The sequence below is a fragment of the Brachycentrus maculatus genome, unplaced genomic scaffold (genome assembly GCF_059751285.1).
Source record: "Brachycentrus maculatus isolate JH-2025_06_01 unplaced genomic scaffold, ASM5975128v1 h1tg000475l, whole genome shotgun sequence".
Taxonomy (NCBI): Eukaryota; Metazoa; Arthropoda; class Insecta; order Trichoptera; family Brachycentridae; genus Brachycentrus; species Brachycentrus maculatus.
Window position 1 is genome coordinate 1,600,827 of NW_028281222.1, and position 72,089 is coordinate 1,672,915.

The window sequence follows — 72,089 nt, forward strand, 5'->3', positions numbered from 1 at the left end:
TCGATCTCCGTTCGTTCGGTCCATGACGCTCACTCTTTGGAGTTGGAAAACGCACTATTAAAGAAAGAATTGAACGTAACGAATTCGAAAATCTCCGCGTTTACTTCTAGATTGCTGACGTTCAACAAAAACATCAGGGCAAGAAATGATGCCGAATACCCTGAAGAGGCGCACGATAGCCACCACGGTCACCACGAAGTCAGCTTGGAGAAGGAGTGCCTCCCCGTATCTGAGATCGTGCATCTCAAGAAGAAGCTGGAACACTTCGCTCAGAGCGACAAAATCCTTCGTCATCAGGTTGAGGAGTATCTATCGGCTCTCGAGATTATCGTGAAGGATCCTCTCATCTCCCATTACGCAGCAGCCAACGAAGCTATCGAACAAGGGCTATGAATCGATTATTTCTTCAAACCTGCTGCTCCTAAATTCTTCACTTCGATATTTCAAGGTGATACAAGTAGAAAAAGACTGGGCCTATCAACAGCGCTTATAAATACGCTGTTGAAATTATCAACAACAAAAAGAAATCTCTCATTTGAATTCATAAGTCATTTATATCAACACTTTTTTGGATTAAAAAAGGCAGCATCCAATATTCTTTACAATATTAAATGATTTTTTGTAATCAATTTACTCTCTCTCTCTCTAACCCTTATCCGCACCCAATGGTGCATAGGGCACTGCATCGTATTGGCGCAATGTTGTCTTGATCGTTAATTATATGAAGGCAAGGTGATCACTTCTGCGCTTCAGGGACCAGTCCAGAGTAATATTAAATAAATATTAAAGTGTAAATTCATTAATATTTATGTTTACCCCCCCTGGGAATCGAACATGGGACCTCCAGCACGGTAACTAAACACGCTGACCATTACACCATGGAGGCGGACTAAAACCAATTTACAGGGCAATAAAAAAAAACTTCTTCTTTTTCTTCCTCTGCTTGGTGTATGCCTTGTGGGCTGTTTTAAAGAGGGACGCAGGAGTGCGATGTCGATTCCCAGCTGTCGATTCATCTCTTTGGTGGTTTGCCCAGGAGTCGTCAACCTTGGGGTTGGCCGTACAGTGCAATGTAAGGGAGTCTGGATGTTTCCATTCTCCTCACATACGCATAAAAAGGAGTAGAATAAAAAAAAATTGAATTAAATATGAAAAAGTCCAACATACTTCTTTCATATAGTTTCTTCTTTTCCTAACCCTTATCTGCACCCAATGGTGCATAGGGCATACAGAAGTAATGTTTTCTTGATCGTTTAATACACGGAGGAAAGGGGATCAGTCATCCGCCATAGGAACCAGTCCAGGGTTATTTTAAATAAATATTTTACTTTAATATATTATTAGATTAAAACCAATATTTCTAGCTTTTCCACTTTATTTTTATTTGACCAGCGACCAGGTTTCGTCGTTACCGACATCATCAGACCAGTCTGATGATGTCGGTAACGACGAAACCCGGTCGCTGGTCAAATAAAAATAAAGTGGAAAAGCTAAAAATATTGGTTTTAATCTAATAATATATTAAAAATGCAATTCCATCACGAAGTGTCAGTGGATAATATAAATTTTACTTTAAAATCACTCATATTTATTGTGATCCTCATGGGAATCGTTCATAAAAATAAAAATAAATTGTAATATATACCCTCGGCACGGAAACGCCACATTACCGTAATATGTAATTTGTAATTATGTATGTATATGATGATAATAAATAAATATAAATAAAACAATTAATCGCGTTTAATTTTCATATTCACCTTGAATTGTTTGTGGATTATGTAAGCAACATCCGGTGATCATACTGAGAGTGCTTCCCGTATCTTTGTTTGCACCACTCACGTTTTGGTTTTGGTACATAATTATTCCTTTTATTTATCTAAAATTCATGTGCAGAAAAGAAATTAGTACATTGGCGGGCTTATTGCTAAAAAGCAATACTTTCTAACCAACCAAAAACAGTCAAATGATATTTTATTTATTTATTTTTATTTATTTATTTGGGAATTGTACAGCCTACATATAAAAAAATTATATGAAACAATAGTTACATTGACAATAATAAAAATGATTAAAGAAAACACTTCGTTTTTTACCACTTGAGTTTTATTATAGACTACATGTTTCAGAAGTTAAACTTCCATCATTCAGGTCTGTATAATGTATTATACAGACCTGAATGATGGAAGTGGTAAAAACGAAGTGTTTTCTTTAATCATTGTAACATGTCTTACCACAAAGTTAATGCCGAAACAATAAATAAAATAACAATAATAAACATTACATTACATTAACAAAAAATAGTTACGTTAAAAAAAAGCCAATTAAACAATTCCACAATTATGTTATAAAACTATTAAAAAACATTCAGAGATTAAACAAAAAAGGGTATTATATAAAATAATAGATTTAGCAGGAAGGAGAAGGAAAGGAGAGGAATTAATAAGGGTTCTTAAAGGATTTTTTTATATTGATAAAAACGTTTGATACCATATTATAGCTTTTTGCAATCAGAGGGTAGATAGTACTTGACGTTTAAAAAAACATAAACTACAAATTGACATTTAAAAAAACATAAATTACAAAAGATGATAAGGAGGGCAAAGGAAGAAGGGAATTTAGGGAAGAAGGTAGAGGGAGGAGGTTTGATGAACAGTTAGGAATCTAATGATAAATAGTTATATTATTTTTTGACATCTCATCAAAGATGAAGAATAATATGGAAGTCTGGGCTTTTACGAGGCTGATGGCCGTCATAGGCTGGTTTAAGTTTGGTTTTTGGAGATAATCCAGATTTTGTGAACAATTTGGACACACTCAAAATGTTGTAAATAAATAGTAATGTCTCAGGCGTTTCTTAAAAGTTGTTAGAGAAGAATTATTTTATTATCCAAGCGTTATAGAAGTAAAAGTTTGACAGCTGACTGATTGAATAGATATTCACACGCGTGCCATAGGTTCCTCCCTGTTACATATCGCTCACTCCTTTCAAGAGCGTCATAAATCAAAAATCGTCAATTTTCAGTTGTGCGTGTTTTCAGTATGCCCAGAAAATGTACTATATCCCAGCAAAAGAAACACATTTTTAATTTAATATTTACCCGCTACTGGGCAGAAAGTGCTGTTTTTGCATTTTGAAGAAAAGGTATAGTTTAATTATTTTTTGAAATATACTAAATATTTTTCAAATGGAGAAAAAACCTTCAGGTTTTACCTAAAAAGTCTGTTGCACAGTAAAAAGTTCAAAAAGTGGCTTGATATTTATTTTTAATACATTGTATTATATTTTTAAACTTAAAAAACGTTCTCCTGAAAAATCAAGTTTTTTTATTTATGACGTTCTTGAAAGGAGTGAGCGATATGTGCTAACAATAACTGCTATTTTTAAATATTATTAAATTTTAAATATCAGCAATACTTGTAAGTAACTGTATAAGGACATTTTACAAATATTGAAGTCTTTGATAATGTTGTTATAAGACGAAACGCGTCACGTTATATATCATTGTATATACAGTGGAACCTCTCATAACGAATAATTCGCATAACGAGCAAAAACAACTGTTAACAAGTTCACTGTCACTCCCTTAACGAGTGACATTTCGCATAACGAGTTATAGAGAAAAGTAAAGTCACATTTTCACGACATCAACTTGTGAGCCGGGACTTTCGCGCCAGTCAAAACAAAAATGTTTCGCTTAGCGAATAAAATTCTGGAACGAATTATGCTCGTTATGAGAGATTCCACTGTATTATAAAATAAAAGTAGAATTCGATCCAATTAATTTTGTTTTATTTTGGATACATTACCAAAAAAATATAAAATGGAGTTCTACCAAGTAAGTAAATTCAGATTTTTAATTAAAGGCACAAGTCAAAAAGTATTCATGTCGGGTTGTGGTCCCGTGGTTAGTGTCGCGGACTCTTAAGCCAGAGTTTCTCGGTTCGAATCCACTCTACCCCAATTTGATACCTATTTCTATTAATGAGCCGCTTAGGCTCACAGAAATAGTATGAAATTGAAATATTTGTGAAATAAAAACACAAATATTTCTATATAATTTATATTTGAAGCACTAACTTTGTGATTTTCCATTTTATAATTAAAATGTAACTTTGTTTTGAAATCACTATAAATATTTTATTATAACTTAATTATGATGTCTACCGGTTTCGAAACTAACCGCTTCTTTATCAAGACTGATTAATACGTCTTGTATTAAGTATCAATCAGTCTTGATAAAGCGGTAAGCTTCGAAGCCGGTAGACATTATAATTAAGTTATAATAAAATATTTATAGTGATTTTAAAACAAAGTTACATTTTAATAATAAAAATATTTCTCTTTATAAAAAAGGCAGAATCATAGTAAGGTCGGACGTTTCCGTTTCCCGTCCCTGATCTAGGCAAAATCGTAGATCATATCGAGCAGATTCAGTCAATTCTGAAAGCGTTTGTTTCTGTTTTCAGTAAACGAATGAAATTCGTTCTCGAGCAGTGGGTCTTTGATTAAATCCCCGAAACTCTTGGCATAAAACTCCAGGTCTGATTTCAGCTTCTTTTCCACGCTTTCGAGCTGGCTGATTCTGGTCTGGAGGCAGTTGAATTCAGAAACGGGCAGGCACTTTTCCCTTCCGTGGTGGTGGTAATGATAGTCTTCGTGGTCGTGCGAGTTCCTTTGGGTAACGCAGGACACCCTGGCTTCTTCGGTGCGAGTAGAGACGGACGAAGAGGAACTCTCTGAAATGTTCATCTCGAAAACCCTGAAAGTGCACGCGTTCAGTTTGCTCGAAGTGGTATTCAGCTGTCTTTTAAGCTCCAGGATCTCCAATTCAGAAGACGCCTTGGTGCTTATTTCGATGCTGTTTTTCAGCTCCAAGCAGGTCTTTTTCGCTAAAGCATCCGATTCTTCGAAGATCCGCACCAATTTGTCTTCCGTTTCTTTGACGACGTCGTGGATTGAAGCTTTGTGGAGATCGCGAGTCGAGCATGGATCTGTCTTTAGTCGGTTGAGTCTTATGAGTTTCCCTTGGCCTTTCGAAGTCCTGGTTCCCAGAAGCAGCTTCTGGAGGCCCCCTTGCACAGCCATGGCGGTGATACTGTCGTCTCCGTCTACCTTTTCGGCTTGGATTTTACCGTCGACGATGTTCAAAGGATCTATTGTGACCGCGAACAGGAACCCTGCCCTGATGTCCTTTTTGTCGCCTCGCATGAATGTCAGAATGAACAGCCTGTTGGCATTCACGTCTAAAACTATCTGATTCGAGCTGTACTCTCCGGTCGTGATAATTTCTATCTCTTGGCCTGTTTCATTGAGCCCGACGTAGGTTGTTCCATCTCCCACATAGTACTTATTTCCGTTTTTATCTATGAATTCTCCCCAGGGCGGGATGATCTTTTTAACCTGTTGACTTTGGAAGGTCTCTTCATCTACGACATGCGTGTTTGGGCCCTCAGTTACCAGAATACGGTCATCAATGTACCCGATCCTTTTGATTGGAGTGGGGAAAAGAATTGCCATGTCACAGGCATAAAAATCCCCACAAATCTTGACTCTGCTGTAATCGCATTCTCCGTTATCGTCCTCAGTGAAACAACTAGTAATGAACTCTCCTTTAGGAGTAATTACGATGCAGTTGACAGTATTCATAAACAAGGCGAGGATGAAGGTAGCCCGCATCTTGAAAATCATTTTGTTAACGGTTTCTGTAAAGAAAAAGATATTATTCGAGGTTTTTTTTTCTTCAAAAAAACTATGCATGTGGGTGAATTTATTTGTGTGTGTACATGGTAACCTTCCACTTTTAATATTATGACTTGGGGATACAGAAGTTGGAGCATCGTCCTCAAAAGTGTTCCGCAAAACAGCAACGGCAATTATGTAGAAAAACAGAGTAGCTTTAAAATGGCGTATAACATGAAAAATATGCATATAATAATGATGTGGACTAAGGAAAACTATAAAGCTGTATACTTTTCAAATATCGCTCATTCCTTTTAACAACGTTATATATATATTTTTTGCATTTGTAATAAGTTTTAAATTAAATTTTAATTGTATTTGTATTAGTTTACGATGAATGATTAAAATTATTTATATAAAAGAAAAATAAGCAAGAAATTGAAAACGATTCCATAATCCAGTGTACTTTATATAGTATAAGAATTTAACCCCATGTATGAATATTATCGTTGTTTCACATATCGCTCACTCCTTTCAACAACGTCAAATATCACAAAACTTGATTTTTCAGGAGATAATTTTTAATGTTTACGAATATAATGAAATGTCCATTCGCCAGGAACTACGCTTGGATGGCTTGTCTCTGGCCAATTTCTGTACCCGACGGATTCTCCAGTTCTTTGGACACGTTGCGCGTGGCAACGAGGATAGCCTGGAACGACTAGTTGTGATCGGTAGCCTGGAGGGAAAGAGAGGGAGAGGAAGATCCCCCACACGATGGACCGATCAAATTAAGGCAGCAGCAGGCACCTCAGTGGTTGGAGCGCTACGTGCAGCGCAGTCAAGGGATAACTGGAGAAGAGTCATTGCTTCTGCAAGGGTCACAACCCTCAGCAATGAGGATTAAGACGGAGAAGAAGAAGAAATAATAAAATGTATTAAAAATAAATATCAAGCCACTTATTGAACTTTTTACTGTGCAACAAATCTTTTTAGGTAAAACTTGAAGGTTTTTTTCTCCATTTGAAAAATATTTAGTATATTTAAAAAAATAATTAAACAATACATTTTCTTCGAAATGCAAAAACAACGCTTTCTGCCCTGTAGGTAAATATTATGTTAAAATATTCCGCTTTTGCTGGGATATAGTACATTTTCTGGGCATTCCGAAAACATGCACAAATGAAAATTGACGATTTTTTATGTATGACGTTGTTGAAAGGAGTAAGCGATATGTGAACCTTATTTTACAAATGACCTTCGTAGCTTGCATTTGACATTATTTATAAACTTCACCTTGACTAGGGGGAAAAAATATCTTTAGTGATAGCACTTTCAGAGTAACAAATATTGTCATAGTATTGTCATACCTCAATCTCTGTTCTTCCGAATCCGTCTTGTCTTCAGGGCAAATAGGATTTAAAAAAATAATAATTAGCTCTTGAACTCTTTGAATCACAAGCCTCTTGACACTGTGACGGTCAAGGTCCTTATGTGGGGGAAGATGCCCCCAGCTCACAGGCTTGGTGACAAGCAAACTTGTTTTAATGGTGTAATACAGGGATGGCGAACCTTTTTGAGCCCGGGTGCCAATTTTTTTTCTCAATTTTTTACATTTTTTTATGTAATTCTTTGATTTTGCCATTAATAGGTACTTAATTAATTTTTTCGATGTATTAATGCTTTGTTTATATAAAAAAAATTAAGTTACGCAAATATTTGATATTTCCTGATCCCGGCGTTTCTTATTCTATCTCGAAGACTCTTGTCTGATATGCTTCTTCTTACCCCATGGTAAAGAAGTATGTTGGACTTTTTCATATTTAATTCCACATTTTTTATTCTACGCGTTTTTATGCGCATGTGAGGAGAATGGAACCATCCAGACTCCCTTACATTGCACTGTATGACCAACCGCAAGGTTGACGACTCCCGGGCAGACCACCAAAGATATGGATCGATAGCTAGGAATCGACATCGCAGGAGGCTAATCCCTCTTAAAAACAGGCCACAAGGCCTACAACAAGATGAAGAAGAAGAAGAAGAAGAAGAAGAAAATGTTTGATAATATTATGTCGTGTGCCAAATGCCATGGAAAAAAAATGCATCAAATATTTGTGTAACTTCAGATTTTTTATATAATCAAGTCATTAATACATCGAAAAAAATAATTAAGTATTTACTAGTAGTAAAATAAAAGAAATCAGTAATTAAAAATGTAGAGACCGCGAAATCTCATATAAGTGAGATTTTTATTGTTAAATGCTACATGCCATTTTTTTATATCGGGTTCATAGCTGGTAGATTTTAATAGAATACAAGCAGTACTAAATCGTCTATTTAAATGGTCGTTTAAATATATATATATATTTTTTAAACACTATTTCTAAAACGATTTTCTTAATTTTTTGTATTATCACTTTTTTTCTCTTTATTCGCATGACATGTAAAATCGTCTCGGTTGCCACAGGTTCGCTATCCCTGGTATAGAAGGTATCCCACATACTGGAAAATAACCAGATTTGCAAGTCCGTGGATCTTGACCTCATACAAGGATGGGGAAAAACAAAATTTGCGCCCGTGTCATGCTTACTCCTGCCATGGGCGCGATGTTGTGAACAAAACGGGCGCAACATACATACACTGAAACGCATCAAACAAAATTTCTTTTTTTATTGAAAAGAGAAATATTTACGTTTTTACTAAGTAAAAAAAAAAATTACATCTCATCAAAGATGAAAAAGAATATTAAATAACTCCTGTAATTGGAGATAATCCAGATTTTGTGAGTAAGTATTTGGACACACTCAAAATATTGTATGTTAAAAAAAACACTTCAATTTCATACTATTTCTGTGAGCCTGAGCGGCTCATTATTAGAAATAGGTATCAAATTGTGGTAGAGTGGGTTCGAACCGAGAAACTCTGACTCAAGAGTCCACGACACTAACCACGCGACCACAACCCGACACTTCATTCACTTATTATCTTTGAGAACTTTGATAATAACTAACTAACTAACCAACAATCGTTATTTTTTGACATCTCAACATAGATGAAGAAGAATATGGAAGTCTGTACATTTATAGGGCTTACGACAGTCATAGGCTGGTTTAAGTTGTCCGTGGTGTAGTGGATAGTGTGATCGATTCCCAGGGGGGGAGTAAAAGTAAATTTAAGTGCTTTTACTCTCGATTATTGATTTAAAATTGCCCTGGACTGGTCCCTGAAGCGCAGGAGTGATCACCTTGCCTTCATGTAAGTAACAATCAAGATAACATTGCGTGAATACGATGCAGCGCCGTATGCACCACTGGGTTCGGATGAGGGTTAGAAGTAGAAGAGATAGTAATATTTATTTAATATATAACACTGGACTGGTACCTGAAGCGGAGGGTTGATCACCTTTCCTTCATGTGTTAATGATTAAAATAACATTGCGTTTGTATGATTCAGTGCCCTATGCACCATTGGGGTACGGATAAGGGTTTGAAGAATATATATAAATAAATATCAAAATCATTAATAAATGCCTTGAGTTTTTTTAAAGATTTTTTTAAAAGATTTTTTTTGACTAATCGCTAAGTGACACGAAGTTTATTTATACAGTGATGGTAGAGATATTCTAAAACAATTTTTTTGACTGGTCGCAATTTTTTTTTGCATTTTGACAACCCTAGTTTTATTGCAACCGAAGAACATCATTTTAAGTTATTTTTTTTATTTTTAGAGTGAATTTTAATTTCAGTTAGGTACACAACACCTGCATACGTACAGGGTCATAGAAAAATAATGCCAACATTTAAAAAAATATATAACCTGACGATGGAATGATTTTCCGAAACCGGTATTCACAAATAAGTGTTTATAAAAGTGGTTTTACACAAAGTAAACAATAGATGATAAGGAGAGTGTTTTATTACCATACCACAAAGTTATTAATGCTTTTAATATACAAAATGATTATTATTTTTATTGTGTCGTACTTACGTTCCACTATATTGCTGTACTATATTATATTCTATATCGCTCACTCCTTTCAAGAACGTCATAAATCAAAAAAAATTATTTTTCAGGAGAACGTTTTTAAAGCTTAAAACTATACGGCTGTCCAAATTTAAAACACAGTAAGGGACATTTTTTTGTAGTACGTTTTTTTTTCATTTTCTAGTAGAGTAGAGTCTACTTAGTCCATAAATGCAAAAAAACGTACTACAAAAAAAATGTCCCATACTGTGTTTTAAATTTGGACAGCCGTATATAGTACAATATATTCAAAATAAATATCAAGCCACTTATTTAACTTTTTTCTGTGCAACAGATCTTTTTAGGTAAAACCTGAGGGTTTTTTTCAATTTGGAAAATATTTAGCATATTTGAAAAAATAACTAAACAATACATTTTCTTCAAAATGCAAAAACAACACTTTCTGGCCTGTAGCAGGTAAATATTAAGTTAAAAATATGTCGCTTTTGCTGGGATATAGTACATTTTCTGGGCATTCCGAAAACGTGCACAACTGAAAATTGTCGATTTTTGATTTATGACGGTCTTGAAAGGAGTGAGCGATATGTAAGGGCCTTACAGGTGTATGCACCAATAAATAAATAAATAAAATATAGACTAAACATTTGTCCGCCTCCGTAGTGTAATGGTCAGCATGCTCGCCTACCGTTCTGGAGGTCCCGGGTTCGATTCCCAGGGGGGTTTAATAAATATAAGTGATTTTTTCACTCAAATATTTATTCAATATTACACTGGACTGGTACCTGAAATGGAGGGCTGATCACCTTTCCTTCATGTGTAATCGATCGAGATAACACTGCGTTTATATGAAGCAGTGCCCTATGCACCATTGGGGTGCGGTAAGGGATTTATTATTAAACATTTGCAGAGCGACGAATGGTGCACACATCAAAACATACTATAGGTACTACAAAAAAACTTATATTTTCCCACACATTTTAAGATTAAAATTGAATTACCTCAAGCAGTTATTATAAATGTTGGCATTATTTTTTGATCAGCCTGTATTTCGTTATAACAAGTAATGCAAATAAGGAAAAAAAACCGCTATGTTTGTTTACTAAAAAACGGGTTTATATTGTATTCTCAATATTATTAATATTTAAAGCATTTACTTTGTGGTTAGTCATTTTTACTTTTTTATTTTTTTACAAAAATGTTAATAAAATTAGTATATAACCACTCACCGAGATTTTTACGTCTACCGGTTTCGAGACGTACCCGTCTCTTCGTCAGGACAATCACTAACACAGCATGCAAACAATACTACCCTTCACCACCATAGCACCATTTACACACTCAAAACTACACAAAATGTCTAACACAGTTATTATGTTAATATGTAATGTCTAACACAGTTATTATGTTAATATGTGTTAGACATTTTGTGTAGTTTTGAGTGTGTAAATGGTGCTATGGTGGTGAAGGGTAGTATTGTTTGCATGCTGTGTTAGTGATTGTCCTGACGAAGAGACGGGTACGTCTCGAAACCGGTAGACGTAAAAATCTCGGTGAGTGGTTTTATACTAATTTTATTAACATTTTTGTAAAAGAATAAATAAGGGTTTATATTGGTTTGAACATAGAAATATGCTTTAACTATAGGATATCCAAATATTTTATGAATAAGGTAGTTTAAAATTAAAAAAAAAACACAAACATGTAATGGCTAGAAATGAGGATAGAATAAGACAGAATCGCAAAATTGCGTTATTAAAAAAATATCAAGTAATTTTTTTTTCTTTTATCGGTCATAGCCAATCTGTACATAATATATACTTATTATTTTTTGACATCTCATCAAAGATGAAGAAGAATATGGAAGTCTGGGCATTTACGGGGCTGACGACCGTCATCGGCTGGTTTAAGTGATCACTTTACACACGTGTAACATTCACCAATTCTACCCATTATTGACAACCACACTACTCAAATTCTTGGAAGTTCTATATATATGTACCAATTAAGAAACCTTGTTCTTGAATCACTAGAACTTCACTAGAGACTATCTATCTTTGATGAAATGTCAAAAAATAATATGAAAATAACTCCTGTAATTGGAGATAATCCAGATTTTGTGTACAAGTATTTGGACACACTCAAAATGTTGTAATGTATACTTTATGATAAAATAAAATGTTTTCTCTTTTTAAGTACATTATTTATTCGAAAAGTACTTATCTAAACAAGGATAAACATGTAAAAAAAAAGGAATTATTCATTAGCCTGAATTTTTAAAATTATTATTGCTTTATAGTCAGGAAGTGACATATTTCGGATATCGATATGGTCCGTGAAATCTTTGCCGAGGTTTTGCATTTGGTGTATAGGAGTATTGAATCCAGACACTGTCTGGCTGTTATTACAATAAAATTTATGACGGTTTCTTGTGTTTCTGTTCGGAGTGTAAATATTTATCATTTTCAATAACAAGGGACAGTCTAAAATAGTATTTGAAATTTTGAATAAATTAATAAGATCAAATAATTTTCTCCTATTTTTAAGTTATTTTAACGTTTCTGCAATTTACAGAAAACCCAATCAAAAAGTGATGAAATATGAAAATGGATACTTTCTTATCGTTCATTTAAATGATCAAGTAACACACATTCATTCATTCTCCCTTACTTTACCCATTAGAAAAGAAACAATAGATGCCTAAAAGTCTTGTCGATAAGAAATGACTGCCGGGAAATTTACATTTCAGAGAACTTCGCACTCCCCCCGGACAACCACAGCGTAGTGGAAGGAGCCGTCAACCAGCATTTCCTGATACTTCTATGGTTTCTAGTTGAATACCACTTTAATTTATCAGAAGGGAAGCAAGATGAAAGCGGATTACTTTTAACACAAATTTATTTAGTTCTATCAAATTACAATCAAGAAAATACTTAAGGATAATCGCGTGACTCTAATATGAGAACAGTTGAAGTACGTGTCGATCTGTGGACGAGTGGCGACGAAGTGTGGCGGGGTCGCTCGTTTCGTTCTTTTCTGGTCTCGTGAAGGTAGCTCGCTACGTTGAGCTTGAGTTGCCATATTCGATGTACATTATATGTGTAGGTTGCCACACTTCATTACATAATTTAAATTCATTTACAAAAAATGCAAATCTATTATAACTTTATATAAAATCGTGCTCTCAATACAAAAAACCTTTGTAAAAAATATTTTTAATATCATACAATATTTAAATTCACTCAAATTAAATTAATTTCTCAATAAAATTATATCAAATCATGGTTATCAACTCCTGCCTTCTTTTATATATAACATAACAATTTGTATAGCCTCTCACCAGTCTGATGATGTCGGTAACGACGAAACCCGGTCGCTGGTCAAATAAAAAAAGTGGAAAAGCTAAAAATATTGGTTTTAATCTAATAATAAATTAAAAATGCAATTCCATCACGAAGTGTCAGTGGATAATATAAATCTATTATCGTTCATTTAGTTATGATAATCTTATAGTAGATCATTTAGTTATGATGATCTTATAGTTGTCCGCCTCTGTGGTGTAATGGTCAGCGTGTTTAGCTACCGTGCTGGAGGTCCCGGGTTCAATTCCCAAGGGGGGTGAAAATAAATATCAGGGATTTTACAATGTAATATTTATTTAATATTACCCTGGACTGGTTCCTGAAGCGCACGAGTGATCACCTTGCCTTCATGTAAGTAATGATCAAGATAACACTGCGTCGGTTCGTTGCAGTGCCCTATGCACCATTGGGTGCGGATAAGGGCTATAAGTAAAAGTAAAGTATAGTAGATATAAATGGTTAATTATAACTGTTTCTGAGGGTGCCTTAGATCAGTGTTCCCCAAAGTGTGTGCCGCGGCACACTGGTATACCATGGTGTTTAGTTGGTGTGCCGCGGAAAAAACGTCCTTTTTTAAAGATAACATCTTTATAAACAATTACTCAAAATTTTGATCGCCTACACTCAGTTAAACAGGCTCACATTTCGCATTAAACATAATATGTTATTTATGTTTTCGCTTTATATTAATTTTGATTCAATATTACCCTGGACTGGTACCTGAAGCGGAGGGCTGATCACCTTTCCTTCATGTGTAAAAGATCAAGATAACACTGCGTTTATATGACGCAGTGCCCTATGCACCATTGGGTTGCGGATAAGGGTTTTATTATTACTATTTCACAGAAATTCAGTAAGATTGTTGCAGTCTTAATTATCTCAGCTAGGAAGCACTCAAGAGTCTGTTTTCAATTCGTGATTGGCGAGTGCATGCCGCCTCAGATCGGAATTCCGGTAATAAGCCCTCGAGCAAATTTGGCATACAAACGACGCGATCTTCGTGTGGAACCGGGACACGTGGTAATTCAGCATACTCTTCTTCGGAAAAGCCGAAGTACAATTGTCGTACGAACACGCAAAGTTCATGCTTTGGTTCTGGTGCTTTTTAACGTGTCTGACGAGATGTTTTCGTTGAAAGAATCGTTTGTGGCAAAAATCACAGCCAAAGGGTTGCTCTCCGTTGTGTCGTTGCATGTGTTTCTCGAGATTTGAAAAGGGTTTCTTGCAAATCTCGCACTGGGTCGTGACAGTTCCCGTTTGCCTTTTAGTGTGGATGTGATTTGTGAAGTTAGTTTCTACACTTTGCTGCTTCGAGTGCCGGGTTTTGATGTGTTGATTCAGGTAGTAAGTCAAGGCAAAAGCGGCGCCACAAACGTGACAAATTTTATTCTTGGCCGTGTGCATCGCGACAATGTGTCTTCGGAGGTTTTCTTTTGTTTTGACGGTCGCATCGCACATCTTGCATTTGAATCGCTTTTCATCGACGTGCGATAACAGATGAACTCTGAAGTTGGTGCGGGACGAAAAGAGCTTACCGCACATGTGGCAGAAGTAAGGTTTTTCCCCGGTATGTCGGGCTCTTGTGTGATCTTTCAGGGAGGAAGTTTGGGGGAATCGCCGGGGACAGAACGAACACGCGTAGGGTTTTTCGTTTGTGTGCGTTCGTAGATGAATCACGAGCGTTCCCTTTCTTTTGAACGCCTTTCCGCAGTAATCACACATTACGCCGCCGGGGATTTCTCTGCTATACTTCAACGTCGCGTCTTTTCTTCGCTCCTTAACCTTTTTATCCTTTTTTAACGTAGCTAAAGTATTCGTCCATTCCTTGGGATGTGATTTCTTTACGTGTGAGTTTAACGTTCCCGACTGAGTGAACCGTTTATGGCAGTAATTACACTGGTAAGGCTGCTCCCCGGTGTGTTTCCTCATATGAACGATAGAAGCGGATTTATTCTGAACTACCACACCGCACACCAGACATTTCAACATGTCCTTTTTGAGGCCGTGCTCTTTGGATTTGAGTAATGCGAACTTCACAGAATTCTCGTGTTTCTTTTTAACGTACTTCAGTCTGGAAAAATCTTTAAGTTTAGAACGTTTGCCTAGTTTCTCACTAGAAATACGTCTTCTTAAACGAGATACGGATTTCTTATTATCTTGATGGTGTTCTGTATGACCTTCGAGGGGCGTACCACGGGCCGTGTCATGTCCATTTGAGTATACTATTGCATATGTATCACATGGCATGCAACTGTCTATTGATATATCGTCTCCATTAAACTCTAGATCTTCCTGTTTAATATCGTGTAAAAAATTATTCTTCTGATCGTCTTTGACGCACTGGAAAGTCCCACCACTAATAAAACTTAACGGTATATCTTCATCGTCTTCATCTTTAACAGAAACGGCGTAATTTTTACTTAAATCGGTAAAATTCTGAGCATTTTTAAATTTCTCGAAAGATATCCTCACTTTTGAAATAAACTTAATAACTATGTTCAATTCCGCGAGGCAAGAATTGCATATCAACGATGGGAGGTTATCTTTTTGCACTAAATTGAAACCAGTGTAATCTTTGATCATGTCGCAATATGACGTCGAAATATCATCACCGTATAATGAAACATTGTTATTTGCGTCTAATAAACATATGCGACACTTATAATAATTTTTTTCAAACATTTTTTTATTGTCAACAAAAGTGACAGTTCCGACGCTTTTATTTGACAGCTGACAGTTGAAAATAAACAAAATAGTTTTATCCCCGTTTTTCTTCTTCTTCTAAATAAAAGTATGAATTTACTCCTTGGCTCGAGGCTATAAACATATTTTTTTTCTTTTTCTCTTTACAATTTCGGTATTTATCGTATCGTAAAAAGAATTTTAAATTGTAAAATAACGTTCACTGTTAAAATATATTGCATGCAAATGTGTATCTTGTAATAAGCATTCAAACATTTTTTTTCTTTCATTTGTGTAGAATGGCATATTAACATTTATTTTTTATAAAATTTACTTTTTTTTAATTATTCGAAATGCTCTCAAAGTTTAAGACACTAACAATGTGGTATTTTTAGAGAAATCATTTAAATCTTTGACAAAGAAAATATATTGTAATCATACAGGACAAAGTGACCAAGTGCATTTTTTATAAAAACGTGATCATTGACTATTTGATTTCTTACTAGCTAAATCATATCATGAAAAAACCGCAAAGCGAATTAAAGCTTGGAAGTTTAATATAAAATGACAAACTGCATTAATGTTTTTTTTCTTGTCAAGCAAAAGTGACCTCCTGAACATTTTATGTTTTGTTAGTTGGTCACTTTTTCCTGTGCGACTACGATACAATAAAAAAATAATGTATATAAATAAATTTTTTCCACCTGGAAATAAAAACATAAATGTAACAATATATTGAAGTAGATACTTTGTTCAATTACCAAATGTTTCTGTTATTTTTTTTTAACTGGTAGTACCAAAACGATAAAATCGATTTCTGGTACCTATGGTTAGAGATGGGCTACTTGTAATTTAATTTATCGATATAGTATTGTGAATACCCATGGATGAATATTTTGGTTTTTCCCTTGAATCAACCCACATTTAAAAAAAAGTTAGGAGCATAAACAAAGTGGAATTTTCATTCTCATTCAACCTATTTAGCCTTTACACGGATGTATTCTATGAAATATTAAACAAGGCAATGCGGGTTGCTCCATAAAAGAAGGGAAGGTGAATGCCATCTCATAGCCATGACACCATCGCAAGCTAGCTTATACAAACTAATTACCATTTGTGAATGCTTTTCCATATAATTTAATGCCAAAAATGCAAGATAGTTGTGTTTCAACCCAATAAATATATATTATAAGTACCACCAGTATTTATGCATGGCCAAGAATTTAAACAGGTAGATGACTACAAATATTTAGGACATATCATACAGAAGTATTGTACTAATGATGAGCATATAAGATGACAGTGCCAAGCCCATTGCTTGCGGTCTAATATGTTGGCATGTCATAGACTTACTCTTAAAACCTAATATTTTAAGTTTAAACAAAGCTCAGAAAAATTTACTTACAATATCAGAAACAGAGCCCTCATGCAGTTACTCCATCCCTAGGTGGTATTTTTGCTTTGGCATACATAACACACTGGGATGGTCTAATAAAACATCGAATGACATGTTTCCAGAAGGGGCAAATGAAAAGCTGCAGCTTCAAATGGCTGCATTAGACTTCAGTATTGCAATTGTCAGTTAGTTGATCTGCTTTCATCATCTCTCCCGTAGTATTTATAAATAAATGATCAATTACACTTTTACTTAAAGTTTCCCTTTTTGTAAAAGTGTAATTGATCATTTAAGTGTTTTTTTCTGTTTTAGTTGTTGTTTCTTATTTTGTTTTATTATATTAAGCAGTTATCAATCACCCAATACGATGCAAACTTGCAATCAATAATGAAAGCATAGAGGAAGTTATGCAATTCAAGTATTTGGGTGTCGAAGTGTCCAGCAGCAATTACCTCTACAATGAAGTAAGAGAGCAAGCAAATAAGGCCTCTGCTGTAGCTGGATGCTTAAAAAATTTTGTATAGAGAAACAAATACATGCTGAAAGAGAGTAAGGTGAGGATCTATAAAACCTCCGTAAGACCGATCCTGACATACGGCACGGAAACAAGAGCCGACACCGCGAGAACAAAAAGCCTTCTTAGGACATCGGAAATGAAGACTCTACGACCCATTGCAGGCCTAACACTTCGCGACAGAGTAAGAAACTCGGATATAAGAAAAATCTGCGATGTTGAAGATGTTGTGCGATGGGGAAGAGAAAGAAGACGTTTCTGGAGAGATCAAGTGAGAAGAACGAGTTCGGATCGAGTGGTGAGGGTGGCAGCGGACAGCAACATAAGCGGGATCAGACCCCCAGGAAGACCACCTAAACGATGGAAGGATAGCTGGTCTTCCACCTCCCAGGAGCGACCCGAGAATGACAGGACCTAGTCCTAAAAGAAGAAGAAGAAGAAGTTTTCAATCGATTCGGGAGATTTAGTACTCACTTAATGAATATAGTAATGATAATAATTATTTATTTTCCATCTAAATGCTAAACGCAAAAATCACATCGATGTTTCCAAATCGATTTTACCAGTCGATTCTCGAGTCATTGGTCATCACCCCATCCCTAGTATCTCAATTTTTTCTATAAAAATAGTTAGTCTTTGATTTTTTTCATGGTTGTATTGGAGTAATTCTTTTCTATAGGTTTTGAAGTGATTTTAAAACGTTTATAATGGACGAGGATGCCGGTAAATATCGTTTTAATTTGAATCCGGCATATTGAATACTATTTATCCATAGCCATATGGGTTTTTGGTACAGCGGCAGTTTTATTATGTTGTATTTTAAAACATAACCTCACATTCCGCCGCCAGTAGAGGCGTCAAAAGCGTTTGTTTTTATGTTTTCACACAGAAAATAAGCATATTTATACAACATGTAGATGTTTTTACGTGTTTATTTTATAGTATTCCAAGTTTTTCGTGAGTTAATGTAGAAATAAGTATGTTTATTGCGTCGATTGTTTTTTTTCTCGTATTTTTTTCTTCGTAAAATTGACTGATAACAATATGTTTCGACGCAGCAATTTAGCAGATTTTCGCTCATTGTATTTTTACCGACTTAAAATGCATTAGATTACATGTAAGCTTATTTATATGTTTTGTTTTCGATGTCGTCAACATTTTTGAATTTGGTAACACATATCTCAGATTGTCAGAAATTTATCAGTTGGGTTTGTTTTTTTTTTTTTTTTTAACATTTAGTTGTTTAATATATAAACACACGTATACATTAATTTAAAAATTCGTAAACAAAATTGTTGACGGGAATAGGGAAGGATGCAAAGAGAACAAAGATTAACTTTTAATTGAGTTTATTTAATAACAATATACGTGTTTTTCTAATCGACCGACCACTGTCGTAGATCCTCTTATTCGCTCTGCGCTGCTCTCTTGCGCACCTCTGCTTGCTTACATCCGACGCCCACAGATGGCGGTATACAATGTTTTCATTGCTTAAATCTAACAAAAATTAACATAATTTTTTGTAGACCCCCACCAAGCCACCCTATGTGTCTTGTGAGTGGAGTTCTTTTTACATGAGTTTTTATTTTATTTTTTATTATCTATTTTAACATATGTGAATATGTCCGCCTCCGTAGTGTAAGGTCAGCACGCTCGGCTACCGATCTGGAGGTCCGGGATTCGATTCCCAAGGGGGGGGGTCTAATAAATATAAGTGATTCTTTCACACTAATTTTTATTCAATGTTACCCTGGACTGGTACCTGAAGCGGAGGGCTGATCACCTTTCCTTCATGTGTTAACAGTCAAGATAACACTGTGTTTATATGATGCAGTGCCCTATGCACCATTGGGGTGCGGATAGGGTTTTGAAGATTTTAACATAAAATACACTAGCGAGTGTTTTTGCCTAGAATTTTCACAAACGAATTACATGAAATTATAGTAACTTTTAACATAAAAAGTAAATCCACTCACGAGTAGGCATAGGCTATAAAACTTAAAAAGTTGAAGCCTAAGTAGGGTCACGATAAGGGGTGTTGCATAAGCCTTAGCTAGATTTTAGAGTCACTTGGACATTAGGTAATTAAAAAAGAATAATATACAAAAAAAAACAGATTTACAAAAAAAATACCATTCCACAATTTTCATGGTATTAACTCTTGATAATTAACTAACTAACCATTACACCGCTTCCCCACAGGGGTAGGCAGAGAGAATAGAACGCCACATCACTCTGTCTTTGCAAACATTCTTCGCCTCTTTCAATTTGATTTAAATTTGAATTTTTTAGTACTATTTTTAAAACATTTTTTAATTTTTCTTACAATCACCTTTATATTTTTCTTACATTCACGTGCCATGTAAAATCGTCTCGCATGGCACATATGGCACGCATGCTATATGTTCGCCATCCGTCTTCTAGGCCAATGTAAACTCTTGACTAATTTCTGACCATCGTAAATCGGTCTTCGTCCTTGGAATACACTAATCAACCAAAGCACAGTCGCATTATTGATCTTATTTCAGGCTGAGACTTCTGACAGTTGAAAAGTTGCAGTAACCACCAATTATTTTTTCTAGATTCTGGTGATGAAATGATGAACAAAACCGGATCTACTGCGTCCAAATCTAGATCCAGATCTGTTTCTAGATCTTCCGGGTCAAGATCACCGTCTCCCGCTTCTAAAAATGGTAATTTTATATACGATCACCCCCCGATACTTGGCTATTAACACATTGCATACGGTGAACACATATTTGTGTGTCTCAGAAACCTTATGTTGCGGCATTGTGCACATTTTCTTCAACTTCAAATACAAAAAAACACATCGCTCACTCCTTTCAACGATGTCAAACATCAAAAAACTTGATTTTTCAGGAGATCGTTTTTAAAGTTTTAAAATATAATAAAATGTATTAAAAATAAATATCAAGCCACTTATTGAACTTTTTACTGTGCAACAGATCTTTTTAGGTAAATCCTCTTTTTTTCTCAATTTGAAAAATATTTAGTATATTTAAAAAAATAATTAAACAATACCTTTTCTTCGAAATGCAAATACAACACTTTCTGCCTTGTAGCGGGTAAATATTAAGTTAAAAATATGCCCCTTTAGCTATATCGTACATTTTCTGGACATTCTGAAAACATGCACAACTGAAAAATGTCAATTTTTTAAAAATGACGTTGTTGAAAGGAATAAGCTACATCTCAAACGTCTAATTTCTTGTCTTGCTTTGCTGTGTAAGGATGGGTGTCACCATAATACTAATTCTCTTAGACGGCTGAGAAACACGGCACCTTACAAGGGCCCAGAGCAGCTGTGGTCTCAACTTTGAGAATAGGGGTCTGCGAAGAATTTTAGGTGTGCGGCAGTTTGACTTTGTGAGGAATGAAGAGATAAGGTATAGGACGCCGCAAATATTGGTCACATCTATCGTCAAGAAAAGGCGATTCAGTTGGCTTGGCCATGTACTCCGCATGCCTCCCGAGAGCCGCCATCAAGCTTGCCTCTTTTACAAGGCATCAGATTCGCGCCGCCCAGGACGACTACTGCTGACAATTCGCGGACTGTATTTCTGTCACCAATCTTCGCCTTTTCCACATTAATTTTATTGCTTTCTTCTTCTTCTTTCAGGTTCCGTATCTTCACCTCGGTCTATCAGGAGTCTGGCTTCCTCTGGTAAACACGGATCGGCGTCCCCATCTACTGTAAAATCCAGGTACATTTTGTTAAATTTTGTATATAAACCACCCTACCCATATCGCTCACTCCTTTCAACAACGTCATATATAAAAAATTGACATTTTTCAGTTGTGCATGTTTTCGGAATGCCGAGAAAATGTACTATATCCCAGCTAAAGGGGCATATTTTTAACTTAATATTTACCCGCTATAGGGCAGAATGTGTTGTTTTTGCATTTTGAAGAAAAGGTATTGTTTAATTATTTTTTTTTAATAAAGTAAATATTTTTCAAATGGAGTAAAAACCTTCAGGTTTTACCTAAAAAGATCTGTTGCATTGTAAAAAGTTCAATAAGTGGCTTCATATCTATTTTTAATACATTTTATTAGATTCTCAAACTTTAAAAACGATCTCCTGAAAAATCAAGTTTTTTGATATATGACGTTGTTGAAAGGAGTGAGTGATATGTAATACATCCACTATATTATCGCCTGAACGTAACAATTTGTATCCTGTATGTTAAGGAACAAAAAAGAATACCCGCAACCACAGAAACGTTTGCGATACGTCAAATTGTTCTTTATCGCTCTACGCATACAATATGTCATACAATGCTTTAAGGTTTTCAAGCTCAATATCACTGGCTACCTATTTTTGTAATGGTTGTAGAATGAAGAATGATGTGTTTTGGCGAGGAATGGAAAGGAAGGAAGTGATAGACCATGATCTAAGAAGTATATTAAGTTTTCAGCCAGATATTTAGGTGCATTGGGGTTGTTCGCCTCCGTAGTGTAATGGTCAGCACGCTTGGCTACCGTTCTGGAGGTCCCGGGTTCGATTCCCAGGGGGGGTCAAATAAATATAAGTGATTTTTACACTGTAATATTTTATTCAATATTACCCTGGACTGGTACCTGGAGCGGAGGGCTTATCACTTTTCTTTCATGTGTAAACGATTGAGATAACACTGCGTTTATATGACGCAGTGCCCTATGCACCATTGGGGTGTGGATAAGGGTTTTATTGTATTATTGGGGTTGTGAAGAATATTATAAAGTAACGTGAGAAATTGAAGATTATATGTACCGTAGAACGGAGCTACTTGTTACTTGAGCCCAGGACAAAAAAATGATTTAGATCGTGATATCAATCGAAGTATCGTGACAATAAGTGTCACCTGTCAGGGAAACAATGAATCATGTCGATACGTTCATTATTGTAGACAAAATACAGATTTAAATATTTTTTTTGTACTGGACTCAAGTAACACATCAAAGTTCAAGTAGCACCGTTCTACGGTAATATATGGGGATAGATCAGGTATGTTTGTATGGGTAGGGCGGTTAATCAATACTACCCTGGACTGGTGCTGAATAGTCTGTTCTAGTCTGTATGGAGTCTTTTACCCATCTCTCAGAATTGAAAGAAAAAGATGCTAGTATTTTTGTTATTGCAGGTCACATTCTCCCACTGATTCCCCCACAAAAGCCGCGAGCCGATCCCGGTCCGGTAGTCAAGTCTCGGCGCGGTCACGTTCCGGTTCCAGGCGTTCCGGTTCGCGTTCCAAGTCGAGGTCGCCGTCCGGCTCACAGAGGTCCAGATCTGGCTCCGGGTCGGTCAAGTCCAGGTCGGGCACGCCGAGATCGAGGTCAGGGTCGAGAAAGTCCCGGTCAGGCTCGAGAAAGTCTCGGTCTGGGTCGAGGAAGTCGCGGTCCGGCTCGAGAAAGTCTCACTCTGGGTCGAGAAAGTCTCTCTCTGGCTCTAGGAAGTCACGGTCTGGGTCGAGAAAGTCGCGGTCTGGGTCAAGAAAGTCGCGATCAGGATCTGCCAGATCCAAATCGGGTTCAATCAAGTCAAGGTCTAAATCCGGTTCCATCAAGTCACGGTCTAAGTCCGGATCAAACTCGGTGAGGTCACTGTCTCGCAATTCCAAATCGCGATCAAACTCTAAGGCCAGTATTCATTCCAAGAAGTCGAAAAGTGGTTCTGCTCACATTCGCTCCAAATCCAGAACACCAGACGAGTCTCCAGTCAAATCGGCTGATGTGTCCGCCAATAGCGAAGCCGCGGAAGAGGATTCCAAAGAGAGAGAGACACACAAGAGTGAGAAAGACAGTCTCAAAAGGTCGATCAAGGATAGGACTAGAAATTTGAGATCCCGGTCGCGATCGGTGGATAGTTCCCTCGGGAAAGAGGTGACCGGGAACGCCGACAGAAGGTCCCGGAGCGGGTCAGTCAAGTCCCGAAGCGGGTCGAGAAAGTCGAGGAGTCTGACACGCAGATCCAAGAGTGGGTCTGTTAAATCCAGGAGCGGATCGCGAGCTTCGCGAAGCGGGTCTAGAAAGTCACGCAGCGGGTCGCGGAAATCGCGGAGCGGGTCAAGAAAGTCCCGCAGTGGGTTGAGAAAATCTCATAGTGGGTCGAGGAAATCTCACAGCGGGTCTAGGAAGTCACGCAGTGCGTCGAGGAAATCTCACAGCGGGTCGAGAAAATCACGTAGTGGGTCGAGGAAGTCACAAAGTGGGTCGAGGAAGTCACGAAGTGGGTCGAGGAAATCAAGGAGTGGGTCAAGGAGGTCTCGCAGTGGGTCGAGAAGGTCTCGCAGCGGGTCGAGAAGGTCCCGGAGCGGGTCCAGAAGGTCTCGGAGTGGCTCCGCCAGGTCAAGAAGCGGATCGGCAAGATCTCGAGATGGCTCTAGGAAATCCAGAAGCCGTTCCGGTTCCAGATCACGCAGTCGAAGCGGATCGGCCAAAAGCAGGTCGCGATCTCGTTCCAAATCACGATCCAGGTGAGACGATCAACTAAATTTTTTCATTTTCATGTTTTTGATTTTTTGTTTTCTATTAAAATCAAATATTTGTAGTTTATATTACGACTTTTAATCTATTTATATTTCTATCTATTTTATTCTTGCCAGTGCCTTTTATTATAACATAAAATATAATGTATACCCACACACAGGCCATGCCTTTGTGGGATCTTTTTTTGTATCAATATTATATATTTTTTTGTATTGTGAAATACAAAAAAAAAATTAAAATAAATAAAAGAAGAAAAAAAAACACATTTCGGACGGGTATTTTCACACTTGCGGACCGCTGGCGACAGGATTCAATAGTTATGTACGTATAGTTAAGAACTTAACAAAGAGATTGGTATAAAATATTCATATAAAAACGCCTCCGTAGTGTAATGGTCAGCACGCTCGGCTACCGTTCTGGAGGTCCCGGGTTCGATTCCCAAGGGGGGTAAAATAAATATAAGTGATTTTTTCACTGTCATATTTATTCAATATTACCCTGGACTGGTACCTGGAGCGGAGGGCTGATCACCTTTCCTTCATGTGTAAACGATCAAGATAACACTGCGTTTATATTACGCAGTGCCCTATGCACCATTGGGGTGCGGATAAGGGTTTTATTATTATTATAAAAACATAACGACAAAATTGGATAGTTAATTTTGCGCCACCCTAAATCTACTTGTATACTGCAGCTGTCTAGTTCACAAATGTCAAATATGATTGACGTACAATGTCATTTGAAAAAATTATAGCATCTATCGAGGGTGATTAATTTTGTGCCACCTGTACAGTAAGAAGAAATTGGCTGTAAAAAAATTGGTTTTTGATAAAAAAAATTAAATGATTTTCATTTTTTTTTATTGTGTTAGATCGGGTAGCGGATCGAGAAGATCCAGAAGTGGTTCTGGATCAATCGGAAGAGCTAAAAAGCGAAATCGCGAAGTACTCTCTGATTCAGATGGAGACGGTATGTATAGATTATTGTTTAAAAAAATTAACACCAAGACTCCTTAAAAACCAAGCATATTTGTGTTGCCTACTTTCAAAATCCGCTAAATCCATGTAAGTCGATTTTCAAAAAAATGCAAAATTCTCCGGGTAACATTTATGTTTAAAAGATTTGTCTATCTTAAGATAAAATATTATGAAATTGAGAATTTTTTTAAGAATTTTTTTCAGTATTAAAAAAAAACAGGAGACACAAACCGATAATGACATCATCTTCATTTTTGACCTATCCCCGATCTCTGATTGGCCGATATGGGTCAGAAGGCAAGTTCCATGAATATAGCGGAATTTGAAATACAACGCTGTTTGTAATTATTTTAATATCAATTTTTATTTTAATATTTAAATTAATGATTTATAATTATTTTTGTCCGCCTCCGTAGTGTAATGGTCAGCACGCTCGGCTACCGTTCTGGAGGTCCCGGGTTCGATTCCCAAGGGAGGTAAAAATAATTATAAGTGATTTTTTTCACTGTAATATTTATTCAATATTACCCTGGACTGGTTCCTGAAGCGGAAGGCTGGATCACCTTTCCTTCATATGTAAACGATTAAGATAACACTGTGTTTACATGACGCAGTGCCCTATGCACCATTGGGTGCGGATAAGGGTTTTTTTTTTTTTATATTTTAAACAATAAAAACCACAATTGGCATTCCGATAGAGCAAGGGTTGCCAACCAACGGTTGCAGAGCATTTCACACATTTTTTCTTTATGTGTACATAAAACCAAAAGAAAATTCCATGACCTCTTCGTTGACCGTCCTCAGGCGTTCTTTTTTTTAAATTTAATAATAGTCAGAGTCGTAAATCCCCATTCGCAAGCTCTTTGCGCAAGAAAGTACCTTGCTCGCATAGATTTCAGCTATTTCTAGGTGTGTTATCTTCATGAAACTAGACTTCTCCGCAGCACACCAACTAATCATCACAGTAATGTACACCAGTGTGCCGCGACACACACTTTGCGGAACACTGGTTTATGGTACCAATGATAATAATAATAATAATAATCTTGCATGATTTATATAGCGCCATTTTCGTAAAAAACTACCTCAAGGGCGCTTACAGGTATGGATTATGATATGAAAATGATAATGAGAGAAAATTTTAAAAATATATTAATGAAAAACGTCGTCAATCGGCTGAGTCTGAAGGCAGGAAAGTGGAGCCGCCGTATAGTTGCGCTTTCTTCTCGGTCTTCTCGGTCTTCTTGGGCTGGAGCATGACCAAGATGTTGGACAGGATGAATGGTAATGCAATGTCCTATGTCTATTTGTAGTTACATCTCCCAAGAAGAAACACGTGTCCGGGCTTATTGACTCGGATCATGAGGGAGAGAGGGATGATGCAGGTCAGAGGGGAGGGTGTTTTTATTCCTATCATAAACCATTGTCCATACTCATTTACTTCAGCTTCTTTGTGTCTAGTATTAAACGAAGGCCTCCCCCTTGGACTTGCACAGTTCTCTGTCAGACGCGACTCTTCCAGTACAGGCCCGCCACTTTCCTAACGCCATGAAACCATCTTGTCTGGGGCCTACCCACGCAAATTAACCCATCCGCATATCAGTTTTTTTCAAAACATGTAAACAAAGACACTAATTGAATGTATCCCCGCAAGTAAGAAAGTTGCCCCGCCCGGAGGGGAGGTGATATGGTTTGTCAAACAAGGAGGCGCTAATATTTTGCACCTGATAAAACGAGAACAAACATAGAAATAATCTTTAAATGCAGAAAAGGGTAGCGCGCACTACGGATTAATGTTTGTGGAACAAAACAGTCCAACCAATCACAACGCTCGCGTGTTTGAGGCGTCCACGGCGTTCAAATTCAACCGACAAATAAAATTCAAATAAAATTATAACTTTTACTGTTTTATCAATAAATATGGTACATATAACTATTATGCACGTATTTTATTGTGTGTCTAGATCAGAAATGTGATAAATTAACATGAAAACTAGAAAAAATAACTCAGTAAAACATTACACCTGGGATGTAAAGTTTTGATTTCTAACTGATTTTAATACGTAAAGTTTTGATTTCTAACTGATTTTACGCATATTTGATAAATCAAATATGCGTAATCAAATACATATTCCTTCTAGTCTCTAAAGTATTGTAGCCAAGCTTACCCTGGAGAAACTGGGTCGGGTAGAGCCAAGGATAATAGCCGTACTCTCTCATGTAGAGATACCTCAGAAACTTCTTTTGGACTTTCTCTACCATAAGAGAGTACTTAAGCTCGCGTGGCCCCCAAATCATCGAGCCACTCTCGAGTCTACTTCACACCAAGGAGTTTTAAGGAGTTCTCAGCACGCGGGTATTTTGGAAAACCCTGCAGTACGCAGAACAAATCCTAGCATTTTCAATGCATTACCACTGACCGCCTCTATGTGATTGTGAAATGTCAGGGTGCTCACAAACCTAACACCCAGATCTCTAACATTCGACACTCGCATCAGATTTTGGTCGTTCATTTTGTAGCGATAAAATAGAGTTTTTGGGCCCTAGTGAAAGACGTGACCGAACACTTAGAAACATTAAACATTAGTTTGTTTCGTCTTCCCCATTCACATATATTTGATATATCGCTCACTCCTTTCAAGAACGTCATAAATAAAAAATCGCCAATTTTGAGTTGTGCATATTTTCGGAATGCCCAGAAAATGTACTATATCCCAGCAAAAGCGGCATATTTTTAACTTAATATTTACCTGCTACAGGGCAGAAAGTGTCATTTTTGCATTTTGAAGAAAAGGTATTGTTTAATTATTTTTTAAAATATACTAAATATTTTTCAATTGCAGAAAAAACCTTCAGGTTTTACTTAAAAAGATCTGTTACACAGTAAAAAGTTCAATAAGAGGCTTGATATTTATTTGTAATACATTGTATTATATTTTTAAACTTTAAAAACGCTCTCCTGAAAAATCAAGTTTTTTGATTTAGGACGTTCTTGAAAGGAGTTAGCGATATCTGCTTGGAGAAAATATATCAAATATATATGAAGAGATACCTCAGAAACTTTTTCATACCTCTGCCTCCGTCTTCGTGTTCTGTAGCAACTGTCACGGCCCGACTCACTCTGGTTGCGTTTCAGGCGACGCTCCGAAGAAGAAGCGCGTTGCGGGTCTGATAGATTCGGACCATGAGGGTGAGGAAGAGGGGGCCAAGGAGGAGGTAGATGGAGCCGCTGCGGCAGCGGGAGAAACTGCGCAGGAAGGAGAGGAGAAGAAGGAAGATGCAGACTCTGATGATGGAGTAGAACCGGAAAGAGATCTCAACAGGTTCGTAAAAGACAAGTCTTACATTTTAACACATTGTAATTAATAGGACAACTCTGTTGTCCACTGCATATAGTTAAGACCTTAACAAAGATATTGGTATATAATATTCATATAAAAACATTGGATAGTTCCTTCTTTTCTGCCTTTGAAATGAGGCCGGCGCAGAAGGTAAAAATACCCTTCCCGTCCATAAGCATAAATCGACCCAACGGGTAGTAATACCTTTCCCCTTCCAAAGTGTGTTAGTCGGTTTTCTTCATATTTGCTGATTGGTTTCAGTCGGGAAGCGGGAATGTCGGATTTCGAGATCATGCTGTTGAGGAAGAAGGAAGAACGCACGCGGCGCAAGAAGCGAAGGGACATTGACATCATCAACGATAATGACGACCTCATTGCGCAGTTGCTACAAAACATGAAGACGGCGGCAGAGGTATGTACGCTAATAAATATAATAATGACCTCGTTGCGCAGTTGCTACAAAACTTGATAATGGTGGCAGAAAAAAAAAAGGTTTATACATATCGCTCACTCCTTTCAACAACGTCATATATCAAAAAACCTCAATTTTTAGTTATGCATGTTTTCGGAATGCCCAGAAAATGTACTATATCCCAGCAAAAGCGGCATATTTTTAAATTAATATTTACCTGCTACAGGGCAGAAAGTGTTGTTTTTGCATTTTGAAAAAAAGGTATTGCTTAATTATTTTTTTTAATGTACTGAGTTATTTTACAAATGCAGAAAAAAAGTCAGGTTTTACCTAAAAAGATCTATTGCACAGTAAAAAGTTCAATAAGTGGCTTGATATTTATTTTTATTACAATTCATTATGTTTTTAAACTTTAAAAAACGATCTCCTGAAAAATCAAGTTTTTTGATATATGACGTTGTTGAAAGGAGTGAGCGATATATACCTCTACAGAAATGTAAGATTAGTGCCTTTGCTTAAAAATCCTGAGAAGCGTTTATTTTTTATGTATGTTTTTTTTTTTTTTGAAGTTAATGTCAAATCAATAAATACCTTTGTCACCAAAAAATTGGAATTACTTTTAAAATAATCCCTTACATCAGTAAAGTATACATCAGTATAATTTTTCTCAGCATTTATGGTTGAGTGGAGTAAGTTCTTGATTGGCAGAGACCTCACGTAAGATTCTTCTAACGTCAGCCCTTGCGTTATTGTTCCAGGACGACCGCGAGCTGATAAAGCAGAACCAGCCCGCCGTGAAGAAGATCTCAATGCTAAAGCGGGCCATGTCGCAGCTGATCAAGAAGGACCTGCAGCTGGCCTTCCTGGAGCACAACGTGCTCAATGTGCTCTGTGACTGGCTCGCGCCCATGCCCAACCGCGCCCTGCCCTGCCTGCTCATCAGGGAGAACATCCTCAAGCTGCTCCACGACGTAAGTTGGCCCCATTTCAATATCTTCTCCTTCTTCATCTTCTGCTTCTCTGGGCAGCCAACCGTTTCTGGGTCGGGGGCCAGGTTATCATTCCGTCTACATAATAAAGTAATAATACAGGTCAAATCTCTTTGTAGCGAATACCGGAGTAATGAAATTTCCAGTATAACGAATCTGCGATTCATCCCCGGAAAACTTCCATATAAACTAAAGTACTGAACCAAAATTCCATGTAGCCAAGCCCATCTCAGAATAACGAACTTTTTTTTCAAAATTTTAAAATGATGTTACAATTCATTTTAAAACATTGAGAAGTTCAAAAGAAAATTCCCGATTTTTTTTTTTATCAAAAATTAAAAACCTATTTAAACTCGCTTTTTAATTGACTTTTCTTTCATTGCTAATCAATTTCTTTTTTCCAATAAAGTCTCACAGTTTGAAAATAATTTTATTTCTGTTGTGTCCTGTAGTAGGCAGGTACCTATATTGTATTGATCATTGTCCGGAAGATCGGGTGTAGTGTAACAGTAATAACTAATTTTAATTTTCTACAGTAGAATCGCGATATAAGTAATCGCGATATATCGAAAAATGACGTATATCGAAAAAAAAAAACAAATTTATTCCCTAAAACTAATTTTTCATACAAAAATGCATTTATATAACGAAATCCCGTTATTATGTATAACAAAATCACTTTTGTCCCATACGAAAAAATGCCAATACATTTAAGTAAATTTATAACAAATAAAAAATGTTATGATAAAAATATTTCAAAGCCGCGCCGCCGCGGCGCCGCGCCGAAAAAAAAATGTTAAGATAAAAATATTTCAAAGCTGCGCGCGCCGCCGCACCATATGCGGATGGTTTTATGGCGATTTTTAAAAGTAATTCAATACAATATCCCATCAGCTTGAGTAATTAGTAATTAGAGTCAATGAGTCAGTGAAATGATTTACTTTAGCAATAATAATTCTTTAGTTGTGTCGCCTACTTTCAAAATCCGCTAGATCCAGTTTTATAAGATTTTAAAATAAATACTCTATCGGAATGCCAGTTGTGGGTTTTATTGTTCAAAAATTTTAAATACTTGAAAACCCCGCTAAAAAATACTTAAAAACAACGTTGTATTTCAAATTCCGGTATATTCATGAAACTTGCCTTCTGACCCATATCGGTCAGAGAGCGGAGATAGGTCAAAAGTTAAGATGACGTCATTATCGATTTGTGCCTCGTGTTTTTTTTTGAGTACTGAAAAACTTTCCAAAAAAATGGGAAAATTCTCTATTTTATAATATTTTATATAAAGATAGACAAATCTTTGAAACATAAATGTTATCCGGAGAATTTGGATTTTTTTTGTAAAATCGACTTATATGGATCTGGCGGATTTTGAAAGTAGGCGACGTAGTTATAATCTCTCTTCTTATTTCAATGAAATTATTTCTGTAGGCCATAAAAATTCTCAAGTATATTCTCTCCCATAATCAGTCCACCTGCTTATCTCAATGGTAGACAATAATAATTCTCAAATTACAATCCATCTTTTTATCTCAATGAAATGATTCTGTTGACAATAATAATCCTCAAATTGCATCCGTCTTTTATCTACATCGTAAGGGCATTTGTCCACTACACGGAATAATTTTACCGTCCGTCCGGCACGTCAGTTTGCGTTTTAAAACGACGATTTTACGATCGAATTTACGCGCAACGTGTTCACGCACCGATCAAGAGCTCCGATCCGAAGAAAGATGGACAAAAGCACAAGCCAATCGTCATTTTAAAACGCTAACTGACGTGCCGGACAGTAAAATACACGGAATTTCGGGTAGTGGACAAGCGCCCTAAGTGGGGCGTAGTGTCGGGTAAGACAATCTGCACACTATTGGACTAGCGGAGTAACGTGTTACGACGTATGACATGCACGCATACTTACAAAGCACGCCACACGCGCAAACACAAAAACGTTTGTGTATTTTTACGATTTTATGTTAGGATTTGATTCCCGATTTTTTTACAAATTATTTATTTCCGTCGCTGCAAATGAATGACATTATGAATAACATTTACCAGACCCAACATTACAAAATTGTTTTATTTCAACTTTAAATATGGCCAATAAAAGCAACTAGGAATATTAAATATGACGGACAAATTTGGACAAATACGAATTTGTCCGTTTTATACGGATTTTGAAGGAATAAAGAGATCAAACGGAATTTGAAGGATTATAACGGATTTTAGGAAATTTTTAGCGACCGCGAAAAAAAATTCATCGCGTAAATTTTGGAAAAAAAATTTTTTTCGCCGTCTCGTAATTTCGTAATTTCGCAATCTCAATATCGAAAACTACTCTTTGATGTCTGACAACACTGGCCGTCAGTAGCGCGCAAGCCGTTCTCGTTCTCGTTCTCGTTCTCGTTCTCGGCTTTGGCGGCTACTTGTGATATTATTATTATTATATTTGATGTTATTATTCTCATTTTCAGATACATATTTACCAGACCCAACATTACAAAATTGTTATATTTCAACTTTAAATATGGCCAGTAAAAGCAACTAGGAATATTTACGTTTTTCCGGTTTTGAAATCACATTCTCATATTGTGTACAAAATACATACGAGTATCATCGATTCCCGCGGCACTTTTATCACCGTAAGGTTAATAAGAAAACAATAGAAAATATGTAGGTATTCAGTTCCCTATGGCCCCCTTCCTCCTTTGTTTGCAGAACTTGCGATCTTTTTGAAAAGCCGCGCAACATTTTTTGCAACGGCGTGCAACATATACATACTAAGTATGATTTAAAAAAAATTCGTTATATGTGGGAATTCGTTATTACGAATTAAGATTTTTTGGTCCCTTGGATTTCGTTATATCGCGATTCTACTGTATTAAGGAAACTACAGAAATATCCTTCCATACGACTAATTGATCCATTTTTTTCCAGTTCCCGACCATTGACAAGTCTTACTTGAAGCAATCCGGTATTGGCAAGGCCGTCATGTACCTGTACAAGCATCCCAAGGAAACTAAGCAGAATAGGGAACGCGCCGGAAGGCTCATATCTGAGTGGGCCCGCCCTATCTTCAACCTGAGTGCCGATTACAAAGGTAATAATAAATTTGGATAATTTATGTTTTACTTAGTAAATACTTGTCCGCCTCCGTAGTGTAATGGTCAGCACGCTCGGCTACCGTTCTGGAGGTCCCGGGTTCGATTCCCAAGGGGGGTAAAATAAATATAAGTGATCTTTTCACTATAATATTTATTCAATATTACCATGGACTGGTACCTGAAGCGGAGGGCTGATCACCTTTCCTTCATGTGTAAACGATTAATATAACACTGCGTTAATATGACACAGTGCCCTATGCACCATTGGGTGCGGATAAGGGTTTTTTTTATTACTAAATACTACTATTTCTTAAAATCTACTGTGACACGTGTTTCGATGCATTCCGCATCACTTTCAAACACCGTACGTGAAGCTAACTCTAAATTTTAGAGTTGGGTCCTTGGATAATTTATATAGCGCCATTTTCGTAATATACTGCCTCTTGGGCGCTCTTTACTGTGAATAAATTGTAATGTGTAAAGGCAGCCAGCCGTAACTCAAGTTCTGGCTGTTTGGCGTAACACGGCTCAAAGCATTCTTCTTCTTTCGTCGGGTTGTGGTCCCGTGGCTAGTGTCGCGGACTCTTAAGTCAGAGTTTCTCGGTTCGAACCCACTCTACCACAATTTGATACCTATTTCTAATAATGAGCCGCTTAGGCTCACAGAAATAGTATGAAATTGACATATTTGTGTAAATAATAAAAACACAAATATTTCTCTTTTTAAAAAAATAATAGTAAAAAATAACTGCCCTCTTTCATAAAATCACAGATTTTGCTCCATCTCTTTCCTTTACCGAGATATTCATTATCCAAATAGCCGCAAAAATGTATTAATTTAATACATGTTTTGGCAAAAAACATCATTTTATTTACCACATGTGTTGTGTTGTAAATAAATTATCTGGTCAAATTATAAGCTTAAATGATAAAAATGAAAATGATATTTTCTGGCGTTTCTCATATCGCTCACTCCTTTCAAGAACGTCATAAATCAAAAAAGTTGATTTTTCAGGAGAACGTTTTTAAAGTTAAAAAATATAATTCAATGTATTAGAAATAAATATCAAGCCACTTACTGAACTTTTTACTGTGCAACAGATATTTTTAGATAAAACCTGAAGATTTTTTCTCTATTCAAAAAATATTCAATATATTTAAAAAAATAATTAAACAATACATTTTCTTCAAAATGCAAAAATAACACTTTCTGCCCTGTAGCGGGTAAATATTAAGTTAAAAATATGTCTCTTTTGCTGGGATATAGTACATTTTCTGGGCATTCTGAAAACACGCACAATTGAAAATTGACGATTTTTGATTTACGACGTTCTTGAAAGGAGTGAGCGATATGTGTGATTATAATCCAGGATTCGGACCTCACATACTAATAAAATAGTTTCTGCTTAGTAAAAAGCTTCTTTTCATCTCGCCAATAGATGTCTCTAGTGAAGTTCTAGTGATTCAAGAATAATATTTCAAAATTGGTTCATACATATGGAACTTCCAAGAAGTTGAGTAGTGTGGTTGTCAATAATGGGTAGAATTGGTGAATATTACACGTGTGTAATATTCACCAAACGTCTATGACGGTCGTCAGCCCCGTAAATGCCCAGACTTCCATATTCTTCTTCATCTTTGATGAGATGTCAAAAAATAATACATCATTTTAAGTTAACTTTAAACTCGTTTATCTCAAAACTACTGTTTTTAACTTGCGGCTATTTGCCATTGCACATCAGAATTGGGGAAAAGAAATGGTGGAAATGATTTAGCAAACAGATGTGTTTGTATCATATTGTAACATAGATGAAGAAGTATGTGGAAGTCTTGGTACTTACTGGGCCTATGACCGCCATAGGCTGGTTTATGCTTTTTTTAATTTATGGTTTTGCTGGGAGGTGCTTTCTTGAATGCATATGTAAAAGGATTGTTTTATTTATTTATTTAAACTTCATGTACGGAAACGAATTAAGTACATTGGCGGGTTTATTGCTAAAAAGCAATATCTTCCAACCAACCAAAAACAGACTGGTGATATTGATCAAAACGTTAGATACCATATATAGCTGTTTGCAATCAGAGGGTAGATAGTACTTGAACATTAAAAAAAACATGAATTACAAATTGACATTTAAAAAAACATAAATTCCAATTGATGATAATAAGGGAGTTTAGGGAAGGAGGTAGAGGGAGGAGGTTTGATGGTCAGTTAGGATTCTAATGATAGATAGTAATGTCTCAGATGTTTCTTAAAAGTTATTAGAGAAGTTGCATATTTTACAAGGAGAGGTAATTCATAAGGATTGTTTTAGCATATAGTTGTTTGCCAGTTCTGGCAAACGAAGCATCGGCCGACACCCTACAATATAGACGGACGATATAAGAAGGACCTGGATGCGAAGGCGGAGGATCGAAGAGGATGGAGACTCATGCGGGAGGCCTACGTTCAACAGTGGACGGACACAGGCTGATGATGAATGATGATGAATAGTTGTTTTGTTATAATATGGATTAAATGATTGCTTTCAGCCATGACGCGAGAAGAACGCCTGGAGCGCGACATGGCGCAGATGTCGGCGGCTTCCCGCAAGAGATTAAAGGACGAAGAGGATGGCGAGAGGGAGGCCCCCAGTAGCAGCAAACGGAATAAGGACGTGCACATTGGCGGGCAGTCTGACGAAAAGTTAGTACGATTCAATATATCAGACACTTTCTTGCAGTGAATGAACCCGTGATCAGATATGTCAGTCACAATCTTGCAATGAATGAACCTTTGATCAGATGTGTCTGTCACAATCTTGCAATGAATGATCCTGTGATCAGATATCGCTCACTCCTTTCAAGAACGTCATAAATAAAAAAACTTTATTTTTTACGAGATTGTTTTTAAAGTTTAAAAATATAATACAATGTATTAAAAATAAATATCAAGCCACTTATTGAACTTTTTTACTGTGCAACAGATCTTTTTAGGTAAAACCTGAATGTTTTTTTTCCATTTGAAAAATATTTAGTTTATATTATTTTTTGATATCTCATCAAAGATGAAGAAGAATATGGCATATAAGTCTGGGCATTTACGGGGCTTACGACCGTCATAGGCTGGTTTAAGTGATCACTTTACACACGTGTAACATTCACCAATTCTACCCATTATTGACAACCACACTACTCAAATTCTTGGAAATTCTATATATATGAACCAATTTAGAAACCTTGTTCATGAATCACTAGAAACAAGTATTTGGACACACTCAAAATGTTGTAAATATTTAGTTTATTTTAAAAAATAATTAAACAATACCTTTTCTTCAAAATGCAAAAACAACACTTTCTGCCCTGTAGCGGGTAAATATTAAGTTAAAAATATGCCGCCTTTGCTGGGATATAGTACATTTTCTGGACATTCCGAAAACATACACAACTGAAAATTGACGATTTTTGATTTATGACGTTCTTGAAAGGAGTGAGCGATATGTCGTATCACAATCTTACAACGAATTGATGTCTGATCAGATGTCTGTCTTTGATCAGATGATAACAAAATTAATATATAATTTTATCTTACTTTGAAAGAGAGTTAATGTAACTAGCACAAAAATAAAAAATTAATGTTGAAAATATCATAATTAAAAAATATTACCCGTTAACGTTTAAAAACGCTCTCCTGTAAAATAAGTCAATTTTGAGATTATACAGTTTCGTATTATTTTTTGACATCTCATCAAAGATGAACAAGAATGTGGAAGTCTGGGCATTTACGGGGCTGACGACTGTCATAGGCTGGTTTGAGTGATTACTTTACACACGTGTAACATTCACCAATTCTACCCATTATTGACAACCACACCACTCAAATTCTTGTTACATGAACCAATTTAGAAACCTTGTTCTTGAATCACTAGAACTTCACTAGAGACATCTATTGGTGGGATGTAAAGAAGCTTTTTACTAAGCAGAAACTCTTATATTAGTAGGTGAGGTCTGAATCCTGGATTATAATCACGCACATGAAAAACGCCAGAAAATACAAATTTCATTTTAATTATTTAAGCTTATAATTTTACCATATAATTTATGTACATTTTGAGTGTGTCCAAATACTTGTTCACAAAATCTGGATTATCTCCAATTACAGGAGTTATTTTCATATTATTTTTTGACATCTCATCAAAGATGAAAAATAATGTGGTAGTCTGGGCATTTACGGGGGGCTGACGACCGTCATAGGCTGGTTTAAGTGATCGCTTTACACATGTGTAACATTCACCAATTCTACCCATTATTGACAAGTATTTGGACACACTCAAAATGTTATAAATTATACAGTTTCAATGCAAAGAGGCGATATGTATATGGAACTGTTGATATATGGAAGAATGTCTGGTTTCAGGGCGTTGCGGCCTGGGGACAAGGGGTGGGTGGCCCGGGCTAGGGTTCCTATGCCCTCTAGCAAAGACTATGTGGTCCGACCTAAATCCACGTGTGAAATCGAGATGTCAAAGGTATGTTGTGTTACATATGTATGTGCTAAATATATATATCATAGTCATACAGGAGAAAGTGACATTGAGTGGAAAAACGTGATCATTGGCTATTTGATATCTTCCTAGCTTAATATTGCCCTGAAAAAATCCCAAAGGATTTTAAACTTGGAAGTATAATATATTGACTTGTTAAAAATGACTAACTGCATTGGTGTTTATTTTCTTGACAAGCAATAGTGACTTAAATGGCCCTCCTGAACATTTTACGTTTTGTTAATTGGTCACTTTCTCCTGTACGACTGCGATATCTTATATGTCCCTGATGGGTGGTTGTCTTGTTTTTGGATACCAAATTGGAATGATATTTCTTACCTTTTCTCGATTTCCATTACATTCCAGTTTTCCAAAAAGAAAGTTTGCGCCACCATTTTAGAGATTTTCTAAGAAAACAATATGAAGAAGCATATTGATCAGCCCTATCGACTCCACCCATTGATTTTGTATATTCTAATACAATATTTGGTTTGCTGGAATCTCCACATTTAGCCAATTCTGCCAGATGAAACGTGAGGATAATTCCATGGAATCTGTTTTTGTCCTTTTTGTCAACAATTTCATTGGCTAGTTCAGAGTTTCCCAAACTTTTTTGTGTTGTAGACCCCTTGCCATGTTTTTCCGTTTTTCCTTGAAGCGGAGGGCCGATCACCTTTCCTTCACGTGTAAACGATCAAGATAACACTGCGTTTATATGACGCAGTGCCCTATGCATCATTGGGGTGCGGATAAGGGTTTTATTATTATTATTATTATTTTGTGTAATTTTTTTTGTGGATTTCCTTAACAGCAAACAAAGAAGAAGATGTCCCGGTACGATGTGCACATGAAGAGGTTCATAGATCAAAAGCGGCTAAAGTCATCCAGAAGAGCTGTTGAGATATCCATTGAGGGTCGCAAGATGGCTCTCTGAAGCGCTTTCACGTTAGGAATAGTGTATTTTTTAAGAATTGTATACATATATTTATAGTTAAATACTCGTAGTTAATTACATGAGTCACGTTCTTGCAATGAACAACCCTGCGGTAAGTCAAAGAAACAGTCACATTCTTTCAACTAGTAAAACCGTAGTCAGATTCTCATTCAGACTCACGTTCTTTCAACTAATAAAATCATAGTCAGATTCTCATTCAGACTCACATTCTTTCAACTAATAAAACCATAGTCAGATACATGAGTCACATTCTTTCAACTAATAAAACCATGGTCAGATTCACATGCAGAGTCACATTCTTTCAATCAATAAAACTATAGTCAGATACATAAGTCACATTCTTTCAATCAATAAAACCATAGTCAGATACATGAGTCACATTCTTTCAACTAATAAAACCATGGTCAGATACATGAGTCACATTCTTTCTACTAATAAAACCGTAGTCTGATTCTCATTCAGACTCACATTCTTTCAACTAATAAAGCAATGGTCAGATTCATGAGTCACATTCTTCCAACTAATAAAACTATGGTCAGATACATAAGTCACATTCTTCCTATTAATAAAGCCATTTATAATATATATGAGTTTTTTCAACTAAAAAAGAACATGGTCAGATATATCAGACACATTATTTTAACTTTTAATTTAATTAATGAAGCCATGGTCAGATATATCAGCCACATTCTTTCAACTAAGAAAACTGTGGTCAGATACATGGTCCCATTCTTACCATTAATAAAACCATCGTCAAATTCAAAAATCACATTCATCCGATGAATAAAACCATGGTCAGATATATGAGTCACATACTTAAAATGAATAAACTGAAGACCAGATACATGAGTCACATTCTTGCAATGAATGAACCCACGATCAGGTACAGTCACATTCTAACGATGATTAAACCAATGATAAGTTATTTCAGTCACATTTTTGCAACAAATAGACACGTGATGAGACACATCAGTCGCATTCTTACAGTGAATACGCCGAGGACCAGATATATCAGTCACCTTCTCGCAACTTACATATAACAAAAGCAAGTTACTAAGAAATGAGTAAAGATAAATCATGTATACATATTACATTCTCATTTTTTTTGCACAATTTTAATTTTTGTTTATTTTTTCACTCGAATTTAATTTTTATAACGTATTTAATTTTTTGACATGTAAAAAATTATGAAAATCTGTTTATTCTGCCGTACAGATCCTAAAGGACAGTAAGAGCTTGGGAGAGCATATATATACGAACAAAAATCTACTAATTCATAACTTTTTTAATTGTTATATGATGCTGATGGGCATGTATAAGACATACTTGTCTGTTCTGTAGTGTGGTGGTAACCGCGTTAGGCCACCGTGAAAGTCCCGGGTTCAATTCCCAAGAGGGTGAAATAAATACCACTAATTTTGACTCAATTTTCGTATGAATTTTGGGATGCTGACCTGACTTGGATGCAAGGGAGCCGGCAGAGACATGAGAACCTGAGGGCAACGCCACACCACTCTTTGCAAACATTATTCACTCTTCCACGTTCATGCATCTCTTCATACATACCCGCCGATTATTACGACTCCTAACCTGGCCACTTTCAAGTATTTGGCATACCTGATCGTGCCATGCTTTTCTCGGTCTTCCCCTGCTCCTTTTTCCAATTACATTCGCCTCATAAATTTGTTTTACCGTTCTTTCCCCACTCATTCGTTCTACATCGCTCACTCCTTTCAAGAACGTCATAAATCAAAAATCGACAATTTTCAGTTGTGCATATTTTCGGAATGCCCAGAAAATGTACTATATCCCAGAAAAAGAGGCATATTTTTAACTCAATATTTACCAGGTACAGGGCAGAAAGTGTTGTTTTTGCATTTTGAAGAAAAGGTTTTGTTTAATTATTTTTTGAAATATACCAAATATTTTTCAAATAGAGAAAAAACCTTCAGGTTTTACCTAAAAAGATATGCTGCAAAGTAGAAAGTTCAATAAGTGGCTTGATATTTATTTTGAATAAATTGTATTATATTTTAAAACTTTAAAAACATTCTCCTGAAAAATCAAGTTTCTTGATTTATGACGTTCTTGAAAGGAGTGAGCGACATGTCCAAACCATCTCAACACACCTTTCTTTAATATCACTGGACTTTTTTTTTAGGTGGGAGCTTAATTTATTATTTCCCTTGCTTATTATGTACAAGGTTCATAGATCAATTAGTGGATTTTTGTTTCTTCTAGCTAAAATATGTTTTATTTTAATATGTGTTGGGAACAGGAGGGATAATCTAGTGTGGGCCAATCAGGAACTTGTCAGCATTTGCTCATTGCTGGGAGGAAACCACGTTGCACTCCTCAGGAGAAGCCGGACTGCTGACTGTCGTCAACAGGCCTTCCGTTCCACTAGAAGAGGGTTCGGCATTTGTGTCCTAGCTTGGTTTATGGTACCAATGTCCTTCACCATTTTTATCAAGAGCGCAGGACTGATCACCTTGCCTTCATGCAGTCAACGATCAAGACAGTATTACATTGATACAATGCAGTGCCCTATGCACCATTGAGTGTGGACAACGGTAAAAATAAAAATCATATACAGTGGAACCTCTCATAAAGAGCATAATCCGTTCCAGAATTTTACTCTTTAAGCGAAACATTTTTTTAAAATTAATGTTTTACTTAGTAAATACCACTATTTCTTAAAATCTACTGTGACACGTGTTTCGATGCATTTCGCATCATTTTCAAACATTTTTCAAATAATTTTCGGTGTTTGAAAATCATGCGGAATGCATCGAAAACACGTGTCACAGTAGATTTTAAGAAATAGTGGTATTTATTAATTAAAAATGGATAGATTTTACCACAAAGTGACTGCCGAATCAACTAATGAAACATTTTTTGTTTTGACTTGCGCGGTATTCCCGGCTCACAAGTGAGTGTCGTTAAAAGGGGACTTGCCATTTTTCTGTAACTCGTGTGAAATTTCGTGCGTTAAGGAAGCAACTTTTTCACTTTTTTTGCTTGCAATGCGAATTACTCGTTATAAGAGATTCCACTGCACTTGTTTATAAAGCTCACTGCGTCCTTCTTTCCAATGCCTTTTACACACTCTTAGGGCACTTGTGCACTGCAGGAATTTCACTCTCCGGCAATCCGGTTAGCATGATAAAACGTATGATTGGTTTGTGCTTTTGGCTGACTTTCTTCGGATTACGGCGCGCGTAAATTCCATCACGCTTAACTGTCGTTGTCACTTTTTTTTTTAAAAAACAGCACTGCGGGACGGTAAAATTCCGTGTAGTGCACAAACGCTCTTACTGTGCTTTAGACCCTGTACAGCAGTATTTTATGAATACATGTATGTTTTGTATTATACCTACTTTTGTTGATAGTAATAAAGAAATATTTTTAAATTATGATATTCTGTTTCATTTCAGATTTGTATCTGAAAATTATAAGACAATTTTTCTTTTCTACCCAATATTTTTTTGACTTTACCCAGATTTCCCCAGAAATAGAAATATGCGAAATGGAAGATGTCGTTAGGTGGGGAAGGTAATGAAGGAGACAATGCGGCTGTTCAAACTTAAAACACAGTAAGGGACATTTTTTTGTTGTATGTTTTTTTGCATTTTTGGATTAAGTAGAATCTATTTAGTCCAAAAATGCAAAAATAAACGTACTACAAAAAAAATGTCCCTTACTGTGTTTTGAGTTTGGACAGCCGAGTGGTATGCGCAAGAGAATGGAATCATCCAGACTCCTCCGCATTGCACTGCGCAGCCTACCCCAAAGCAGACGACTCTCGGGCAGGCCACCAAAGAGATGGATTGACAACTGGGAATCGACATCGCAGGAGGCTAATCCCTCTTAAAATAAGGCCACAAGGCTAAGGCAACCAAGAAGAAGAAAAGGAAGATTTTATTTGATTTGAAGAAAAGGAGAAAAATTGTTATGTTGGAGGCGCATGCTTTGAATTTCATGGACAGCCAGACGCACCAACGAGTCCGTTCGCCGGGAACTACACTCGGATAGCTTGACTCTGGCCAATGTCTGTACACGACGGATACTTCAGTTCTATGGACGAGTTCTATAATGAGGATAGCCTGGAACGACTGTTTGTGATCGGTAGCCTGGGGGGGAAGAGAGGGAGAGGAAGATCCCCACACGATGGACTAGTCATATTAAGGGGGTTGGAGCGCTACGTGCAGCGCAGTTATAGCGGATTGCTATTTTTGGGGTTTGGCAACGTGTTGCCGCGTTTTGTGATCAAGCTAGGTGGTCACATTTTTAATACAAAGAAAAGGTGCCAGAATGAAATTAAAGAATGTTGTACTCACAGTTAGTCCTTTTAAATAGATTTATATTATCCACTGACACTTCGTGATGGAATTGCATTTTTAATTTATTATTAGATTAAAACCAATATTTTTAGCTTTTCCACTTTTTTATTTGACCAGCGACCGGGTTTCGTCGTTACCGACATCATCAGACTGGTGAGAGGCTATACAAATTGTTATGTTATATATAAAAGAAGGCAGGAGTTGATAACCATGATTTCATATAATTTTATGAGAAATTAATTTAATTTGAGTGAATTTAAGTATTGTATGATATTTAAAATATTTTTTATAAAGGTTTTTTTGTATTGAAAGCACGATTTTATATAAAGTTATAATAGATTTGCATTTTTTGTAAATGAATTTAAATTATGTAACGAGGTATCAGGGAATGCTGGTTGACGGCTCCTTCCACTAAGCTGTGGTTGTCCGGGGGGAGTCCGAAGTTCTCTGAAATGTAAATTTCCCGGCAGTCATTTCTTATCGACAAGACATTAAGGCATCTATTGTTTCTTTTCTAATGGGTAAAGTAAGGGAGAATGAATGTGTGTTACTTGATCATTTAATATGTATTTATTATGACAATTTTTTAATCTATTTATTTCCAAAATTTCGAGCCTATCTAATTCACTATGGAACTGGGCGGTAAAGTAATAAATTTCCTTGATTTAAAAATTAGCATCGAAAACAATAAATTAGAATTTGCGATTTACAGAAAACCTACATACAGCGATAACATCATTCATAACAAATCTAAGCATCATATTTCCCATAAACTCGCTGTATTTCATAGTTTAATTCATAGGCTGTTGTATGTCCCATTAAATAATGATAATTACAACTCTGAACTCAATATCATAAAGACGATAGCCTCCAATAACGGTTATGAATGTGGTTTAATTGATCAATTAATTAGGAAAAAACAAAAGAGACTTGCAACATCTCAATTAAATAAAGCTCTCATTACAGAGACTTCAAAAGTAGTTAAAAAATGGGCTAAATTATCTTTTATAGGGGATAGTAGTAACAGAATCGGAAAACTAGCGAACAAAGATGAATGTTCCATAGCCTTTTATAATAATTCAAATCTGGGGAAAATACTAATTAATAATAAAGATAAAAGGGAAAAAGAAACAAATTCAGGCTCATATTTATTAAGTTGTGGATCATGCAGTGCTGAATACGTGGGGCAAACAGGACGATCGTTTAAAATAAGAATAAACGAACATGTCCAAAGTTGGAGAAATAAAAAAGAAAACTCCACTTTTGCAAACCACTTGATAGAGTCAAATCATGATTTCGATAAAAATGTTAATGTAAAAATCTTACACAAATGTAGTAAAGGTAAAAAATTAGATAGGCTCGAAATTTTGGAAATAAATAGATTAAAAAATTGTCATAATAAATACATATTAAATGATCAAGTAACACACATTCATTCTCCCTTACTTTACCCATTAGAAAAGAAACAATAGATGCCTTAATGTCTTGTCGATAAGAAATGACTGCCGGGAAATTTACATTTCAGAGAACTTCGGACTCCCCCCGGACAACCACAGCTTAGTGGAAGGAGCCGTCAACCAGCATTCCCTGATACCTCGTTACATAATTTAAATTCATTTACAAAAAATGCAAATCTATTATAACTTTATATAAAATCGTGCTTTCAATACAAAAAAACCTTTATAAAAAATATTTTAAATATCATACAATACTTAAATTCACTCAAATTAAATTAATTTCTCATAAAATTATATGAAATCATGGTTATCAACTCCTGCCTTCTTTTATATATAACATAACAATTTGTATAGCCTCTCACCAGTCTGATGATGTCGGTAACGACGAAACCCGGTCGCTGGTCAAATAAAAAAGTGGAAAAGCTAAAAATATTGGTTTTAATCTAATAATAAAAAATAAAAAAGTTAGTCCTTTTATTTATATAAATGCAATTACACTGGATCAGATAATTCAAAATACTTTATAATCTATATATAATTTAAAGACGCAAAATGAATGTCGCAATAAAAACGTCCGTCGGTTCCAACGAACTAGCTCTCGGCGTTTTTGAAATTGGCCTCGCTTCGGCGTTGGTTTCGCTCGGAAATCTCAGTTCCCATTCGTCTCGTTACGCATCCGTCAGCACTGCCAACTCAACGGTGTAGCTACATCGCCTACACAGTCAAGGGATAACTGGAGAAGAGTCATTGCTTCCACAAGGGTCACAACCCTCAGTAATGAGCAATAAGACAGAGCAGAATGTTTAATTGTGGTATTTCGGGCATAGTAACCCCGAATGACGAACGAGAGAATGACTAAGAAAATATATGTGGCAAATGTGAGCGGGAAAACAGAACGAGGACGACCGAAAAAGACTTGGCTCAATCAGATCCTAAAATCTGGCAGTGTCAAAAGTCTGCGTATTCGGAGGGCATGTATGATTAGATGTATGGATGTGAAGGAGGCGAGGAGTGTATGTCAGGACAGAAGAGTATGGTGTTCCATCCTCTCTACCTACCCCTGCGGCGAAACGGCGTGATGGTCGTAGTAGTAACCCTGAAAGTCCTGGAACCAAAGGGATTACATAAGGCTTGGTAATAAAAACACATTTCAGCGTATTATTTTTATTTTCTCAACTCTTTTGGCATACTCTTCAATATTATAACTATTATATTATATTATTTATTCTTACATAGCACATTTAAACACAATTTCATTAAAAATATGTTTGCGCCTTCACAGATATCTACAGATTTGCAGTAAACAATGCAGACAGAACACAGTTGCGATAATAAACACACATTTCAGCAAATAAACTCTACAATTCAAAACAGTACCTATTTAAATTTCTTATAAAGTAAAAATCAACAGTACATACAGAAAAACAAGGTAACATCGAAGATAATATTTATTTTTTTAAATTTGTTTATTTGATGAATTTATTTCAAAGCACCACTCATTATTTTTTACTATTTTTATATTCAAACAAATAAATTAGAAAAACTTATATTTTGTTCACGGCAAAAGTAAACATGGTTGAACCGTAGAACGGGGCTACTTGAACTTTGATGTGTTACTTGAGCCCAGTACAAAAAAGAGATTTAAATCTGTATCTGGTCTGTAGACCAGAAAGACTAAAAGAGAAGTAGACTCGAGAGTGGCTCGATGATCTGGGGGCCACACGAGCTTAAGTACTCTCTTATGGTAGAGAAAGTCCAAAAGAAGTTTTTGAGGTATGTCTACATGAGAGAGTATGGCTATTATCCTTGGCTCTACCCGACCCAGTTTCTCCAGGGTATGCTTGGCTACAATAGTTTAGAGATTAGAAGGAATGTGTATTTAATTATGCATTTTTATCGATTGTTGCGCAGTATGATCGATAATCCTGAAATTATCCGGAGCATTGGTCTGTATGTTCCCGATAGTTACCTAAGACAGCGTCGGCATAGATTGTTTCACATTCCTATACACAGGACCAACCTGCCGATGGTTATGCCTGTAGGAAGGGCTACCGCTATGTTGAACAATATCACATTGGATATTGATCTGTTCCATGTGTCCGAAGGAGTTTTCCGAAGCGGGATTCTTCTACACCTTTAAGTCTTCTTGCTTACTTTTAATATATACGCCTTGAATATTGTTTGTTATGTATATATGATTTTTTTATTGAATAAATTGAATTGAATTGAATAATGAATGTATCGTGACAATAAGTGTCACCTGTCAGGGAAACGATGAATCGTGTCGATACGTTCATTATTGTAGACCAAATACAGATCTTAATATTTTTTTTGTACTGGGCTCAAGTAACACATCAAAGTTCAAGTAGCCCCGTTCTGCGGTATATATTTTGATTTTTACCTTAAAATTATTTAGTTTTTTTGTCATCTTTATTGTATAATAATTAATAAAATTGAAAATTCTATGTTATTTGTTTTAAGTTTAGTTGTGCAATAATATTTCACAGATCCTTCAAACCACAGAAATTCAAATGAATTGCAGTGAGTTCTGTTGATAAATCGCTCACTCCTTTCAAGAACGTCATAAATAAAAAATTGTCAATTTTCAGTTGTGCATATTTTCGGAATGCCCAGAAAATGTACTATATCCCAGCAAAAGCGCCATATTTTTAACTTAATATTTACCTCCTACTGGGCAGAAAGTGTTGTTTTTGCATTTTGAAGAAAAGGTATTGTTTAATTATTTTTTTTAATATACTAAATATTTTTCAAATGGAGAAAAAACCTTCAGGTTTTTACCTAAAAAGATCTGTTGCACAGTTTAAAGTTCAATAAGTGCTTGATATTTATTTTTAATACATTGTATTATATTTTTAAACTTAAAAAACGTTCTCCTGAAAAATCAAGTTTTTTGATTTATGACTTTCTTCAAAGGAGTGAGCGATTTGTCCAGTTAACGTTTCATCGCTTTGGCGACATTATCAGACTAATTTTCATGATTTTTAAGGCAGAGAAATTTGGCGTAATCTCATTTATTCCCAAATTTAAAAGAAACCTTTGTTTGAAAATGACAGAATGTATTACGAAGATAAGGTGAAATATTCTGTCAGTTTTTTTTAAACATAAGCAAGATAACCAATTTGAAACGTGATAATTATCATTTAAATCAACTACAGATTTTATAAAAGGTGCATTTTTTTCTAAACAGAATTGATTTATTTAAAATTAAAAAAAACAACGACTTTTATACTAAAAAATTGCTAATTGACAAGACTAAAACACTATTATTTGCATTTTTTACGTGTAGTTCAATGTAATAAACCAAGAAAATATGAATATACCAGCGACATTTATCGTTATTCATACTAAAAATCAAAAACTTACAATTTCCATACATATATTTTTGAATTTTAGTATCAATACTTTGATATGGAATTCTATAAATAAATCCTACTTTAATTAAAAGACATTTATTACTGTATTATCTACACATGGATAAGAGAATATTTTTTTAATAGCACTATTTTTTTTAAAAGTCATCGAAAAAGCATTTTTGTTTTTGTTTCCTTTTAACAATTTTAGAATAGTATTTAGTAATTTCGAGAAATCTATTCGTAAATGTTTAGTTTTAGGGTCCAACAAGTTACGTAATTCACTATCATAATAAATACAGACAGTTTAATACATTTTGTTTGTAAATACTAGTAAATTAGCGCTTTGTGAATTCATGGATATTTTTAAACACTGCCATTTAGAACCCGGGTCCAAAATATTTTATATTCGTAGCGAACACATTTTTTTATGGATACAGAAAATACAACTGTCCGTATTCATTACTTTTCAGACCCTGCTTTTCTTGTATCCAGAGATTTTTGCAAAAGTTCATGGAAATATAGTTTTTTAGATTTTTTAAAAACTTAAAATAACGTGAAAAGTAATACATTTTAATTTGAAATTCCCAAAGTGGGATATGCACATATTTTAATGTGAAAATTTCAATATCCCTCTGTAATCAAGTTCTCAACTTCTTAATTGCACCCAATGGTGCATAGGGTACTACATCGGGTAAACACGCAGTTATCTTCACTGTCAATTACATGAAGATAAGGTGATCAGTCCTGCACTTCAGGTAATAAAGAATATATATTGAATTGAAAAATAACTTAAATTAAATTTAACTCCAGGATGTCAGCCAACCATTTCAGAAACGGAGTCATCAAGTACGCAGTTTGCAAGAGTGAAACAGAAGCTTTTCTTACGGCCATGGCCATCTTACTCTAACAAATCAATTGGATAAGAGAAAAGCAGGTATAACCCCATATTGAAAATCATGGATTTACATATCGCTCACTCCTTTCAACAACGTCAAATATCGAAAATTGTCAATTTTCAGTTGTGAATGTTTTCAGAATGCCCAGAAAATGTACTATATCCCAACAAAAGCGGCATATTTTTAACTTAATATTTACCCGCTACAGGGCAGAAAGTGTTGTTTTTGCATTTTGAAGAAAAGGTATTGTTTAATTATTTTTTTAAATATACTAAATATTTTTCAAATGTAGAAAAAACAGTCAGGTTTTACCTAAAAAGATCTGTTACACAGTAAAAAGGTCAATAAGTGGCTGGATATTTATTTTGAATACATTTCATTATATTCTTATACTTTAAAAACGAACCCTGAAAAATCAAGTTTTTTGATATATGACGTTGTTGAAAGAAGTAAGCGATATGTGAAACGACGATGATATTCATACATGGAGTTGAATTCTTACACTATATAAAGTACACTGGATTATGGAATCGTTTTCAATCTGGTGCTTATTTTTCTTTAATATAAAGAAATTTAATCATTCATCGTAAACTAATACAAATACAATTAAAATTAATTACAAATCGTAAAGTAGTACAAATACAATTTAAAATTAATTACAAATGCAAAATTGTATTATTTCTCAAGCCTACATCAATTTGACAAATTTCTATCGAGATTGGTCCTGTGTGCACATTTTGCCAACATTTGACTAAGCAAATGCGATTTAGAAATGCAATCAAAAGTCCTTCTTCCCTTGTTTGCACCGAATGGTGCAAAGGGCACTGCATCACAACAACGCAGCGTTATCTAGATATATTTTTTACATGGAGGCAAGGTGATCAGTCCTGCGCTTCAGGTTTCACCAGACCAGGATGATATTAATACATTGTTAGCGGGAAACACTTAAAAGTGTCTTTAATACACTATAGATAGAGAGCGGCAGACCATTATAAGCGTTACTTTTGGTAGAGTGTGAGAGACACCAAAAAACATTGTACAGATGGGAATTGGGTGTTGCGGTTACTTGTGATTAGTATACTGAGGGCCGGGCGGCAGACTGTCTGAGTATAATTAGAGTCGGGATTGATGAAAAAACCGCCCGATGACAGTTTGTTAGATTTAAATTTTGTACTGACATTTCTTAGTGGAAATGCATTTTATATAATAAAATAACAACTATGTAATCTTTTCCACGTGAATTTTATTTGACCAGCAACCGGATTAATTTGTAACCGACCAGTCTGATGTCGGTTATGACGAAATCTGGTTGCTGTTCAAATAAAATTCATGTGGAAAAAATTACAAAGCTGTTATTTTGTTAAACAATTTGTTACACAAATACAGTAAAATAGGACTTCCCGGAATCTTTTATCCAGCTCCATAGTTTAGTGGTAAGTGCATTTGACTACAATTATGGAAGTCCCAGGTTCGATTCCAAGGAGAAGTGATTTTCACTCTCATTTTTATTTAATATCACTGGAGCGCAAGATTCATCACCTTGCCTGAACGATTAAGGATTAAGATAACGCTGCATTGATATGATGCAGTGCCTTATGCACCATTTGATGCGGATAAGGGTAAGAAGGAATCAACACCAGGGTTCAAACCCCAAACCCGCTAATCACCACAATACAGAGATAAACGGAATTTTCAAAATCGTGATTGAAAAATTTTGTTTTCTGCTCAAAATTATCACATTTATTTTTATCAAATGTGATCACAATAAGCGGAATTCAATATTTATAGAAAGGTGACTCATTGGCCAAGAGCAGTCTCGATATTCGTGGTGACATATTCAAGAACCTCCAGCTGTAAATAATTATTACTAATGTGAATATGTTAAAGATAATTTCTAGCAATTGTCACGATTCCAGATTCCGATATGTAATTTTTATTCTTCAGAGACATTTAGTATAATTCTTAGTATAATAGTACATACAGACATTAATTTCTAATATTGACTGGTTTTTAGTAGAGATAATTTAAGATTTTAATTGATATGTTCATAATATGCGTTATGGATATAAATAAAAAGTAGTGTTCTTCGTCTCGGGCTGAAATTACAGTCAAAAGATAATATAAAATTATTCATTGATTTGGCATTAACTTTGTGGGATAACATGATATTTTAAACATAAAAATGAAACACTTAAATAATACCAATTTTGAGTTTTTTTAAAGGAAACACGACAAATTTGGAGGACTACAGATAAGAACATCTGTAGTTTACAAAACTAGCAGTGTTTGCATTAAATACTTGATGCTCCTGTTTTTTTTTCTATACAAATTATACTAAAGACACCAAATTTTTAATTGAAAGAGTTTACATAATATAAAAGCTTTCCATTTCAAAAAGTAAACAAAACAGAAGCAATAGAAAATCTAAAAAAACCTTATATAAAAAAATAAAGCAAGTCTTACTATAATAATTTTAAAAAATTAATTCAAGATACAATTTGGTCATTTGTTGAAGAATTTCCAATAAAAATTGTCAAGCGGCGACCTCTGTTGGATCGTTTGTTTTAAGGTGGAGACTGACCACAGCATTTCGCCGTAACACAACGTCGTAACATCGTTCGCGGCGAGCATCACCGAGCTTCCGAAACTATGGATGGAGCGCTCGGCTCGGTGTACCGACTGCTCCGGTCAGTCTCCACCACTGAAATGCTCCGGTCAGTCTCCACCTTTATGTAACACAAACAAGTGGAAACACGCGAGCAGTGAGAGGATTGGCTCGACACGACGCATGCTACAGTGCTGTACCTGCAATTTTATATGATTACAAAATGGTGAAATTCTCAGGAATTGCTTACCAAGGAAATTCCGATATTGTCACAATATATGTATATTCCAATATAGTACGTTCATAATTAGTTCGTAAATAGCTGATAAATTCGACATTTTGTTAAAAATTAAATTTGAAAAAGATGTCATTTTTAAACTGAACCTATTTTTGATATCACTACACACAAAAATGTGTGTATTTGACAATTTAATTCTATTTCAATATTTCAAATAATTCTAGATGTATAAATATGCAACCAAAATCAGTTTATACACGGAATGCATTGTATACCTGGTCAAAGGTTAGGTTAGATAACTATCTTTTACTAAGTTTTTCCTGTGCATAAGAAATAAACTTAAACTAAGGAATTCAAAGGTGTCTCATCTTAATCTTTCACAGGGTTTATGAGTGTGTGGCGGGTGCAGCTATACAAGGCATTGCGCTATGAGCTGGATAAAGGAACCAAGAATATGTAAAGATCTCCTTGCTTTAAAAAAGTGTTAAACAGAAAATTTTGGAGGAAAAATGTGAGGTAACACGAAACAAATTACTATAATGATATCAATTTGAAGGAAGGAATAAACATAAGATTTTCAAGGTCATTGAAAAGCAGTTTTAGTTTATCAGCTTCTCAAATGACAGTTTCAGGAGTCGAAATAATCAGCGGGTATGTATGAGGAGATTCATGAATGCAGAAAAGGCGAGGTATGTTTGCAAAGACAGATTAGTGTGGCATTCTATTTTCTCTGCCTATTCCTACGGAGAAGCAGCGTGATGGTTTTTTAGTTAGTTAGTTTCTCAAATGTTTTTGCAGCAGACCTCACTTTCCATATGGACGGTCCTGATTTTATTAAACTTTAGCATATAATCATGCATGCTCTTGGTTTACTCTCCCATTCATACTGCTTCAACCATGCTCTCCACGTGACCTAACCATTATACAGACCTTTTTTTAATTTTCACAAATTACACCTGCCTTTGTTGCACGTTTCTTTTGATTTCTCCATTCCTAGCCCTGATATACAATCCTAGTTTCTAGTCATATATGCTATGAAGACTCTTCATGCTACTCTCCCATACAGTCTGCTCCAACCATTCTTTCCACATAACCAAACCATACCAATCACACCTGATTTAGTTGCACATCCCTTCTGACTTTCCATTCCTAGCCAAACCACACACTCTTAGCTTCTAGTTCATAACAAATATATTGTTGTCATACAGGAGAAAGTGACCAAGTGTATTTTTTACAAAAACGTGATCATTGACTATTTGATATCTTACTAGCTTAATATTGCCCTGAAAAAATCCCAAAGGATTTTAAACTTAGAAGTATGATATATTGACTTATTAAAAACGACCAACTACATTGATATTTATTTTCTTGCCAAGCAAAAGTGACTTAAATGGCCCTCCTGAACATTTTACGTTTTGTTAGTTGGTCACTTTCTCCTGTACGACTACGATATATCCTCCTCTACGGAGGATATATATTTTAAATGCTAACCATTTCACTACGGTGAAATGGTCAGCACATTCGGCTACCGTACTAGAGGTCCCGGGTTCGATTCCCAGTTGAGGGTCAAATAAATATAAGTGATCTTTTCACTCTAATATTTATTCAATACAACCCTGGACTGGTACCTGAAGCGGAGGGCCAACAACCTTTCCTTCATGTGTTAACGATCAAGATAACACTCCGTTTATATGTATTTTGTCAGACAAGATGATTCAAATGGGAATGTTTATATGTGGATTCTTGGTTCTACTGTTCCATACATGCTCCTCTAACCATTCCCTCCACATGACCAAACCTTTAATAAACTTTTCCAATTACATCTGTCTCTTTTACACATTTCTTTTCATTCCTCCATTTACAACTCATCGTAACTCCATTTTCTTTGTATTTTCTGTCAATAATTACAAATTATACTTACATGTATACATTAGTGTCAGGGTAAGGTAGGTATTTCCAATATGAGCATATTTTGTTGTTCTGTATTGTGTACTACAGCGTCCGTTATCAGCGTGAAAATCTAGAAAGTTTGTTTTATTCTTACTTTTTTCGGTACATTGAAACTTGGTTATATTGTCATCCGAGGGGTCTGGGTATTATTTATCTTTTTCCGGGCCAAATCGGGTCGCCATAACCGAGTTGTCACAATTTACGAGGTTGCTATAACCGGGTGAAGGTTATTGCAACTCAGTCTTGGCATATTAAGGTTGCTATCAGCAAATTTGCCCAAACTATGTATCAGTAAAGCTCACCAAAAGTGATTAGGAATATGTTAGAAAATATGTATTTTAAATCAATAAACATATAATTTAATTAGTAAATATATCAAATTTAAGTGAAAAATTAGCACATGTTTGAATTTGATATTAAAAATTACATATTTTATTATGTTCATGGTAGTTTTTACAAGTTGCCGTCAATTCTACCACTTCTGACCCTTATCTGCACCCAATGGTGCATAGGGCAGTGCATCAGATTAACACAATGTTAACTTGTTAATTATATACAGAGTAGTCCAGAGTAAAATTAAATAATTTCTTCAATTGATTCGAGTGTCACTATGTGGTAATACCTATTCATTTTTAATTTGAATTTCACTTGGTAAATAACGCTATTTCTTCAAATGAGATGTGTTTCGATGCATTTTGCGCCATTTTTAAACTTGAAAATGATGCGGAATGGATTGAAAGACGTGGTCATAATAGATTTTAGGAAATGGTTGTATTTACCAAATGAATATTAATATAGATGTGCAAGATAACTAATGTTTATTTTGACTCCCATGGGATTCAAACTGGGATCTCTAGCACGGTAGTCAAATGCGCTATGGAGCCAAATATCTAAACAATACAAACCCAGCTTTCAAAGTTGCTATAGGGAAAGTGTCGCTTTTCTGAGGACGCTATCGAGTTTCGCTGTATCTTGAAGTTTTTGGTGGTAGTGATTCTTAGGACGCTATAACTGAGTTTTGCTGTATCTTGAAGTTTCTGGTGGTAGTGATTCTGAGGACGCTATAACCGAGTTTCGCTGTATCTTGATGTTTTTGGTGGCAGTGATTCTGAGGACGCTATAACCAAGTTTCGCTGTATCTTGAAGTTTCTGGTGATAGTGAGGTGTTAATGAAAGTATCGTTTGTAAGTGTTGCCATGTATTTTATTAATAATTGATTTATAATGCTTGATAATGTTGTCATAGTGTGATAAACATCAGTGGCCAATCCGACCGAGGAATTTCAATCCGTTCACCGAGTATGCCGGTAACTTATTTTGGCGTTGAAATTCTCCGACTCGAACATACTACACTACATCTAACATATGCCAAAAACAGATAGATTACATACACATACAATAAATGTACCTAATTAGAGTAAAAACGAAAATTCACATATGTAAATGTTATTTTGTTTTCTGTGTGGAGCTCTGGATATTTGATCAGGCCGGAGAAAAAATGTTGAGTGTTCTTGAGAAAGTTTAGTTTTTCTATGGAACTGATAGTATTGTGTAGGATTTTAAGGTTAGTTTTATTTGAAAAAGCATAAAGTAACTAAGTCATCTATGTTTTATTACAGGGCAGTGACATCTGCATATGTGTGGAGCATCATAAAGTTCGATGTATGTTTCCCGTAGAGGCATTCTTCATAAACATTTTCCCAAAACTGTTTTATTTATTGATTCGGAATTAACTTTATAGAATAACATGGTGATTTAAATATTAAAATAAAACACATTTAACCCGATACACGTGGCTCGCATAACAGTATGTGTTTTCACAAAACAAGGCCCATATTCATTTATTTTTAATTACCTAACGTCCAAGTGACTCTGAAATCTATCTACGGCTTATGCAACACCGCTTATCATGACCATACTCAGGCTTCAACTTTTTTAAGTTTCATAGCCTATGCCTACTCGTGGGTGGATTTACTCTTTATGTTTGAAGTTACTATAATTTCATGTAATTCATGAGTGAATATTCTAGGCAAAAACACTCGCTTACAAGCCCCTTACGCGGCTGACATAAGCGTATGGAGCTTTTAATTTATTTTTTTTAAATTTGCTCCAAGTTTCGAACCTCAGTTCAACTTGGAGGGATTTTTCATGGTCTGGAACTTGGATAAAATAATACGTCAATCCTTGGCTTTATGACATCTGTTGAAATATCTGACTAATGATTTGTAACATTACAAGTATAAATAAAAGAACAGATCCCTGATTTTTCTCGAGGTCGATAATTTGTCCGCGCCATAATCATGCCCTATATCTGTCTCACTCTCGACGCTACGTATCTAATTTCATGTAAGTACGACGCGCAGGGTCGAACTGTCACAGATCCTTAGGGCGCTTGTCCACTATCCGGAATTCCGTGTAATTTTACTGTCCGGCACGTCAGTTAGCGTTTTAAAACGACGATTGGCTTGTGCTCTTGTCCATCTTTCTTCGGATGGGGCTCTTGATCGGTGCGTGAACACGTTGCGCGTAAATTCGATCGTAAAATCGTCGTTTTAGAACGCTAACTGACGTGCCGGACGGTAAAATTCTGTGTAATTCCGTGTAGTGGACAAACGCCCTTACGCGATTTGTATATAACCCATTTTTGCTATTCGTATGATTTTAATGATTTTTCTGCATTTTTTTGGTTAGGGTCGTTCAACATTGTTTACTGTGTAAAAATAAGTTTCACAATTTTCTTGTGTCTTTGTTTATTTTATATATTGTAACAATAAGTTTCACTGCAAAGTTTAACCAATCATATGTGATTCATTGTGTGATGACACAAGTCTCATTTTATTTTTCCTTCTTTAAAATATTGTAATAAATTAATATTATAATGGGTCATCCATGTATGTACGTGCCATTATAATATTACGTGCCCATACAAAATTAAAAGAAAAAAATGTAAAGTGATCAAATTTTTGGGTTATTGTGCAATATTCCGCTATATTTCGAACCGTGCTTTAAAATATATCACGAAAAAAACACATTTGACAGCTTATAATAAATTTAAATCCCTAAGAGTAATTATTCAGCTAGAGTTATGTCTGTTTATTTAAAGTGCGTTTGCCTATATTAGAAAAAAAAACATGTTAAGTGTAAATCATTTATCATCCTTGAAGTGTGTGCAAATAAAGTGTGCCTCTGTAACGTGTCTGTACGGGCCAAATACACACGTGCATACTTACAGACGGCACACACACGCGCATCACAGCTAGTGGGTAAGTGTGTGTGTTTTTTTTAAATTACCTAACGTCCAAAAGACTCTGAAATCTAGCTACGGCTTATGCAACACCGCTTATCATGACCCTACTCTGGCTTCAACTTTGGTTTCCAACTCTGGTTTCAAAGCCTATGCATACTCGTGAGTGGAGTAAGTGTGAGACACGATGCGCGCTTTTATATGTTTATATTACGATCTTATTTGCTTATAGTGCGATATATTTCAAGAATAATGTGACTCAAGTGTATTAAAGAGTACCGAAAAGGGACAATGAATTCCATTGAACATTTTTTGTTTAGTAAAATAAATAGTTTCCTAACTAAATACATGATAAAAGTAATAATTTTAAAAACGGCGAAATACCGCCGCGCACGGGCGTCTCTCAGGAACAAAGTTAACACAGTTAAAAGGTTAAAACGTAAATTAAAATATATAAAACTTGTGTGTGACCCATCATGACATATGGGATCAAATGCAGAATGAACGCCAGAACAGAACAGTCAGAAATGAAGACTCTAAGGAACATATCTGGCAAGAATCTACGAGATAGAATAAGAAACACCAGGATAAGAGAAATATGCGAGATCAAAGATGTCGTTAGGTGGGGAAAGCAACGCAGGAGACAATGGTACGCGCATGTGAGGAGAATGGAACCATCCAGACTCGCCCACATTGCACTCCAAGGTAGATCACCAAAGAGATGGATTGGCAGCTGAGAATCGGCATCCCAGGAGACTAATCCTTCTTAAAAATAGCCCACAAGAACAATACCAAGACGAAGAAAAATAAATAATAAATATGGCCAATTTACACAGCGCCGTTTTTGTGAGAAATCACCTCAAAGGCGCATTACTTTCATTTTTTCATTTCGAACCCTTATTTGCATCCCAATGATCATATAAACGCAATGTTATCTTGATCGTTAACACATGAAGGAAAGGTGATCAGCCCTCCGCTTCAGGTACCAGTCCAGGGTAATATGGAATAAATATTAGAGTGAAAAAATCACTTATATTTATTTGACCTCCCTGGGAATCGAACCCGGGACCTCCAGAATGGTAGCCGAGTGTGCTGACCATTACACTACGGAGGCGGACGAAGGCGCATTACAATTTACAGTAATTACTGTGGATAATAGATCCGGAAAAGTTGGGTTTTGAGTTTAGATCGAAATTCAGTAGAATTATGGATAGATTCGGGAGTACGTTGTTTCACGTCGCATCAGCAGCGTCGATCAGCATCAGCTAAGCCCCTATCACCGAAATCAGTATTGGACGACGTTAAGACTCTGATAGTCTACCAACAGCTGATCAAAGGGTTGCCTAGCTCAGAATAACAAAGTTCTGAGGTAATATATCGCTCTCTCCTTTCAAGAACGTCATAAATAAAAAATTGTAAATTTTCAGTTGTGCATGTTTTCAGAATGCCCACAAAATGTACTATATCCCAACAAAAGCGGCATATTTTTAACTTAATATTTACCCGCTACAGGGCAGAAAATGTTGTTTTTGCATTTTGAAGAAAAGGTACTGTTTAATTATTTTTTCAAAAATACTAAATATTTTTCAAATGGAGAAAAAACCTTCAGGTTTTACCTAAAAAGATCCATTGCACAGTAAAAAGTTCAGTAAGTGGTTTGATATTTATTTTTAATACATTATATTATATTTTTAAACTTTAAAAACGTTCTCCTGAAAAATCAAGTTTTTTTATTTATGACATTCTTGAAAGGAGTGAGCAATATATAAATTTTAATAAGAGATTTATTATAATAATACATAGATTCTTTTTAAATTGGTCTGGGTGTTTGTGATGTATTTTTCACATTTACCTTCCCTATCCTTACAATCCTACCTGCAGACAAGCCTTTAAAAAGTAAAGGCTTTGCGAGTAATTCCTTTTTGTAATAAAAACATAAATTACCCAATTTTAACGCAAATCGAATAAAGAATGCCACCACTATGAAAAATACATTTGCTCTTCACTCCCACAAATTGTCAGTAAAATAATTTTCTTCACACAAAAACCATCACACAGTTCTGTCAATTTTCAGATGGTCTAATTCGTTTTTTTTTCAAAGATAACTTTATAAATGTGTCACTAGATGTCACTTCTAAAATCGCTTGCCCCTGATGCATATTCTAAATATCTCTCAACTATACATATGAATAACAATATTTAATATGTCTAATGATATAGGATATTTTATACTTATCACACACATTCAAAGCTACTATTTAAATTACATATTGATAATTGGCGATTATGTAATACTTAAAAACAAAGAAAAAACTAGTGTCAATTTTATAAACGCCTTCGGAATGACTTATATCTTTTAATCTATACTAAAATCTAGATAAAGTTTTTTTACAAAACTAATGTAAACTCATTTTGGACTTAGTTGCATTGATTTCAAAAAGTTTGGCTTATACACACCTAAAAATTTAAACACATATTTTTAATTCTAGCCGAAAGTTTGAAAATGCATCAGCATAAATAAATAGATGCAATTTAAAAGAGAAATGGTTCAATCTCATATTTTACCTTTCAATTTTTATGCTATTTTCAACTAATACAGTACTCAACTCTCAATTTTTGCATAGGATTGAACATGGTAATATTAACCGGAGTTAGATTAACCGAGATTGGATAAACAGCGCTTAAACCAACCGGGAAGAGGATTATCTGATATGTTTAGGAATTCAAAAAACCTGAACAGAATTGTAAAAATAAAATTTTTACACATTATAAAAATCAAACACTTGATTGAGTGACCATAAAAATTTGTCATTTTTACATTATAAATTGAATTATTTATTGATTTGGCATTAAGTTTGTAAAATACCATTTAAATAAAAAAATTAAATGCTTGTATAAGACCACTTTTTTGAGTTTATTTATGTAAACACGACTAGATTCGAGGACTACAGATGTTCTCATCAACATCCCATGTTGATAAGCACTTTTCGAAACTAGCAGTGTTTGGATTAACCACTTGATGATTTCATTAACAGATGAAAATACAAACTGATGAGAATAGGAGAACATTATGAGGACATCTGTAATTCAAGAAACTAGTCGTGTTTACATTAATAAACTCAAAAAAGGGTCATACAAGTGTTCTATTTTTATATTTTAAATTATAATGTTTGAACATTTTTTTGAAATACCCTTTGCAAAGCAAATAATCCAATACTATCCCGTTTAACACTGGGGATGTTTATTCATTGTCCATCCCGAAAATTGGGAAAATACATATATGTATTATATTATAATCCTTTTGGAACCAAGTTGTGACTCAGGTATAATCACTTCAGCTTCGGAAATCACCAATATTACAATCTTTATTTTGCAAAACATCCTAAACCCTTGATTACGGGACATTCGTAAAATTTACGACAGACACCCAATCTTTGGGGAGCACTAAGGCAAGACATGTAAAGAATGTAGTGACAACCAGCATGTATGTTAATTTTCAACCCATATTTTATGTTCATATTTTATATAAAGTTTTCAAAAAACATGTTACACTACTTTTTTACATGTTTTTGAGTAAACATTTTTGTTAAAATACGAGTTTTTCTTATCGTCGTACATTTTACGATAGTCCCGTATTGAGATAGATGGAAACAAGTCACGTAATCTAGGGTTCAATTCCATACATGACAATCCATAATGACATCACAAGAATTTAAACAGAGGTGCTTCAAACACACATGTGGTTTATTTGGGCCATTCTGCTATTCAAAAATGAGCAGAGTGACCAATGACAGGTTATTTGCAACAGCATTTATAAAGTAATAAAACAAATTTTTACACATTCAACTCCTCCGAGTATTCTTTGATCCATAGAGGCCACTAGCTGTGTTAAAATATAGCAATAAATATCAGTGATGGGCGATCAAATGCAAATCCATATTAAACAGCGACTCCTTCACAATGAGTAGTTAGTAAATTCAGTTTTTGGATTAGATCGGTGCACAAATTTTTCGGCGATTGTATTTTTATTTAATTATTTGGGTTAACAACAGCAACGTATGTAAAACAAAACATTAAAGGAATATACATCAAACAAGCCAATTATAGTTAAATATTTCCAGCTCGTACTATACATATTTGACAATTTGACTTCAAATATTTAAGAGGTGCCTGAATCAGAATGTTGTAAAACAGCACATTTTGTGATTATTTTTAGAAGGGAAAGAAAGAAATGAAGTGGATGAATTTTAAGCTATGGCTTTATATATATTTAATGATTATTTTAAAAAAATGGGCTTACACAAAGAAGAATAAAAGAAGAAGGCCTCTGTCACTATACATATTCTTAGATAGTTTATCTATCGATTTAAACAATGATAAGTGTCAGAAATGAAGACTCTAAGAAGCATATCTGGCAAGATATGCTTCTTAGAGTCTACATTCTGATTCAAGACACCCTTTGAACTGGAATATAATGGAAATTGAGAAAAAGTAAGAAATATCATTCCAATTTGGTATCCAAAAACAAGACAACCACCCATCAGGGACATATAAGATATCGTAGTCGTACAGGAGAAAGTGACCAACTAACATAACGTAAAATGTTCAGGAGGGCCATTTAGGTCACTTTTGCTAGGCTAGAAAATAAACATCAATGCAGTTAGTCAATTTTAACAAGTCAATATATTATACTTCCAAGTTTAAAATCATTTGGGATTTTTTCAAGGCAATATTAAGCTAGTAAGGTATCAAATAGTCAATGGTCACGTTTTTGTAAAAAATGCACTTGGTCACTTTCTCCTGTATGACTACGATATGTTCACTGCCGACCTAGTCTGAGTTGAATGTGTATAAAGAAAAACCCTTAAATCTTAAGCAAACTAAAAAGATCCGTGTCGAATGATCGTAAGAACAAATAAAAATTCTAAGATATGTCTCATTTTATTGTCAAAAATTTTAATTTCAAAAACCCTTCGCTGCTATATCAAAATTGGAAATGAATCGTGTAAATGCAAGACGCGTACAAAAGTAATGTTTCATCTCGTGAAGTTTTGGTCATTTCACGCACTTTTAGCAAAATAGCTCAGTTTTCTGAAAAATTACAGGTTTAGTTTTCATCTGCCTATAAGAGGGTCTAAAAATAGTCAAACTTTTAGATGAAAAGTAACAGAATACATATAGACCTTAAAATATTTTGAGTACGTCAAAGATTATCAATCGCAAGGGACCCGCTGCTCGTATCATCAACTTGTTTGAGTACGGGTATGCTGTCCCGAGTGCCCTAGAAATTGGCAATATTCTCCACTTTCCCTTATTATCCCACAGTAATGTGCTTGAGCTCTTTCACTCGCATAGACTACATTCCGATTTTGCGTTATATATTTTTTAAAGAATAATCCGCATTTGTGGCATGTATCACTCAATTTTGGGTGCTTTGCCTATAAAAAAATAAATAAAACATAAAAAAAACCCGCCTCTGTTTTAGAGGTTTGTCTGCAGGTAGGATAGTTAGGAAAGGAAAAGTATATGCGAAAATTACATTATAAACACCCAAACGAATTGAAAATGAATATTTCTTGAATTCATTTTGCAATTGGCGGGAAACGAACCCGCGACGCCAGCTTTGCAGTCGAGCGTCTACCCAACTACGCCACGGCGCCTGTCGCCTATAGATACAAAAATCTAGGGCAGTAGACAGTAGTGACTATTCAATCAGTTTAACACCGTGTCAATACCATGCAGTGCCCTATGCACCATTAGAGTGTGGATATATACATATATTCAAAGAATAAAGATTGTTAAATCCAATGTAGACTAGATTCCAAGTATGAAACTATGTATAATACGCATTGAATCTGTCACATGTCCTTCAGTGTGTACCTTCATGACACGTTGACATTAACAATCGATTGATAACTTGAGTCAACACCACATCGATCCAAAAATGATCCTTTTCCCACCGAGTATTCCTCCTCAATTCCCTTTCCCATATAACAGTAATATCCTTTACCATGAACTCCTTCACTTACATCATCTGAATCCCATAAAATATATTCCAATTTCAGAGAACCTAGATCGAGGATTGGTCAGTAGCGCTTAAGTTACGCTTTGTCTAAGCGAGGCAGTGCTCTATGCACCACTTGGGATGGAAGAAGAAGCAGAAGAAAGGAATCTGATTCAGAAATCCTACAATTTCCAGATATATATAATCCATGACGTACTCAATTTTAGAAATATAACTCAGAGACAGTATAAAAAGTGATGTTATCCGAATCGTTCCAATGTTTCCATACAAGATTTTTACAAGCACCTTTACAAAAATATATAAAATTATACGTCGATATATTTATTATTTAAAGATACAACTTTGATATATGTTATGCATTCTTTTGCGCAAATATTTTGAATTTATTTATACCTTTTGTAAAATCTTATTATAATTTATATTTGATGCATTAACATTGCGATTTTCCATTTTATAATTAAAATGTAACTTTGTTTTAAAATCACTATAAATATTTTATTATAATGTAATTATAACAAAATATTTATAGTGATTTTAAAACAAAGTTACATTTCAATTTGAAAAATTTTATTGTTTAAGGATTAGGTAATAAGAAATTGAAAAATAAAATATATCGTTTTAGAATCTGCAGAAAAATTGGTCAAACACTTGAATATCTTCAAACATTGGAACAGTTCAAATAATAACGATAAATAGTATAAGGTGACCAGATATCAATATATTTTTTAATAATATAAGCTTATTTTTTTGGTTCTAATCTTATTTGATCTTCTTCTAGTCTTGGAGATCTCGTGTTATATATGTGTCGCCTGGTTTCAAAATCCGCCCGAGATCCGTGTAAATCCATTTTACAAAAAAGTTTGAATTCTCCGGGCAACATTTATGTTTAAAAGAAAATATTATGAAATAGAGAATTTTCCCATTTTTTTAGAAAATTTTCAGCATTTAAAAAAAAAACACTAAAAACAAACCGATAATGACGTCATCTTAATTTTTTACCTATCCCCACTTTCTGATTGGCTGATATGGGTCAGAAGGCAAGTTTCATGCATAAGTATGGCGGAATTTGAAAAAAACACTGTCTTTAAGTATTTGTTAGCAGGGTTTTTAAGTATATTAATATTTTAAACAATAAAACCCACAATCGGCAATCCGATAGAGTATTTATTTTAAAATCTTATAAAATTAGATCTGGCAGATTTTGAACGTACAAAACATCATGTTACACATATCGCTCACTCCTTTCAATAACGTCATAAATTAAAAATCGTCAATTTTCAGTTGTGCATGCTTTCGGAATGCCCAGAAAATGTACTATTTCCCAGCAAAAGAGGCATATTTTTAACTTAATATTTACCCGCTACAGGGAAGAAAGTGTTGTTTTTGCATTTTGAAGAAAATGTATAGTTTAGTTATTTTTTTAAATATACTAAATATTTTTAAAATGGAGAAAAAACCTTCAGGTTTTACTTAAAAAGATCTGTTGCACAGTAAATAGTTCAATAATTGGCTTGATATTTATTTTTAATACATTGCATTATATTTTTGAACTTTAAAAACGTCCTGAAAAATCAAGTTTTTTGATTTATGACGTTCATGAAAGGAGTGGGCGATATGTATGTCACAATATAGATTTTGTTTTTTCTTTCCAAACTTTTTTCCTACCGCAGAATCGCAAGACAGGACCCCACAAGATGGAGACCTTGGGAGAACAAAAGAGGTGTCGGAAGACCCCAAAAGAGATGGTCCGACGACATAGTCGCTGTGGGGGGTAGAAACTGGCTGCAAGCAGCAACTGACTGGAGGAAATGGAAAGAAGGTGAAGGGACCTATCTCCAGCAGTAAAGGTCAGAGGGCTCATGAAGAATAAGGAGAAGTTAGTGTCTATTGAAGTGTTTGATGGGTACCCAGGAGGGGTCAAAATAAACATTAGTGATTTTTCACTATAATATTTATTCAATATCACCCTGGATTGGTACCTGAAGCATAACAGAGAGAAATCTTTGTGTTTTTATTATTTACACAAATATTTCCATTTCATACTATTTCTGTGAGCCTAAGCGGCTCATTATTAGAAAAAGGTATCAAATTGAGGGAAAATTGGGTTCGAACCGAGAAACTCTGACTAAAGAGTCCGTGACACTAACCACGGGACCACAACCCGACACTTTGTGTAATACCACTTTAAAGTGAATGATGAATGATAAGAAGAGTGTTATATTACCATACAACAAAGTTAACAATGCTTTTGATATACATAATAAAGTAGCCCAAAAAATGCCTTCAAAATTTAAATAGCTGTGAAAATATATAAGAGGGTTATCAAAGATTAATCGATAGCATCTGTCGCTTATAAAAAGTTTAATCGAAAACTGGTCACCTTACTATAATATTTTTAGATTTCTGTAACACATTTTAGTTGCCAGTAAAATGAAAGTATTGCACATGTAACTAACTAGTGTACTAGAACGATTTGCTACGATACACAGATACAGCTATGGAAAAATTCGAAAATCAAGTCACAAGAGAGACTACACAGCTGTCAGAATGTGACCTAACCTCCAATTTCACATTAATACAATTTTACAATTACAGATAACGTCCATGTTCCTTTTACCTTAGTTGTATGCGTTATAATTGACTTTAAATCACCTACAATCTATTAATGTAAGCGATACCTTAATCCTTACCACAAACATGTTGGCCAACAGTCAATATGTCAGTGCGGGCTAGATCTGACATTTGGCGGCCATCTTGTTGAACAAATGACAGCCATTTTGAAGCGAATCACAAATGATTTTAAACAAATAATGGCAATTTTCAAATAAATGACTTTTTTTAAAAACAAATACTTCATATAATTTATATTTGAAGCACTAACTTTGTGATTTTCCATTTTATAATTAAAATGTAGCTATGTTTTAAAATCATAAATATTTTATTATAACTTAATTATAATGTCTACCGGTTTCGAAGCTATCCGCTTCTTTATCAAGACTGATTAATAAGTATTAATCAGTCTTGATAAAGAAGCGATTAGCTTGGAAACTGGTAGACATTATAATTAAGTTATAATAAAATATTTATAGTGATTTTAAAACAAAGTTACATTTTAGTTACAAATGCTTCATTTTCTTTTTTAATGGCGAGTCAAACGTCAGACCTAACCGTATTTGAATGTTTCCTGTTCATTATTTATTTATTACATTATATTTTTTATGACTAAATTACAGATTGACAGCTCTATTTATTATTTTATTAATTATCAAATAGCAAGAAAATAGATATTATTAATTTGACAGTCCATTCGTAAAGAAAAATATATGTGAGAAGAATGAATAGTGTTTCTATGGTGAATACTTTAGACTTTAGACAGATATATATATATATATATATATATATATATATATATATATATATATATATATATATATATATATATATATAATAAATTTGATGAGAATTATCAATGGTTGAAATTGACGATTTGATTAATGTAATAATGAAAAAAAAAGTGCAAAATAACTTGTCTTTACACATACAGTAATGTTTTTTTTATACAATGTACTTTCTTTTATATTGTGAAAATATTTATTTTGACAGATATGTACTTACACGATATAAATTCTTACCTTTTTAAAGTAATGGGCCTAATTCTAGAAATTTCGTGAATATTTTTATACTTGACGACTCGTATAATTTATTTTTTGCACATATACATTCTTTTTTCCGCCTCCGTAGTGTAATGGTCAGCACGCTCGGCTACCGTTCTGGAGGTCCCGGGTTCGATTCCCAAGGGGGGTAAAATAAATGTAAGTGATTTTTTCACTGTCATATTTATTCAATATTACCCTGGACTGGTACCTGAAGCGGAGGGCTGATCACCTTTCCTTCATGTGTAAACGATCAAGATAACACTGCGTTTATATGACGCAGTGCCCTATGCACCATTGGGGTGCGGATAAGGGTTTTATTATTTTATTATACATTCTTAGCATATAACTTTTTTGGTTCAAATTTTGGAGTCACCAGCTTTGAACCAATCTAGTAATGTCCAGCTGAAGATTTCCCTGATTATTTGTCCGCCTCCATAGTTTAGGAGTTAGCGCGCTAGGCTACCATGCTAGAGGTCCCTGTTTCGATTCCCAGAAGGTCAAAATAATTATTAGTGATTTTTCAATCTAATATTTATTTAATATGACCCTGGACTGGTACTTGAAGCGGAAGGCTGATCACCTTTCCTTTGTGCATTTAACGATTAAGATAACACTGCTTCTATACGATGCAGTGCCCTATGCATCATTGAGTGCGGATAAGGGTTATGATTTCTCTAGATATTGCCACAAGGATAAATGATTACCCGGCAACCATAGTGATACTATTTCCTGCGCAAATGCGTCGAAGATCATCCATTCCATGATATGATATTGTTTGTAGAAATCATTCATAATGGCGGTTTTTCTATATGCAATTTTTTCTAGTAACACAACCCCCCCTTCTTACTACATACGGATTACTGCAATGTCTCAACAGAGACAAAGTAACTGATATGACTTAGAATGTGGTAGTCTGGACCTTTACAGGGCTTACAATATGTCATCGACTGTCTTAAGTGATCCCTTCATACATATGAGCAATCTTAACAACAATATATCGGGGTTTTATCCAGTATTTGTGTGCTAGGATTTGGACATACTGAAAATACTGTTTATATGATATAAATAAATTAATTAAAACAGGAAATGTAACCTTTTTCATATTACTCGTATAGTTTTTTTTTTTTTTTTAATTCTCACCCATACCAAAAAGGTTCAAGGTATTTTAACTTACCAAAATTATCAACAGATAGCGTTACAATATGAAGTGACGGTTGTGAATACAATACATATTCAACATCCATAGCAATATGTATTTTCAAACACGGGCTGAATGGTAAATGTTCGATAAGAAGTAGTATATAAAGCGATCAATCAAGCCAGCCGATGGACAGTTCGTGAATTACGTAAACTCCGAGACTTCAATATGGGAAGAGATTCCTATAAAAAAATTACTTCCTCTCTGCTTAGACATCTATAATATCGTAGGTATACTGGCAAAAAACTTTAACTCTAAAATCCCTGTTTGAATAATCCCTGTTAACCCTTATCCGCACCCCAATGGTGCATAGGGCACTGCATCATATAAATGCAGTGTTATCTTGATCGTTAACACATGAAGGAAAAGTGTTCAGCCCTCCGCTTCAGATATCAGTCAGGGTAATAGTGAATAAATATTAGAGTGAAAAAATCTCTTTATATTTATGAGACCCCCCCTGGGAATCGAACCCGGGATCTCTAGAACGGTAGGCAAGCGTGCTGACTATTACACTACGGAGGCGAACGAAAGCTTGAAGCTTTTAGCCTGAATAAAATACCTTCTTTTAAACTTAAAGTTGAATTTTCTTGTAAAACCACAAAAATATGACATTTCAAACTACTTAGTGTATTTTGCCAGTTTATAGAATGTTGAAAACTTAATAATAATCATCATTAGTCAAAATTGCATATTTTCGACTTAACGTTTTTTGCCAATACACCCACGATATAATATGTAATAAATGTAATTAGTGAAAAACATAAAAAAAACAATAAAAAGTAAAAGAAAATAATAAAAAAAACAAAAAATAATTGGAACATTTTTATTAATAATAATAATAAAATTAAACACAAGATGAAAATGAAAAGGGGACTGTTTTTTCTCTCAGTGGAACAGAAAATACACTTAAAATAAAATAAACTAAGTAATCTACTAACTACTTCTAGTAACAAGTATACAACTTTAGGAATATTTATTAAAAAAATACGAATTAAAATTAGAATTACGTCTAGTAAAAAATGAAAATAAAGAAACCATGTGAATTTAAATTACTTAAAAGAATAGCTACGATATGGCTAAATACTTCCAAAGAAGTGATTTTTAAAAAAAGAAAATCATACCTAAACAAAGCAAATTATATTTGCTGTAAAAAAAGATAAAATACAAGAATTAAGTATATTAAAAAAAGAAGAAACAAAATAAGTAGCTATAGTTAAATGAATAGCCAAATCTGTCGTTCAAAGCAAACATATTGAATGGAATTTAAACTTTTATAAGCAAATGGATTTTTTTATTACTAAAAGTGTCACATACACGCGGCAGATTTCATATGCAAGGAAATAAATCAACTAAAAAAATAGTTTTTAAAGGTGGTGACTGACCGGAGCATTTGGTCGTAACGTAACACGTTACGATGCGAGCATTCAGGCAGTCAGTACAGCGAGCGGAGTGCTCCATCCATAGTTTCGAATGCTTACTGATGCTCGCCGCGAGCGATGTTACGACGAAATGCTCTAGTCAGTCTTCACCCTAACACGTTACGATGTAAGCATTCGTATAGTCAGTACAGCGAGCCGAGCACTCCATCCATAGTTTCGGATGCTCGCCGCGAGCGATGACACGTTATATGATGTTAGATGATACGTTACGACGAAATGCTCCGGTCAGTCATCACACTTAGACAAATGTGATGAGGAAGTGTTGGAATAAGAAGACATTAGCAATTCGAATAACAATACATACAAGTTTTGATAGACACTCCATCTTTTGTTCGGTATTACTCCTTAGGAGTTTGGGTTTATGTAGTTTAGAGACTAGAAGGAATGTGTATTTGATTACGTATTTTTATCCATTGTTGCGCAGTATGATGGATAATCCTGAAATTATCCGGAGCATTGGTCTGTATGTTCCCGATAGTTAGCTAAGACAGCGTCGGCATAGATTGTTTCACATTCCTATACACAGGACCAACCTGCCGATGGTTATGCCTGTAGGAAGAGCTACCGCTATGTTGAACAATATCTCATTAGATATTGATCTTTTCATTAATTGATTCGGCAGTCTTTTTGTGGTAAAATCTATCCATTTTTAATTAATGTTTTACTTAGTAAATACCACTATTTCTTAAAATCTATGCATCGGAATGCATCGAAACACGTGTCACAGTAGATTTTAAGAAATAGTGGTATTTACTAAGTAAAACATTAATTAAAAATAGATATTGATCTGTTGCATGTGTCTGAAGGAGTTTTCTCAAGCGGGATTCTTCTACACCTATAGCAATAGTTCTTGCATATTTTCGATTTTTGTATGTATTTTAATGCTTTAAATTTTTTAGTTTGTAATGTATATGTTAATTGAAAATAATAAATTTAAATTGAATTGAAATATACCGGGCCTAAAGTGTGAACTGGGAACTTTCTGAAGAAACCTACTGAAAAACCTCTGCCATAATAAATATTCATCTCAGAAAAAAATTCAAATAACGACCGATTTGACTATTCCAACTTAAATTCTCGATATTCATCAAATGACAACGAGCGAGCGCCTAAACTAATTAACGAAATTAAAATTACAACTTAGATATTCTAAAAAAACCTGTCTTTTATTTGAAAATCTATTATAAAAACTAGTGAACATCAAGAATTAAATGTTTACAATTTACTTTCTAGGGGGATAAGTCTGTCAACAGTACATTGGTCTTACCTCAAGTAGAATACACATAGACATGCAGTGATACATTAGAAAAAAATTTAACCTAAATAACCAAATTTGATTGTTTAAAAATCAATTACACTGAACTCGCTTTTTACACACTTTAGAAAGAAAAAAAACACAGCGCAAAAAAGAGAAAAAAAAATTGATTTAACAATGCGTAATAGTAATTTCGTCCGCCTCCGTAGTGTAATGGTCAGCACGCTCGGCTACCGTTCTGGAGGACCCGGGTTCGATTCCCAGGGGGGGTAAGAATAAATATGAGTGATTTTTTTCACTGTAATATTTATTCAATATTACCCTGGACTGGTACTTGAAGCGGAGGGCCGATCACCTTTCCTTCATGTGTAAACGATCAAGATAACACTGCGTTTATATGACGCAGTGCCCTATGCACCATTGGGGTGCGGATAAGGGTTTTATTATTATTAATAGTAATTTGGAATTTTCTACATCTCTAGCATATACTTACTGCTCAGTACTATGCGCAGAGAGGTATGCGGAAAGGGGTTAGGTGAATCATTTTTGTTACCATTTATATTTTCATCCAGGGGTGAACTTTATCTTGGAAATGGATTTATTTGCGTGGAAAATATCTTCCGTGTAAATGGGGAGTTCAGTGCAAATATAACGTACTGTCTTGATCATTCTACCGCCATCTTCTAAATGTCAAAAGTACAGTAACACGTTTTATAAAAACCCTCAATTTAACTACTTATTGAATGTGATAATAAAGTCTGATATTATTGAATACTAGCCGTATTCGGCCACGCATCAGTCTGGTTTAGCATTTTTTTGTTTTTTGAAAGGAAAGATGTGTTTTTTTTACTGTAATATTTATTAAAAATTACCCCTGATTGATACATGAAGCGCAGGACGTATCACCTTGACTTCATGTAACAATCAAATCAACACTGTGTAATTTGATGCAGTGCCCTATGCACCATTGGATGCGGATAAGGCTCAAAGAAAGAAGACATCGACAGCACAAGACTGATGGCCTTGTCTTTCATGTAAACACTGCATCAAACCAATGTAGTTCAAGTTACCAAGTAACAGGTATAGATAAGGAATTAAGACAAATAATAAAATTTGTCTAAGGCATTTCATTAAAGGAACAGGGCAAATTATACTTTCAACATTGAAGCAGACGGACTTTTGAATGACCACATACGTCGTAATATTAGTACATGATATATCGTAACAATTAAATAACAATTGGTTCTTTTAAAATGTTACCAACGGCTCAACGTGCAAGCTAGCCAAGTCTAAATGTAACATAACGGCACAGTGTGCAAACTTGTGATATAAAATGTTACGTAACGGCATAATGTGAAAACTTGCCAAATAAAATTTTACAAAACGGCTCAACATGCAAACTTGCCAAAAAAAATGTAATATAACGGCACAATGTGCAAAATGGCCAAAGCCAAATGTTACATAACGGCACAGTGTGCAAACTTGTCAAATCCAAATGTTACATAACGGCACAATGTGCAAACTTGTCAAATCTAATTGATACATAGTGGCTCAATGTATAAACTTGCCAAATAAACCTTACCAACGGCTCAATGTGCAAACTTGCCAAATCCAAATTTTACATTACGGCTCAATGTGCAAATTTGTCAAATAAAATGTTACATTACGGCACAATGTGCAAACGTGGTGACCAGACGTTGGACTCCACGCGATATCTGCTTACTTGACACCAGGGATACTGGCCTCACTATGCAACTTCAAACATTGGACATTCTTTTACAGGGAATGACGTGTTTGTCTCATTCCTTAGTTACTGGCTCTGGTATCTCTCCGGCATCGAAAAATGCAGGATCATTCCGGATGGAAGGAGAAATGGTTCAGACGTTTTGAAGCACTCTCATAAACCAAGTGGATTTGATACAGAACACATTAGCCATGCGATAAATAATTTAGGCAACTTTGAAATACAAGCACATACTTATGATTTTTATAACAGTG

At 35.0% G+C, this 72,089-nt stretch overlaps 4 protein-coding genes across 5 annotated transcripts in view; 2 read left to right on the plus strand and 2 right to left on the minus strand.

Moving 5' to 3' along the window:
- The window catches only part of LOC148302140 (uncharacterized), a 3,280-nt gene extending 2,651 nt beyond the window's left edge, over positions 1–629 (plus strand). The window contains exon 2 of the mRNA XM_088272042.1: positions 1–629. This exon is cut by the window's left edge and continues 805 nt beyond it. Within this exon, the coding sequence (XP_088128168.1) occupies positions 1–393 (393 nt within the window). The 3' untranslated portion in view covers positions 394–629.
- Positions 630–1,972: 1,343 nt separating this feature from the next.
- On the minus strand, positions 1,973–7,194 carry LOC148302141 (uncharacterized). Its single transcript, XM_088272041.1, has 2 exons — positions 7,054–7,194; positions 1,973–5,706 (listed from the first exon to the last, which is right to left on the minus strand). Exon 2 carries the CDS (start codon positions 5,690–5,692, stop codon positions 4,439–4,441), a length of 1,254 nt encoding a protein of 417 aa, XP_088128167.1. The 5' UTR covers positions 5,693–5,706; positions 7,054–7,194; the 3' UTR covers positions 1,973–4,438.
- Positions 7,195–13,807: 6,613 nt separating this feature from the next.
- LOC148302142 (zinc finger autosomal protein-like) lies at positions 13,808–15,751 on the minus strand. The gene has a single exon (XM_088272098.1). The coding sequence runs from the start codon at positions 15,709–15,711 to the stop codon at positions 13,924–13,926; it is 1,788 nt and encodes a 595-aa protein (XP_088128224.1). The 5' UTR covers positions 15,712–15,751; the 3' UTR covers positions 13,808–13,923.
- A 2,485-nt stretch (positions 15,752–18,236) lies between these two features.
- LOC148302143 (uncharacterized) lies at positions 18,237–39,178 on the plus strand. Of its 2 annotated transcripts, XM_088272026.1 has the most exons (13): positions 18,237–18,344; positions 20,204–20,314; positions 21,262–21,346; positions 22,767–24,098; positions 24,983–25,080; positions 26,402–26,473; positions 28,225–28,411; positions 28,691–28,841; positions 29,600–29,812; positions 32,768–32,930; positions 35,467–35,620; positions 37,331–37,442; positions 38,269–39,178. In XM_088272026.1, the coding sequence occupies exons 1-13, from the start codon at positions 18,329–18,331 to the stop codon at positions 38,389–38,391; spliced, it is 2,817 nt and encodes a 938-aa protein (XP_088128152.1). In that variant the 5' UTR covers positions 18,237–18,328; the 3' UTR covers positions 38,392–39,178. The 2 variants fall into 2 exon arrangements, with proteins under 2 accessions (XP_088128152.1, XP_088128153.1); XM_088272027.1 differs by lacking the exon at positions 26,402–26,473.
- Positions 39,179–72,089: the final 32,911 nt, after the last annotated feature.

Bases quoted from the DNA above. Each gene is read 5' to 3' on its own strand.
- LOC148302142 (XM_088272098.1), bottom strand. From the start codon at position 15,711: ATGTTTGAAAAAAATTATTATAAGTGTCGCATATGTTTATTAGACGCA.
- LOC148302141 (XM_088272041.1), bottom strand. From the start codon at position 5,692: ATGATTTTCAAGATGCGGGCTACCTTCATCCTCGCCTTGTTTATGAAT.
- LOC148302143 (XM_088272026.1), top strand. The intron at 24,099-24,982 runs GTGAGACGATCA...TTATTGTGTTAG, and splicing joins CGTTCCAAATCACGATCCAG to ATCGGGTAGCGGATCGAGAA. The intron at 35,621-37,330 runs GTTAGTACGATT...GTCTGGTTTCAG, and splicing joins GGCGGGCAGTCTGACGAAAA to GGCGTTGCGGCCTGGGGACA.